The sequence below is a fragment of the Corvus kubaryi genome, unplaced genomic scaffold, assembly GCF_017639235.1.
Source record: "Corvus kubaryi isolate FWS band 111438036 unplaced genomic scaffold, C.kubaryi_AGA036_p1.0 66, whole genome shotgun sequence".
Taxonomy (NCBI): domain Eukaryota; kingdom Metazoa; phylum Chordata; class Aves; order Passeriformes; family Corvidae; genus Corvus; species Corvus kubaryi.
This window is the reverse complement of record NW_024582054.1, coordinates 22,815,004-22,887,092: the sequence shown is the minus strand read 5'-3', so window position 1 is coordinate 22,887,092 and position 72,089 is coordinate 22,815,004. Positions and strand designations below refer to the sequence as shown.

The 72,089-nt window shown below is 37.8% G+C and overlaps 1 protein-coding gene and 1 long non-coding RNA gene across 4 annotated transcripts in view; both read right to left on the bottom strand.

Moving 5' to 3' along the window:
* The window catches only part of LOC121673960, a 163,938-nt gene extending 146,086 nt beyond the window's left edge, over positions 1–17,852 (bottom strand). Inside the window, exon 1 of the long non-coding RNA XR_006019375.1 lies at positions 17,772–17,852. This is a non-coding gene — a long non-coding RNA (uncharacterized LOC121673960). The remainder of the gene's footprint in view (positions 1–17,771) is intronic.
* A 6,679-nt stretch (positions 17,853–24,531) lies between these two features.
* On the bottom strand, positions 24,532–60,324 carry VRK1 (VRK serine/threonine kinase 1). 3 transcript variants are annotated; one of them, XM_042047618.1, is made up of 14 exons: positions 60,217–60,324; positions 52,848–53,009; positions 51,322–51,377; positions 47,002–47,071; positions 46,523–46,610; positions 45,001–45,109; positions 44,767–44,859; positions 43,627–43,759; positions 42,273–42,393; positions 41,346–41,404; positions 40,323–40,501; positions 39,976–39,996; positions 36,237–36,330; positions 24,532–26,227 (listed from the first exon to the last, which is right to left on the bottom strand). In XM_042047618.1, exons 2-14 carry the CDS (start codon positions 53,002–53,004, stop codon positions 26,145–26,147), a joined length of 1,263 nt encoding a protein of 420 aa, XP_041903552.1. In that variant the 5' UTR covers positions 53,005–53,009; positions 60,217–60,324; the 3' UTR covers positions 24,532–26,144. The 3 variants fall into 3 exon arrangements, with proteins under 3 accessions (XP_041903552.1, XP_041903553.1, XP_041903554.1); XM_042047619.1 differs by lacking the exon at positions 60,217–60,324 and adding an exon at positions 59,714–59,737; XM_042047620.1 differs by lacking the exon at positions 39,976–39,996 and having other exon boundaries at positions 60,217–60,322.
* Between the last annotated feature and the right edge of the window lie 11,765 nt (positions 60,325–72,089).

Here is a 72,089-nt window from a genome sequence, read left to right as displayed (position 1 = left end):
GAGGACCGGAGTGCACAGCTCAGCATGAAAAGAAGAGGTGACAAAAAAGCAAAAGTTGCTGGTCATGGTTTACAAATTTACCTGGTGCTTTTGTGCTCACCCGCCTCTTATCTGAATGCCTGCAGCCAGCTCAGTGAATTTCCATTAACTTCTCTGTGAGATAGCTAAGATTTCCCATGTCTTGCAGATGGTGAATCGAAATAAGGAGTACTCAAATAAAAAATATGGATCTTCCTGGAATGTGAACTAAAGATCTACTATGTTCTCTGGTTTTAGCAAATAAGGACAAGTCGCTTCTGGTTCTGAAGACCCCGGCGATGGAAATAAATGAAGGAGACAAATGACAGAACTTACATCAAAAATCTGCACTCAGCACACTCCTCACAGAAGCCTTGATTATTCAATGCATACTATGTTCCTTCACAATGTTTGTATTATTAAATAAAATTTGTAACATTAAAGATTTTAAAGTGAAAAACTTCAGTAAGTGCATTGAGAATGCAGCAAATGCACTTCAAGCAGAAAGCTGCCTTTATCATTATAATAATAGTATGGAAGAGCTGTATGAAAAAAACCCAAAAAATCAAGTGTACAAATTATCCAACATTCATTCCATGACATCCTGACAGCTATGTTAGTCCTGACAAAAATATCCAGGAGGACGGCACATTGCAGATGGCACTTCATAATGCGTTCACTTAAAAGCAGTCATTCGCTACCTCAGAGAGAGTGCAGCTTGATGAAGGCCATAGGACACTTGGTTCACCCTGTAAAAGCTGCTTGATGAGGGCATCTTTATTTAGTTAGTTAGTAACTTATTCATTCATTCATCTGATGCAGAAAAATTTGATGAAACTTGAAGGAAAAATCATAGCCTTGCACCTTCTTTGTGAAATTCAGAATTCAGAATCTAGTTCAAATAATGTCTGCTTCTCTGAGAATTACAAGTGTGAAAAATGGGTTAAATTGCCCTACACTTTCACCTCTGGAAACATGAGCTCAAACCTTACTTCCTATAGGCTACCATCAAAATTATTGACTATTTGTCAGTGCCACAAAGCCAATAAATTACTGGGCAACCTGATAGGACTGGTTGTCAAAAGATGCCCAGGAATGGAATATCCTGTCCAGGATGAGGTGCCTAAGCAAAACCCTGTAAGTGACCTTCAGGAACAGTCCATCTCACAGCCCACCCCGCTCTTATCTTCATTTTGCTTTTCAAAAGAAAAACTGTTTGCCTACAATATCATACAGAAGATGTTAATAAATACCAAGTACAGAATATAGTTTTCTTAGCAAACAAGATGTCAACTCAACAGCACAAATGTCATATTTACATTCATCTTATTAAGATTTATACCATTTAATGTTGGGCCTTAAGAATTACACTATAAATGGAATATAATTTTCATATAAAAGGGGCAGTATATTTTTAAATCAAGCCTGTAGAAATTCACTCATCAGTGGTTTGTGAAACTTGAGTACACTGATGCTTCAGTACTCAATTAATGTCAGGCAATATGGATTTCAATCTGGCTTGAAATATATTTAAACAAATGAAGTAGATACAAATGTTGGCTCTTTGGCCAGCCAGAGCTAAAAATCCATTTTCTACCCCATTTATAATAAGAAGTAATCTGAATGTAATTTATTTAAAGCACAATATGTTTCCTTAATTTTTACATGGAACCATTACTTATAGTTAAAGTAATAGTTATATCCACAGATCCTAGTGCACTTAATTGAAAATGCATGGTGTTAAAACATAAGACTCCATCCTTCAAAAATAAAAGCATTATTCTAAGAAATAATTGAAGTGGAGGAGCAGGGTCTGGGAAAAGGCAAAGGAAGGGAACGTTAACAAAAATCCTTAAATGCAAACATTTCTTCCCATTTATATTAGGATTGTTTTTGAATAAAATTAGTCTCTCTCAGCCCCATATTTCAGTTTAGATTACAAAATTCTCTCATCTGATTGTCACATCTTACGCTGAAGTCAAATCCTTCTGCAGCAGAGTGACATGTCAAGGGTGACAATGACAAATTGTCACTAAGTAAGGAATAACACATGACAGGGCGTTCGGCCATAATGAGATATATGCATGCCTCGAGAGCGTTTGCAGGCATGAGGCTGAAGGGCGAATGCTCCCAGCACTCATAATGTTGCTAGGTCTCATTAAGACTTTACATGCACTGGAATAGATTTCTAGTGATTAAAAGAAAAAAAAAAAAGATTTATGAATGAGTAAATCATGGCAGCAAGTTTTATTTTTATTCATACTTCCCTAGAAGTGTGTGTGGTTTATAAGGCCAGGTTGAAAAAGGAGAAAGGGTCTTTTATCCCTCTTTAAATTTTTTATGTTACTGTCCATCATGGCAACATACAAGTTCCATCCCCTCTAAATGAATAGCAACAGTGAAATCTTTGGCCTAATGGACTTGATGGTGCTCCCTGACACGTATTCATTTGTAGCCATAAACTTTACATGGGCAAGGTGTTACTCTTCAAATATATAATGATTTTATTAATGTCTCTTTTTGTTGGTGTGGGTTTAGATGTAATACAGGGGCATGTCAAAGTTCACAGAAAGGTTTTTAACTTATCCTTTGTGATTTGATTTCTAATGACTTTTAAACTTAGTACTTCTTAATTAATAATAAGCACAACCGATAAATCCTGACAAGACTATCATAAGATAGAAACTTTTATGTAAAAGGTCAGGCCTGTGGTTAAAAGGACATAGGAAGTCATATATTCAGCTCGGTCAGTGTCTCTCACCACCAGGGAAGGAAGATGAGAAGATGTTGTTATGGGGTTTATTGTAATCCTCACACTATAGATCTGCTTGACCCGGGATTCAGGGCAAGATATAGGACAGTTGTTTGTGCAGGAAAAAAAATAAGTCAGGTAACAAGAAGTGTGTAGAACTTATGGTCCCCTCACTGTCAAGAGCAGGTTGACTGACATTTCCATGCCCCATTTTCCTTGATTAGAAAAGGCTGCCATGAAATTTAATTTCTCCACCATCTGTAGAGCATAGAGAGCTTTTGGGAATAAGAATAGCCCCAGTTCAGAGTGCAAAACCTCTTGGTATTAATTTCAGTGTATGTGAAGTTTGTCACCATAAGCAATAGCAGTCAATAATTTTCTCCCCATTCAAGAGGGAAAAAAAAATCTAATTTTTGTCTAAATGTGAAACCAAAGTCTCAGCCCATTCTCCCCTAAAAAAACTATGTTGTCTCATTTTTTTTTAAGAATGAAGAGACATCAGCAACTTTGTGGTTACATGTCAGAAGTCTCAATATTTAGAAAACAGAAGTGTAACTCTCAGAAGATTTTGCCATTGAAATAAGCAAGCTGGTGATAGTATGTTGTACCTTTTGTCCAATCTATGCAACATTAGGAGCATCTTATTCTAAACAGAACTCCTTCATCTCTCTAAAAGAAGGGAAAAACTATCATGACAGACAGTAAAATGGAAGAAAGGGTCACTGCTTTGGAAAAGAGAAAACAAAGTGAGCCCCAGAGTCCTGGCCCTGAGATTGTGTCCCTGCTTGATGCCTGACACAAGAGCACAGGCTTGTTAAAACAAACCTTTGTGTCAAATCGTTTAGTTAGTCACAGTAATACTTAGCATCGGTCACTTACGAGCTTCACAGACCCTTCAGAGAAAAAACTCTTTCCATTTTGCTATCAGATATGCATCTTCAGAAGTTCTAGGATAGTTATGAACTCAGCTCAATGCACGACAGAGCAGCAAGAGGGAAAACAGATTTCCCAGATGTAAGGACTTTTTCCAGCATGATATTCTTATGGGTATTCCAAACTTGTTTCCCAAATCTCAATCACAATAATGCATAAAACCAGAACTGACCTTGAAAGCCTTGAAAACCTTGAAAGCCTTTAAGTTTGTATTTGAAATAGAAAAGAATCTGTGGGTGCTACCACAGTGCTAGGAATGAGGCAAATCAGAGACTTTCCATTCGAGAAAACAGAGCCTATCAGATTGGCCTGAGGCTTCGGACTGAAACCTCTACCCACTTGAATCACTCCTGCTGAGGTGTTTTTCTTCCTGCCAAAGAGAGAAGTCTGTGCCCTTACCTCTCATCCAGCATGTGCCCAGCCATACATCCCAGCCTCTATGCAGCAGTGCCAGTCACCAGCCCCAGCTCTCCCATTCAAGCAATAAAGTCACAGGCCTCTTGGATCAGGGAACAACCCCTATGGCTGGAGCTGACAACCTTGGATTCGTTGCTCTCACAGCAATAAATGAGTTATGCAAGTACATAAATTTCAATTACTCACTGCTTTGGAAAGGGATTTCTGGATTGTATTATCTGTGGTTATATCCTTGGCAGTGGGGCCACCCAGGCATTTTTCAAACAAGAGCGACACCTGGGTTGTGGCATTCACTGGAATGGGCTGGTTTATACTTGCAACCCTTAACTGTCCCACAGAAATATGTTTCACAGATGGGATGGTCATTGAAACAAACTGGGAAGTGAACATGATGATGGCAGTTTTATGCATTGGCAACTTGTCTGTTTTAATTTTAGACTTTCTTGATGGCTGTGTTGGCCCTTGACAGCCATGGCCCCCGGATATTGCAGAACAGATTTTTTTTTTTTTTTTGGAGTGTACCATTTATACTTGTTATATCCCAGCCTTTTACAAAACAATGCAATTGCTGCTGCTATTTATGGAGAAAAATTACAACAATGAGCCTAATTTTCAATTTTCACCCATGAACTCTAATCTGCTTTAGCATATGGACATTGTTGTTTGCAAGAGGCCTGTCCCAGAGCAAATACACAAGGAGCAGTCCATGTTGAGTGCAACAGAGTAGGGGGACTTGCCCCAAAGACACTCACAAATGTTACGGTGTTACACCTTTCTGACCTCTCTCCCTACAGGGACAATATCTTCCTCTGTATCACAGGAAGCACATCAGGCTCTAGGAATTTTCCAGGTCTCTTGAGAAGACACATTAATGTCCAAGAGAAATGTTGTAGGCAGAAGTGGATATAGGAAATATGCCCAAATAGGTTTATATGCAGATCTGGGGGCAGGTCAGCTTGGGTTCAAAAGTGAAGGGAAGGATCTCCTGAGAGCTTTCCAGCTTCAGCAGTGTAGGACCTGGTGGATCCTCAAAGAGAAACATTAACACTAGATGTGGGAGGCCAAGTGCTTCTAGAGATCCAGTCTGCTCACTATTTACCTCAAAAAAACCAAGAATACTAACCAAAACCTCAGGAAGCTAATTGGACTCAAATAAATGAAGCTGCAGTAGCCAGAGAAATTTGAAGCCAAGGAGGCTGTGGATCGCTTCTCAAAAGAACGAGCAGAAAGAAGAACACAGGAAAAAGGGGAAAATGAAATTACAGCAGGAATACACATGGAGGACCTCAAACCACGTATAGATGAGCATATTTTGAACACATTTGGATACCAAAATATACTGAGAAAATGCAGTTTGGTTTTGATTATTTAACATTCCTTTATGTTGCCAAGTATAATGGAAGATTTTTCCTATTCAAGTAGGGAGTACAGACATCGGTCTTAGTTAAGGTAAGCACTATAAATGGCTAATCAAAAAGAAAGTGGAAAAGACCAACATTCTGAAATGAAAATGTTTTGCTTCTCCTGAGTGACTTTAAAACATGTCTGGAAAGTAGATCCTAGACTCTTTCCACCTGTTATAGTTTTCCATTTTTGTAGTCTATGGTAATTGTGTAAAGCTTACACTGAGGTGAGAAAAGGCTCACTGAAATGCTCAACAAGTTTCTAATGGCTATTTTCTGCACTCACTCCCACCCTGTTCCCTGAATCTGAAACAGCTGCCTGGGAGAGTGGGTAAGGAAAAGTCCAGTCTGCATAGATGACTTTTCCAGATTTACCAGTCTTGTAGCTGAAACTTGAAGCTAAAAAATTTATGTTCTACTACAGTGCAGAACATTGTGGATCTCTAAAGACGAAGGAGGCCTGCAGGGCTGTGCTGTGCCTTGTCCATCTGCTGCTGCCGGAACTTGCCCGTCACTCTGCCCAGGGATTGCTAGCTCAGCACAAACAGGCAACAAGGGGAGAAAGGAGCATAGCAAAGGACTCTGCAGACCAGACAGCGCCACATTTGAGCCCTGAAGTTCAGCAGTACTCAGGGAACGACAGCATTCCTTGTGACAGGCAGGAGGAAGCCCACAGCCTTATTACAACAGTAGTTTCAGCCAGGCCAAGTCCAGGGAACAGGAAAAATGGTATGAAGTGATTTTCCCACCACCTCCAGCCAAGCTTAAAATTTTGTTTAAATGTGAATTGAGTCCTGAGCCTTTAGACAGAAACCTCTTTGAGCTGAGAGTGAACCAGAAACAGTTCTAGGGTTGTCTCTTTTTTTAGTTTGGATGTGTTAGTAACACAGTGTAACGCTACAGTCAGCTACACATCATCCCAACTGTAAAAATTAAGAAGAGCTGTTGAATGTCAAGTGATGAAGCACAAAGTGTCACAACTTCAAAAGTCCTGTTTTTCTGGCAATATTTACTTATTCGCATGACACATTAACATATGTAATAAGTACATAAAAGAACAAATGTCATATGGAGAAGTCAATGTGTACCCATAATTTACTGAACAGGATTAGGAAAACCTTAGATTGTTTTAATTTCATGATTTATATACCTGAAAAGTAATTCCTATGCTGCAACAGCAGCTTTTCCTCCTATGACTGTAGAAAACTTTACTTTACCAGGCTTCATGACTATTGTTCCTCTTTTCTGCCTGAACACACATTATAGAGAAGAGTTTCCTTTTCACTGAATTTGTAAAGGAGTTATGGGGAAGAAAAAAAAATTAAGCTATAAAGAAGAGCTGTTCTTTAGGAAGTTATCTTGAGCATTTTTAGCTCTAGCTTTGCTAGCAAAGGCTCATCCCATCAGTCCTTACCTTCTATAAACCGTGCACACTATTAAATCATGAGGTTGACAACGAATTATTGTGTAAGATTATGACCAGATCTTGAAAGTTCATTTTGTCTCAGCTCTTTCACTGACATACACTTAACTGCTTTGCTTGCTTCCAAATTATGTCTAATGTCCATTGCAAGTGTCATATGGCAAACATCAGCCAGTTCTGCAAAAGCTGTTTCTAAACATGTTTGGTTAGATTGTTTTTAAGGCAAGTTCATTTCCTCTGCCAAATTTGAAGAATAGACAGCCTGACATGTATGCAGCTTTTCAGCTTCACGGTCAATAGTCTTCATTCATTATTTGGGTGTGAAAATAAAGTGTAAGAAATGAAATGCTGCTACAGCCTTCCCTACATCTGATACTAGTAATCAGTTTCTCCAATTGGTGCATGTGCAAAGAAAATAGAAACACAAAGGCAAATGATGCAAATATATGAGCCAGGTAAAAATAAAACAAAAAATTAAAAATAATTGCAGTATATCTTAGGCTGGTACATCTTAAATCTAAACTCTTTTCTCCTCCAAAAGAATAAAGATTTTATTGCTATTCAGCTACTAAGCTACAACAGATACATTTGCCATATTAAACTTCTAAAGAGTGTGGAGATCCTTGGGTAAATAAATCTCCCAATTTTTAAACTAGCAGAACAGTAGCAAAGATGCTGACTGTGTGGTGTTCGTTAAATAAACTAATACATTTGACAACTGAACTGAGACTCTTACTGTTACCTTCAGTCTTGAACTTCGACTTGACCTAATCCCATATCAACTGATAACAGTTTACCATCTGTCCTTGGTCAGCCCAATGGAAGACTTCAAAGGCTAGATTTAATAGCATATAGTTTGGCCTTGACATACAGACTGTATCTGTTCTTACTTAAAAAACAATAAAACCTTGTATTTAATTTCTTCTTTTTTTTCTTTCTTCTTTTTTTTTAACAGATGGAGGGCTGGTGTCTTATTCCATTCTGTCACCCCATCTGGACGCCTTAAATGTGATACTAAGGAAAGCATGGGGTGAGCCCACCAAAAGCTCAATTCAAGTTGAGATACAGTGAGAAAGGAAAGAAAATAGACTGATACCAATCTCGCATCATGGCAAAATAAAGGCATTTAAGGCTGCCATAGGGGAATACGGAGAAGAAATCAGCACCGACTCCTGAACATAACAATGCAGGATTGGAGTTCACTTTAAGTTCTCAAAGAAGTACAGATGCTTCATTAGCAACACCTAATAGAAAATAAACACTTTTGTCCACCAATTTATGTGTCACATTGCAAAGCAGCAAACCGCAAGCCTAAACATCACAGGAATCATTTTCTGCTTACTATTCCTCCTGAGGCCTCACCACAGGAAAACCTGCCTTTGGGGAGTTCAAAGAATGTGTTTTACTCTCACTGCAAAATTAACTGGTTTTCTCTTTTCTATATGATCTCTTCATTATAATCTAGAGTTCAAAGGGGGGGTTCTTTGTGACAGACTCCAATGCTTTAATACAACAATGGCAATTTTTTAACTCAGAGTAGTAGATTTAGCTAACATTCTTTAAGGGATGAAGGACTCCTAAAATCTGAGCTACTATCTGTTTAACATAAAAAGCACTGAACACAGTAATTCCTATAGGAGAATATATTTTCCTTGCTATGAAAATGTAGCAGAGCACTGCATGATTTTAAATATCCTACCTGTGCTTGCTGACTCCTTAGTCTGCAAATGCTCTGCAGAGACAACTAAGGATGTCTTCTCTTTTCACAACTCTGAAGTAGCTACCATATTCAGCTATAAAATAATAAATAGCAAATGGGTTTATTTTTAGGGGTCCTTCAGAGTTTACATTGGTCTTTTACATAGGTGGACCCCAAAGTTCCCTTGAATTGCAGAACGGTGAAAAAAAAACCTTATCAGTGGTGGAACACTTTCATGATTAAGTGATGTCCCTGATCCTAGAAGCAAGAGCTTCAGTCCCCAGTTACCTCTAAACAAATACTTTCATCCTAGTACATCCTGACATTAGGAAACTTTGTGGAAGAAATGAAGGATGGCAGGATAATATAAAAGCAAATTATTAACAAGTATTAGGAACTTAACTCTATCCCTTCCTGGGATAGAGTTAAATTCCGTAGAGAATTTAGAGAATAGAGTTAAATGTCTGTATTCATCTGTAGATATGAAAAAACCACTATCATTCCCTTTCGTACTAGCAAAGGAAGTTGGGTTATTCACCATGGACAAAAATTCATTATAATCTTGTCATGTTGATCAAAGCTTTGACAGACAATGCCAAGTCCAGTGATCAAAGCATTGTAAAAGTATGAACAGGTTTCTGCTCAATGAATCTCTGCATAGACCCCTATAAGCATATTTAAGAATATTTTTTACCAAAATAAAAGAAGAAAATAAAATTGATCCAACCCACCTATATTTTTGTGTTTTCTGTGACAAAGATAAAACCCTTGTATTTTGTTTGGATTGAAAAGAATTATTTGTGTAACTTCTGTTTAATTTTTTTTTTAATGAAAATACAAGTCTAAATCGTTACAATGTTGCTGATGCCAACTTTCCCCTTTTTCACCTCTGACTTTTATTCACAAATTTCAGTGTTTAGGTAGATCACTTGGAACACAACAACCCTATTTTCAGTCTTCCAGGACAGCACCCCAGCCCTGAAGCAATAAAGCTATTTGAGATATGATTATTTCCTATTGACACCATTCCACTTTGGGAAATAAGCATTTCTTAGATCAAAGACAGAAACTTGAGTGCATATCTTAAACACAAGACTGGGCAATTACTTTATATAAAATATATCTAGCTTGAAAGCTCCAATGTAATCTCAGCTTCAAAATGCACTCTGGCTGGGGAGTTATGTACTCTTTTGACATACAGGAAGGGCTTGATTTAAATCCCTGTCATCAGTTCCTCTGTGAGAGACTACAGGATAGCACTTCTATGGACAGCAGCTCCAAGGAGACAATTTTTCAGGAAATAATAAATGAACATGCATCTGTGTATGTGCTTCAACTTCTGTGAAGTCAAGAACTGGGAAAGGAGGATTTGAATGTGAAAATGTCTGTCCTCTGACAGCACCTTGGGCACTCAGCATGAGGCAGACCAGCCAGCACCTAAACACACAAATCTCCAACCCCCAACTGAATCATGTGGGAAGAGCACCTGCCGGCATTACTACAAAGTGGAAATCTTCAGAAATGGTTTTGTTCATTGGTGCAGGGTGTTTCTCCCATGTTTCCTCTAATGGACACTTCTCCTGTTCACTAGCAAGCCTGTCTGCTTTGAGATAAAACCTGCAATGATGCTTGGAGCAGCACCATCCTGGGGGAAGAGGAAGCATTTCAAAGCCCTTTACCAAAGCCTCCGCAGATCTCAGAGACTCAGTCTGCATCTCTTCCAAAGGAGTGAGGCCGGGGGATCTGTTTGAAGGCTCCAATAAGGTAGCGGTCCCGTTTTCTTAATGATCTGTCCTTCCTCAACTGCAGAGGAAAAGCAAGTCAAGTGTGTCCTTATACACTACTTTAGTAAAATGGATGTGCAGTACACACTTCATTACAACCACCATGGGAATTAAAAGTAACTTGAGCAAACGGCCCCAGCTCCATGTAATTATCTTTTGGAGACACTCGAAGAAAAAAAGGAAAAAACCTCACCAAACTAGCTCAGGAATAGCAGAGTTGTCCGAGGGACAGGTGAGCTGTTCCCCCATGAGCCAGGCTCTCCTGCAGTGTCCCGGGTTGATGGCCGGGGCAGCAGGTCCCATGAGACCGGGAACGTGCAGGGGCTCTCAGAGGAGGAGCCCTTCCAAGGATGTGTGCTGGACAAGGCTGAAAGGCGCCGGGCTGTGTGTCTGAGCAATGCTGCCCTCCCATGGCACTTGCTCAGCCCGCTCCGTGCTGAACCCACACCCCTCAAATGCTTCAGCGGGCCCGAGCCCACAGAAAGGGCAAGAGCAGGGCGGGGGTGATGAGCCTTTACTGGGGGTTACTCTTTCAGGCTCGGGGCCTCTGAAACTGTATTCCCAGACGACTGATCCAGCTGGCAGTGCCCATACTCAGCCCCACCACTCACAATGGACCACAGCCCTTCCCGGCCTTCAGGTCCCTTTTTCTTATCAGTCTCCCGGCTTAGTAGCTCATTCTCCTGTTAACTCTTTCAGAGGTAATAAAACGGAGAAACAAGAAGCTGAGAAGTCTGAGAGCATAAATATTCTTTGAAAAACAGAGCTTCAAATAATGAAAAGTACAGGGCTGTGAGAGGCTCCTGATGACATCCAGGGGGACTGCAGCCCGACCCCAGACCTTGGGCAAACCCAGAACTGAGCCATCCTTCTTCTGATGGAACAGTGAGACCTCCCTTCCTCTAAGGATGTTTTTCTTTTGAAAACAGTTTCTAGCTCCTTTTTTACCTACTTACTTCTTTGTTGCCACAGAGTGGCTGAAAACAGCTGTGGTTGTAAGTGGCTGTGAGTCCTGTCGGTAAAACCTGAATATGTGTGAAGATTTTTTAAATAAACGCACCACTTGTCTGAAATGGGGATCAGAAGGCTCAAAGGCCAGCAAGTAGTTCAGTAACAGAGGCACCCGTGGCCGAAATGTCTTTATATGGACAAAAGCCCACAGCTACATTTTTGTGAATGCTCTTTGTGTAGAAGGTGACTTGAACTGGGTACAACTCACAGGTTTACAAGCAGCCGTAGAACATTGAAAGTATAAGGAAAAAGAAGTTGTAAATTGAAGAGATTTAGCATGGCAGGAGAAAATGACAATGACTCTGCTCAGATCCAGTTGTACCCTGGATGACAACTGCATATTTTGTGCACTTAATGTAGTTGGCTCCATAAGGCAGTCAGAGGCATAGAGACACTTTTAGCTAAAGGGGAATACTACTTCTCCCTCAAATCCCTGGGAAATCACTTCTCCAGCACAGAAATAGGTCTGCCTTAAGCCACGCCAGCCAGCTTTCTAAATCCACTGTGGTCAGAGCTCTGCAGTTCTGAGGCAAACCAGTGGCTTTCATGTTATATAAAAGTTACTGACTTTGTGTTTACCACGTGCCTTCTCAGATGCTTCTCGAATCTGGATTGTTTCCAGTGTACATATATAGTTTATATATGTTTATAACTTTATAAAGTTTTAAAAGCTTTGGCAGTCTGTCAGCCAGAGCTGTGGTGTAGGTCTAGGTGTGTTTATGGAGCCTGAGCTGGGAAGTTTCAAGTGTCTTTATGGACTTGCAGGTGGAGGTAAGTAGAAGCTGCATCCCACATGAAGAGGAGTTCTTCTGTGTATTATTTTTTTTTTTTTTCCTCCAACCACAAATTCCTGACTGAGCTTCACTGTAATCACTCAAATCACCAGATCCCAGGAAGTGCACTCCTCCTGGGGACCTGCAGAGCCCCACAGCTCTCTGACTGAACACACAAGCTGTCATCCCCCAGTACCACCCCAGGTCTCACAACCCCCTGGCCTTCCTGCAGCCCACACTGCTTTGCACTTGATGACAAGCCTGAGCTGCAGGCCTGGCCCAACCTCCAGATTCCAGCATGCCTTTGGTGCCATGGCCATGGTCTTCCTCTGCCAGGCAGGAGGGCCCTTTGCATGACTTAACTCTGGCCTTGCTCTGTGTGAACTGTGGCAAACCCCACTGGGGAGTTGGAGAATGGAGTATCAGAAAGTCCACTACTACCTTTGGATGCAGAATTTATCCTTAGTTTCAATTTTTTGTCCCACATCCCACCCCCAAACTTTCCTGGGCTTTTCCTCATGGGTCCTCCTGCTCCCAGCTTTGCTCTGTCCTTGACCAAAACCATAGGCAGGGATATACCCCACTCTGTGAGTACCTGGCAGTGCTGTTTTTACCACCCCACTATGACATGCTCTTGAAACCTGATACATAGCTTTTGATGGTAGGCCACAGCTGGCTTCCAGCAGGCAACCCAACAAGCAGTGGAGATTTTGCACATAGAGCTATTAAAACACTAGGTAATGAGAAGTGTCAACTTCTTTCTGGGCTGCTGTAGCAAGCACTGAGAAGAGGAAGACAGAAAATGTTTCTGTAATGACCTAATTACACTTAATACAAAAAAGCATGGAACATCTTCTTGGGGAGGCTGTATTCAACAATGATGGATCTAGGAATGCTGGACTCTGTAGTATGCATTCTTTACAATACCTGAGCATCAGTTTCAAACCATTTCCTGACAAACTAATTTCCCCCTCAAAATTTCAGAAGATGGAGGCATCATTTTGTCTTCCCTCATTACCCTCAGAAAGTGAAGCACAGCTATTTTTACTAGCATTACAAAACACCTTACATTTAACCCAAACTTGTAAAAACAGTGGAAGACTTTTACTGCTCTAATACACTAGGTTGAGCATTGTTATTTCCCTTTCTGAGAAAATATCCTCTATGAATATATATTTAGAACTCTTCTTAAAAACTGATGACCTGATTGCAATCATGGAATTACTAGAAAAATGAGAAATTGTAAATAATTATTTCAAAAGGTAAATATACCTGTTCTTTTACTAACGATGTACTAGAAGCTTCCTATAAAAATAGTATAGACCATTTTGCAAAGACCAGATCCTCAAAATGCAAAGAAAAGTTATGTCTGTTTAGTGTGCTCACTTGTTCCAAGTGGAAGGTTTCAGGAATGTAATGGGAGTTTGCAGAAGAAGTTGCAAGTAATTAAGCAATCAGAATTTGCTTTTGCACAGAATTCTTTGTTTATAAAATGCAAAGAACTTCTCAGAAGCAGGCTATGAGTTTCACCATTTCTTAAAGAGAGGTGAGAAATCCAGTCTCAGCAACAGAGACAGGCACTGAAGCCAGCAGCATGTTGACTACCTTGATGGAAGCGTTAGGAAATTTACCTCAGATAAAAAGGCAGAAATGTGCGAACTCTGCCCTCCATAACACCTACAGAGTACTAGCATTATAATTATGTTCTATTATGTTCTAGTCAGTCAACCATCTCGTGTCCACACAGATAATTATATTTTAACTGCTAAAGGGCTTTGGGAAATTAGCAGCCATGTGAATGCTTGGTTGGTGCAGCACATACATTTGCCATCTTAAGGTGATTAATGTAATTCCTAGCACAGGACTGGCCAGATGATTAGTTCAGTGCTACCCCTCATATTTAAAAGCAAACGGACATGAGAAGTAATCCAGAACATACACTAGTCCTTATTTGTGCCTTTTAAAGGAGTTTAGAGAAGAACCTGTATAGTTTCCACTGCAGATAGATAGCTCCTTGAATTTGACTGAATAGGCTGAAGCTGGTTTACTTCACAAGGCCTCTACAGGACATTAACATTGTACCTAAATAATTTAGCTTGACAATTAATCAAGAACAAACACTTTTCAGGGCTTGTATGAGGGACCAGGAGATGAAGTGATATGTGATGTCTGGGAATTTTATATGCAATTTAGTACCTGACTTAGCATGTGATGCTGAGCAAGCTGAACTCTGTTTCTGGTCCCCTGTTTCCCTTTAAGGGGAAGAGGGTACCTAGTTCCTAGATATGAGTTTCTCCTACTGATGCTCAGTGCTTGTAGAATAACTTGGGATCTTTGGAAAAAAGATGTACAAAAATATTATTGATCCCAAATGTTTTGTATACTCTGTTGCTGCACTCAATGAAACAATCAAATATAGAACATGTTTCTGCAAAGCCAGCATGTAGAAAATTCTCTATTGTCTCTTTCTGCTTTATCAAGCAGCCCACAGAATTCTTTAGAGGACCTAGTCAATACTATTTAAAACATCAAGACTCATTTTGCACTCCACGTTCTTTGTAATTTCTCTTTCTCTCAAACAGGTAATATACTACTGGGAAGAATGCCTTCCCTTCATAATTACAACACACAAAGCTTCAGACATGCACATTTCAGGTGAGGCCTAAAATTTTGAAGGCTCTCTTTATCCTTCTAACACAAAGAGACTTTCTGGGGGACCACTGCTTTTGTGAGAAAGGATGTGTGTTTTGTTTCCACTCGATGTTACAGTGAAATAAAATGTCATGACCAGCTCACAGACTTACTGGTAATCCATTTCCTGAAAAATCAAATCCACCTATTGTATATGCATGGCTTTATGATAATGCAATGACCCATACAGGATAGTCTAGCAGCAACTGGTTCCAACTTGTCCCTGCCAATCACTGAGCTTCTACCGCATGTCTCTTGCAGTCACAGGGCAAGCATGTGCATCTTGACAGCCCTGGAAATTATTCTAAACCACTTCATCACATTCCAAACCAACACTTACTCTGATTACAAAGTTAATAGCTTGAAATGGACGTTCTAGAATTAACCCTGTGACCTGCTAAGTTGGTGACAAGGAGACAGCCAAATGTGATGCAGGCACCAGGCTGAGTGACAATGCCTGATGACGCCTGAGGCTCCACTGCTAGAAGCGATGTTGGAAAATGGAGGTAATTTTAGGGTTTTCATTTCTTCTTTTGGCCTGCAAACATTTGTTTCTCATAATTGACTTTCACATCTGACTTAATGTGTGTATTTCTCAAGAAGAAAATATCGGTGATGAGGCACAATGATGCAGTTTGATTGGATACTTTGCTAATTCTCCACTGTTCAAAGGTAGAAGGGAATTTCTCAGAAAGGCATGTGGAACTCTTGGGACAAAACACGTATTTAGAGCTGCCCAACAACTACTTTTGGCCAGTACCTGAATGGTTTACATCCAGCCCAGTAAAGGATAATATTAAAGTATTATGAGCCAGGGAAATAGAATTATTTCCTAATTAAAAAGGGGCTTTAAACTTTACTTCCGAAAACAAACAACGAAAAGTCCTAAGCCCTATTTTAACAAAGGGTTGTACATCCAAGCAGGTTTAGGTAGTTCACTGCAATGAGCAACAATACTGGCACTGCAAATGGGACAGGAACACATAACCAGGGAGCAGCAAAAGAAAATGGGACTGTGCTACTGACCCCAGGTGCCCACTGGATTGGCTTAGTTGAAAAGTGAATCTATTCTCTGACCGATATCAAGCCCATCTATAGAAACATGTGAGACAGGAATGAACCCAATGAGTCTCATTCTCTGAGTAGAAGACTTGACAGGTCTGAATGTGGATTTTAAATGCCTGAACAAGGTAGGAAAGAGATTCTGGTGATGGAAACTTTGCAGAACAAAAATATTCCAACCTGAATCCACATAGTATAAAGCATTAAGGACATCTTTTTATCTTTGGAAATTTTACAGTTATCAGACTAACAACTCTGAAAATAAGGCCTCTTTTAATTCTCTCTCCTTGGATTTGCAATGGGAAGGATTTAAAGAACTATATTTGATCTATTAGGTTGAAGTACTCACAGTACTGTACATTGTTTTAGCGTACTAAATTTAGTTGACTTCTGTCTCTTTCAATTACCCTTCTAAAAAGGATAGGTGAAAAATAATGTCTCTCATTATACAATTTGGTTTGCTGTTGATTAATTTTTCTCTTCTAGTGCTTGCTTATGTTTTGCAGGGTAGGAAGGACAAAATAGCTTGGGGGGGGGGGGGGCAGGAAGCTCTTTTTCTGAGTTGGAGCTTATAGATTCTTCCCTTTCATATTTTTATCTCATCAATATAATGTCAGGATCATTGAAAGGAAAAAAAAAGTCAAACAGAGAATGGACTGAATCTTAACCTTGGTAAAATAGACCAATTGTAAGATATCCTGAAAGTAAAAATTAATTTCTGCACATGCTATCCTCATCATTAGTATGAAGCAAAACTTACTAAAGTTTTACATAATTAATCCACTGATTAGTCCTCTTTTGGCACAGCAAAGAACTGTAGAGGAATAGCATGCCCTAATTCTTAAAAGAACCATGCTCTGCGTCAGAGGTACTCCTCGATATTTCAGAAGTAGTTCAATTCCATTTGGTATCACTTATGTGTATTCCCTCTGTAAGCTATGTACAACTCTTAACACCACTCAGCCTCTCTAAAGGAGGTAGAAACCAGGCATGGATTCTGGGGCAGGTCTTGAACTCAGCTGCTGCTTTGCAAAGGATGCAGCAGTGAGAGCCAAAGGGTTTCTGGCTGTGATGTCCTCCAACCATCAAATGGTAATCAAATACTTTGATGAGGAGGAAGCAAAAAAAGATTAATGTATTTTAGTGATGTTTAAATTTCAAAAATAGTAATTGTTGAACTCGACTGCTCTAAAAACCTTTGTTCTGAAAACAGAACTAGGCAGCAATGACTTGCCCTGAATTTCTGCAGAGTCTGAATGATCAAAGATCTGTTGAAGTTTTATTCACCCTCCTTGTTTCAGTGTTTAGACTGGGCTGATACTCCACAAAGACAAAAAGAAAACCCCAGGTTTTCAAAAAGGAAGGAAGTGCTCAATTCAGAGAGACATTAATTCTTTCCAACCTTCTTTTCTAACCTTTCCAACCTTCTTGTTGGACTTATAAGTCTCCCTTACTACATTTGATAGTGCTTCATTAATTATCAGGATTAAACTATCACTAATATTAAATGCAGAAAATCAGCAGTCATCATGTATGTTTGATTGAGTCCTTCAGAAAAACACAGAGTAAGAAATCCAGATGCTGTAATAAGACCTGGAAGAGCTTATGACAGAATGGAAAAACATTCTAGTGCATCCTATGACAATAAATGATAGCAAATGGGTAATACCCTATAGTATCAAAGGCAGAAGTGATGATTAGCAAGCGTACATGGAACTGGGACTTATGACTTCCTGGAGACAAGTGTCCCTGGAGCAGCTTTCCTAAAATTCCTCTTTCCCATCAACCCACCAGACGTTCCTTACCCTTCCTCTTTACGAATGTCTCCTTCAGACATTGGGATGCCACCAGGAAGAGGGGAAGAACAGACCACACCTGCACCATAGCTTGTACAAACATAGTTAACTGGCAGTGCTCACAAATTCTGTTAGAAGGTGTGTAGTTATGCAAGTTTGATAGTCTTTTGTGGGCTGACGGCTTAAATAACTTGCCAGCAGATCATACACTAGAAACTTGTCACTGCTTGTGATACAAGAGCACGTGTGTTCTTGCCCATTACTGGAATGCACCTACTGGGGCAGGGTTTGAAATTTACCAGTTCAGACAAAGATATCTTCAGGTTGCAACAAAGGAAACAAAAGAATGGAAATCTCTTAGTAGACATTAATTTTTTTAAATTATGAACATTTACTTAATGAATGCTGTTCCTGTTAAAGCTCCACTTTTTGAACAGGCAGCCATTCCTAAGACAGAAAATGATGCCATTCCCTTTGCCACCAGATGTTTGGATCCCTGTTTGACTGGTGTTCTACTAGAATTATCAGCTGCTGGGCACATAATATCCCCTGGCACTTGTCTGAAGAAGTCTTGCAGTTAGAAATATAACTTGCAATTTTTATTTGGACACTCCATTACTTGCTGCTGACCTATATGGGCTATCCATGCATTCAGGCAGGTTTCCTCAGAAAAAATAACCTCCCAGTGGAATGTGACATGATTTACAAAATTCTTTGTCCATCTTTCAATCTAGATACTTGAGACTCCAAGAGATAAGCAGGGGCTCTCCATTGGGGACTATTAAGCTATTAAGAAACTCAAGCACTGCTGAGAAGCTTAGATGATACATATACACAGAAAACTATCATGCCTATGAAGTAAAGGAACACTCTGGTGGCTGAACACTACACAATTGGATAAAACTGTTTTCTAGAAGAAATCCCTTCCTTGGTACACTTAATTACCAGTTTGATGGTCTTTCAGAAAAACTAATAGGATTGTCAAAGGCAACATGTTAATGTGGAAACACGGTGAGTGTGGGCTTCTCTGATGAGTTGTCAGATGTTTCTGTAGGAGAGAAGAAGAGTGAAAATGGATGGAAGGGAGAGAACAACATCTGTAGAACCTATAATGATCTGAGGAGATGCTACAGTGGAAAAAAAGAAATCAAGGGAAAGGATTTAGGGGAGAGCAAAGAGGAAACGCTTATGCACTTTTTGTGTCTCCTTAAAAGCTCCATGTAATATTACAGCCCCTGCCAAGCTGTGAAACCCAGGTGACCCACAGTGACCTAGTGGGCCCCCTAGTACCTGTGCAGGACTCAGACTTCTGGTCCGATAGCTCTGAACATTGCACGAGTGATTGATTAGAACAGGGTCGCAAATAGCATTGTCTGTGCTGAAATGGGGAAGAAATCAGATGCTGCATAGGATTGAAAGAGACAGATGAAGGAAAGACCCAGGGCAGATGGCTTTGTCTTGCTTTTGCCAGGCAGATATGATGAAGAGGAAGCAGCAAGGCAGCCATGCTTTCAGGAAAGGCCCACACCTTGAATCATCAACATTGGGCAAGAGAGGCTGTCCAGAACAGCCATCCCATTTCCTCAGCTATAAGCAAAATGTTGTGCCCTGGCCTACTCCAATGCCTGCCAGTGCCCCAGGTTTCCCACGTCTCCCCTCATTTTCTGTGGTCTTCAGGGTAACATGAATTTCAATAATTTCAATAATTAATCTAATGAGGCTAAATAATTAGTCTAATAAATCTAAAATACTTGTTGAATAATCAAAATATTCCCTTGAAAGGCAGAAGGAAGAAGCATATTGCCATGAAATAAACAAAATAACTAATAAAAGGAAATTAATTTTATCACAGGCACTCAACTTCTCACATTCTAGTGCAGCAGGTATTACACAGAGGGGCAAGAAGATTCCCATGTCTTGAAAGAGCTTATAACAAAGACATTATGAAAAAAACCTGTCAAGAATGCAGCAAAAACACATATGCATTTCAAAACATTTTTTTCTCACTCCTCCAGTTCCTCATTACCTTGGACACAGTATCCTTAGTTAATCAAGAAATGTTGAGTTCAAGCACAAGTTCTGTGGTTCAGCTCAAGTTACTGGTTTGCAGCATGCAATTTCACTTCTGAATTACTCATTCCCTGTTAGGGTCTCTCTTGCAATTTTGCTCCTACCCCTAATCTTTAAAGATAATTCAGCAGTGTGCTTAACAGCCAAAAATATCATTATCTTCCTAACAGGCAAAGGATACATTTTTAGAGGAACATAAACTTGATTTTCAGATAGAGTGGTTACCTGAAGCCCTTACTGGCTTCAAATAATATTTTGGGCACTACTACCACTGAAAGGGCAAAACAGAATAGTTTCCATGCACTGAAAAAAGTATTCTGGGCAGATTTAGAGAAAATCTTGGGCTGCACTTTTACCAGAAATGGATGACAAATTTCAAAACTGTTTTTAGGAGGGCTTTGACATGAGGAAGGGAAACAAGAAATCAGTGACACAATTCACTGCCACAAACATCTCACATATAAAAATAATAAAGGCAAAACCTGTAGTCAGTCTCCAAAGAGATTTATCAGGTGATACCTGGTCTGGATAAAAGATGAATTTCAAATTCCTCTTCCACATTTGACCACACTGATTAAAAAAGGCCTGCTGATGACCAGCTCTGCCAGTGACAGAGGAAACCAGTTGTTAGACCACACCCAGATATTTTCAGCACTACATTGTCTTCTAAATGTAGTATTCTTTGCTGTATATTTTTTGCTATGGCTATTACCAAGTATTATTAGAAGTGAGTCAAGGATTGCACATTTGCTACTGCAGATCTACCCTCACCATTCCAAAGGAAACAGCTCCACAATGAGAGATTAATGAGAATGTAAGAATAAAGGCTTTTTTTTTTTTTTTAATAGATAGATCTCTTTTCAGAAAGGAATTCAATTTATTACTTACACTATTTTTGTTCAGGTTTAGCAGCAGATAGACAAAATTAGATGGAGGGTTACTTACTTTCAAGTAGATCCAGTGTTCCACTCCTCTCCTGGCAGAAAGAGAAAGGAAAGTATCTTCAGGTTTTCAAGGCACAGATCGTGTATTTCTTGTGGTATGAAGTAATTTCTTTTAATATTAAACTGTGCAATTCACCAATTCCCAGAACTGCATGTTAGAGTTTGCATTCTGAACAAAGCTAAGTACCTTCCCTTCCAGGGCTCTTTTGTCTTTTAAATGCATCCTCCTTGGTTGTATTTCATGTTATTGTGTTCTCACTGCTTCTGTATAAATGAACATATTAATCCTTAATTTTCTGGGTTTCTAGCTCCATTTGCCAAGGAAGAATTTTTCTTCTCTCAGAAGCTGCAGATGCAGATCCCCACTGTACCAGCTTCTTCCAGTCTGGAGTGGTCTGGCAAAAGGAATTAGTTCAGGAAACTTCATAAAAATGTATATTTTCTTTTCACTTCTACTGTACTTCACAGCTGTCTCACTGTGTTCTCATCACCTTTCTTTTGAGTATACTTATGAAAGCCCATAACAGCAGCTAAGGTCTGCAGGGTTGGAAAGCTGACCTTCCAAGACAAGGGGTAGAAATACAGGAGCCAATCTTTCTCGTATCAAATGACAGTTTCTCCACAACTCTTTTACTTTTTGGGGTACTCCTGAGAAAATGCAAAACCTCAATTTTGACTTGTTGCAGCATTCACAACAGGGAATAAAAATCTTCACTTATAGCAGCTTAGGCAGCTGTGAAACTTGAGGGCCATTTGACAAGTTGAAGTATTTGTATGCAGAACTAAATGCAAGGGCATTAAAATCTGACATGGAAGACTACATGGGCAGAATATGCTCCAGTCTGGAAGAAGACAGGTTTTGGCTGGGATAAGATGAAACACAGACACTAGAAAGAAGTACAAATGCAATACTGTTTGTGATTTAAAAACATGGCACATCCATGTAGAGAAAAGTAGTCCATTTTTCTAAACCCCAAACTGGTGCTATAGATACTATTCACAGAGATAATTCATGGAATTCAGATGAATTCATGGAATCAACTTGGGCTGCTGAATCTCAAATATATCAATGAAGAAAACTGAAATGCCTACAATTTAGCATGCAGTTGCATAAAGCTATCTGACATCCCAACTAGGACTCTAGGACTTTTCAAAACAGTTGATCCCACCATATCTGCCTTCTCTCTGCCTTTGAGAAAGGACATAATGAAAACCACTTCTCACAAAGAACAGATTCCTTCTCCCTTTGAGTACCACATCATTGCAAAGAGCCCAGCACCCCCAAAACAGAATGGGAGGTGAAGGAATTGGCATTTACTGCCACAGAGCTTTTCCAATCAGTTTGATGTTGCAGTGCAGCTACAAGGAATGGGATCTGACCCACGTTCAAAGAGCATCAGCTCTATGTGCTGTTTTACAATGGAACTGGTACACTCTGGAAACCCTAATTTAGATGTCCCACTACATATGCTGGTAAAAGCACATATATACTGGTTATTCAGACACAATCTGGAGTCTGCCTCCCACCTCCTACAATGAAGCTACTGTTACTCACCTATCATCACCTATGCAGGGCACTGCAAACCATCCTTGAAACAGCTCATCAGCAACTGGTAGACTCTCTGTTAAAGCTGTAGCAGTATTAATATCTGATGTCTTCACAAAAGATTTTTTTCTTCTAAAGCAGAAAAGTCTGAGAAAGACATTATTAGTCACAGGATGAACCAAAGGCTGTTAATCTCCTGTCTACACCTTAAGAAAGAAAAGAGGAGAAAAAGCTAATTTAAACAAATGCTACTAGGGATAAAAATTCAGACTGATGTTAGATTAAATTACATGGGAGGCTGAGGTATCCAGCCATGGTCTTCAGTAAAAAAGAAAATTATAGGGTCTATCAATTAGAGAAGTGGTGCTCTGAGCCTATGTGCTGGCATGCTTACAGTTTTTTTAATGTCTGGCAGGATGTTTTACAAACTAAACTCAGCAAGATGACAATTCCACCAGAAGGTGCTTCAGATGGTTTTGCTAATAATTTTGATCAGCTGAAACGGAGAAAAACATCACTTCGTTTATTTGGCTTTTCCAGAACATGTCAAATCTGAGCAGAACCATTAATTGTCCCCTTCTACACCTCCCCCCGCCCTCTCTCCTGCCTTCTTCCAGAAAAGACACATTTCAATTTATTTTTTTTTTCTACAGGTATTCTGCATAATCAGCCTTTGTTCCCAAAACAAACTTTGGTCATTCTTCATGCACTTCCTTTCTAGAAGGAAGTGCCATTTCTTGAGAATATTCATTGGAGGCTGGTACTGCTACTGCTGCAAAGATGTAAGTGCTAACCACCATATATTGGCTTTTGTTTTAATAGCCTTTTAACCAACTTTGTTAATGGACTGAATGCAATTTAGATATGGAACTTGGCTAAAATGTAGCTTCAATTGGCTATTAAAATTTAAGAGCCAACTAAGATAGCTAATTACAAAAAAGCTCCGGTGATAATGCTAAGCAGAATTAGTAATAGCAAATGACAGTCTGTCTAGTCTTATTCCCAAAGGGAAAGAAACTCTTAACTGAGAAGTCAACCAGACAACGTGCAGAAAACCTAATTGCATTACTGGTATTATGGCATCCCAAATCTGGCAGCTCACTGGGACAAAACAGTGAGAAAAGTCTGTCAAACTACTCAGGAAAGCAACTGACCCCCTTCTTAATGCTAGCTGCAGCAAATATTGGGAATTAATTTTTATATTAACTTATTGGAAAATAATCCTGTAAAAATTATCAAACTGGCACCATCTAAAAAGTATCTTATATCCACCCTGAATTTGACTGTCTCTCCAGATATTTTAGATTAGCGGAAAATATAAACAATCTGTCTGCAAAATGTTCAAGCACTAAAAGAAGCATTCTGTGCTTCATTATCAATATCCTCATTACACCATCAGCTGAAGTGCCGACTAGTTCTCCTGTGAAGATTTATCATGTATGGTGGCCACTTTGAAACATAGGTAGCGTAGTCTTTAACATTCCCTACTCAAGTGTCTCCCTGCTGTGCCTGTAAATGTCAGTCCAGTTTTTTCACGGCTGCGCGCACAGATTAGAAACAGCAGGAGAGCTTGGGAGTATGACTACAATACTAGTAAGGACGCTTGTCTTCATGGCACTGCTCAAGTGATTCTTGGAATGCAGGACCCTGCTGTTTTCTAATATTTACACACAACTGGAGTCATCAAGAGCAGTAAATGCAGTCTAAAGGCAGCTTGCTTCTTTTGTGTTAGGGGCTTTACTTTCGAACAGGGATGTCAACAAAATCCTACTGCACCCTCCGCCTCCCATAAAGTGCTGTATTTCCCCATCAGTGCTTTGCAAAGCAGCAAAACACGTGTGTGCAAGCACACACTGTATGTGATCCATATGGTAGCGCTGCGGGTACAATCACAGCCTTCCCCTCTGCTCCTCCTGGCTGTCCCACACTTTAAACACTACTGCAGTTACAGCAAGCTGGAGCCTGGGGTTTTGCAGTGCCTTGTGAGCACAGACAAGCCCTGAAACAACAGTCACCTTGAATAAAAAGCACCCCTTTCCTTCACAGAACACTTGCCAGGACATCTTTTTCCAGGACATTTTTGGGGTGGGAGGAGGTAGGGGTGGCTTATGAAATTCGCTCAAAACATTTTTTTCAAATATATAGAAATAACTGTTTGTCGCACTTGGCTTTGGTAGTGTCAAAAGAAAACACACACCGTGAAAACTTGGAAAGTAATCAAAGGAAGTTTACTGGTAAATAAGTTACTAAAAAAATAAAATGTCAAACAACTGAAGTACAAAAGAATGACATTAACTTTGAGTATGTGACAAGGAAGAGAATACCGTATGCCTTCCTGACAATAGCTATTCAGAGCAGTGTAACATACTTTCTGAACAAAATGATTAAACGAAGACATTAAAATGATAGTTTGATTTGAGGAGTTTTAAACATGACAGAGGCTTTAGCAGTCCTATTTTTACATCTGAAATGAAGAGAATGCTGTGCTTAAAGTTGTCAGCCACACTTTGCTAAAACCCAGGAAAATGAGCCTAACAGTCAACAGAAATGAGAAAGCACCTTTTAAATGTGGTATTCCAGTTTTATTTCAAAACAATGGATTCCCTTGTTACAAAACAAAACCTCATCATTCATTCATTCAGCATTTCATGCTACAACATACTTATTTAATCTCCTGAGCAGTTACTCAGACATTATACAATCAAGCAAGCTGGACATTCACACAGACACACTCTCACTGGCTCATATGGATTCCTTTTGATTTGCCCAACTTTCAGTTGCCCTGATAAGAATGATGTTCATGCCTTATGTGTATGCTGCAGTAGATACATGAAAAGTGGTAGTGTTTCACACTGAAATTCAACACTATTTTTTGACTTACAACTCTGAAGAGAGGACTGAAAGCCAAGCAACAAAGTACTTTTACAAAAGGATTTGGAAGATTACATGCTCCTCAAGTACTGAAAAGGTAAACCATTATGTTGCTATGAGAAGCAGATGTGAGACAGTATTTCACTGGAACTAGATCCTGCACAAAGTTACTCACAATTATAACTTTTCCAGTCTTTTCACTAATATAAAAAGAAAACCTGAGGGGGTGGTTGAGAATAGGCATTGGTTTTTGGTTGGTTCTTTTCTTTGCCCTTGGCCCTTTGTCTAAAATTCTGGTCTCTTTCTTCCCAGAGAAATTGTAAATAATTGGAAAAGTGATATAAACACAAATACTATGCAAAAAAAAAAAAAGGCCAAAATTCAGTACCTGTCTTTCAAAGAATTGTTTAAATGCATTTTATACAAACTAGAATGGAAGGACATGATTTTTGCCTTATGTTCTGGTTTTAATTCAAACACTTGAAAAATATTTAAAAGCTATTTCTGCTTTTTCAGACTTCATCTCAGTGTACATCTATGTGACCACCAATATGACTTTACTCAAAACTGTGAGAAATCAGATGCAACACTGCTGTTTCTTATATAGTATCCATAATGAAACTATTAAATAAGGCTTTATCTCTACATTATAAAGCTGGAAAAAGGGACTCTGTTTTAGTTTGCCTTTAAGACATGAATTCATGTATATAAAGAATAAAAATGCATCCCCACTTCAAAAGTTGGCAAAATTTTGCATTAGCATCTAAGTATATATAAATTATGCAAATATTTTAATAAAACATTCAAAAACAGGTACAAACAACAGTCCGTGTTTTTATAGGAGTCATCATTTAAAAAGGAAAGAAATAGATTCCAGTGCTACAAGAAAAAAAAAAAAAACAAAACACAAATGAGCCACTGAGCAACTTAATTTGTTGCTCCATATATTATTTACTTCTGGAGTCTCTTTCTAGTTGCTGTGTTTTTCTTGAGTTTTGGTAAGGTCATCTTCTGGGTTCTGGCAGCAACTGCATCTGCAATGCAAACAAAACAAAAAGACTTTTTGTTAAGCAAAATAACAAAAACAGATCACAAGAAAATACTTTTAGTCTTAAAAGGATAGATCAACTCAACTCATTCATTGAGCTTTAAGTGGGGATGTGGAATATGACATGGACAGAGGAGAATCTACAACTATTTCTGGGCACTGACCTTCTAAAAAACACGTTGTTCAGTTCAACTTCTCCAAGAGTAGCATCAGATGGAGTTGAGTCATTTTTTTAGCTCATCTTCACCAAAAGAATTAGATTCTCTATAAAACCTACACTTCTCCTTCCTCCTCATGTGCCAACTTTTCATTTTATAATGCCTTCCAGTATTAAGCCATTTTTTGGACCTTGTGCTAAGCTCATTCAGCTCTGGGATCATAGTCTAACCCCACTCAGTAACTACCTACCATGCAGAGCTCATTCACTCACTCCCCCTCCTCTCCCCTCCCACTGGGAAGTGGAGGAGAATTGAAAACAGGAAAAAAACCCCATGGATTGAAATAGGAACAGCTTAATAATTACAATAAATATAATAATAACAAAAGTAAAAAGAAACAGATTAATTACCACACTCACAAAAAAACCTCACTGACTGATGCCCAGATCACCCCCAGCAGCAAGTGGTCCCTCCCAGCCAATTCCCCCATTTTATATACTGGGTATGACACTCTGGTATGACATTCTCCCCCCATTTATATACTGGGTATGGAATATCCCTTCAGCCAGTTTGGATCAGCTGACCTGGCTGTGCTCCCTCCTGGCTTGTTGCACAGCTCCCCATTGGCAGAGCACAGGAAACTGGAAAGTCCTTGACTTAAGGTAAGCACCGCTTAGCAACAGCCAAAACATCTGTGTTATCCACATTATTCTCATACTGAATCCAAAACACAGCACTGCACCGGCTACTAGAAAGTAACTCTATCCCAACTAAAACTAGAACACTTAGCAATGAAATTTTGATCTGGTATTCTCACAGTTTAGTGAGCTGTGGCATCTTAGAGCATTCTGAATGGAGCTTATACAAGAGGAGGTGGAAGGCACACAGGTGTGAAAAAAAAAAGAAGGAAGATTTCTGATTGGCAATGTCAGCTGTTACATCAGCTCAGCTATCAGTGCAACTGTGCCCACAGATTCAAGCTATCACTTGACAATATTTTATTAACAAAGGTAACAAATAATCCCATCTAAATAAGATTCCTAGTAAACCTGGCAGGCAGGTTGTTCAAAGAGACCATACCTAAAAGCAGTAATAAAAACCTTCCTGCACTTTGATTCCTTCCTGCCTACTACCAGGGAAAAGGAAGAAAACAAAGCACCACAGCTCATTTCTGTGAATTGTATTCAACTGTAGTCACTTTGACAAAAAAATATTACACATAATAAAAATTTCTATCTTTTTGCATATACAGGAACAATGAAATATTTCTCATCTCCTCATGTAGTTTTTAATTATTTTTTTCCTTCTTAATCCTAAATTCCTCCTTGAAGATAGCATGCCTCATTACTTCAGTTATTGCTTGTAAAGCTATATATAATTCCACTGTCCATGTCAAGAGTACAGGTAAAGAAAAGTAAAACTGAATTTCATGGAAGTCCTTAAGAAAGAAGCTGCTTGCTTAAGACAACAGCCTTTGAACAGTAAGAGTCACTGATCATTCAAGCTCAATGAGTAAATTTGGGGGAATCAAGGAGGCAGACAACAATGCAAAACAAAACAACTTTACAAAAGAAACCCAGCAGTATTGTGTACAGCTCTGGGCTCTATCCTACAAAAAAGGTCTGAGAAAAATGCAGAGAAAAAGTGGTCTCCAGCTCTCTAACAAAACAACAAGAAAAAATTGAATTTAACTAGTTTATCTGAAGAAAGTAAAAAAAAGAAAATTGGAAACATATGATGTGCAAAAGGTTGCTGCATAACATGAGTGTGATTTTCATGTCCACAGCAGCTAGAACAACCACTAAGCTTAAGGGAAATTCATATTAGGTAATAAAAATATCAAAAGAAAATACTTCCCCTTATCAAATCCTTTGTAATAGTAAGGATAGTTAAGTACTACAAGTGGTGTTGACCAGGGAAGTTTTAGAATAATCACACAGGTTTTAAGATAAAATATTATCATGTATGAAGATTAACACCAACATAAATTGATTAGATTGGTGTATAGAGCAGATCTCCTCTTGATGTCCCTTATCTCATCTTCCAATCCTACGTACACTGTTTTAGAAACACACAAGTCTTAAAAGAAATAAAACTGTGCTTGAGTCAAAAAATTAAAATTTCTATAAAATCACGGAAGTTCCTTCGATAAAACCAGAGTCACAACTTTCCCATTTAAATTGCCTTCTTTGATGAAAAGAAGGACAGTGAGAGATTTGGAAACATGAAAACACAGCTAACGAGCAGATAAAATCAGGTATTATTTAGGTGACTTCTAAGTTACATCATAGGTGAGAACATCTGAAAACAGAACCATACAGAGATTTTAGACTCTCAGCAAACATCATGTAACTGAAAAATATCTAGCAGCAGACATGCCAAAAGTTAGCAACTGCATCACTTGCATATGCTGAATCTACACCTGACAAAGGCTAAGCACATGCCAGTCCCCAGCTAATGGGCTGAAGAGTTCCAGCAATTGTAGCTCTTAACCAAATTTGTAGTCATCATCATTAAATAAAACAGCTAACATCAAAAGAAGCACAAGTGGTGGAGTACATTCATCAGACACTACAAGGTTTCCTTTCTCAAAAAAAACCCCCAAACCTAATGTCCATGCATACATGGCATAATCTTACACACACATTTTGCTCTACCTCTTTAAGAAACAAAGGTCAGTAAACCTGGAGTGGTGGATGATAGGGTGGAGAGTTCTCCGGAAGAGATGTGCTCAACTGGTACCCACACGGATGAAGTTTAATCATCTTTTCTGTGTGGACACCCCGAGTGCCACAGCAGGACAGTCTCAGGACTGACGTTGCTTTAACTACATGCCAAATGTGTTGAATTGCCACAGTTAACCTGAGAAGTGATAAGGTAGGAATGAGACTGTCCCTAATCTATGATCTTACATATGCCACTGCATCAGATCTCAGTGCAATTTTATTCCCAAGAATAATTTTGTTACTAATTTAAGTAATAAATACAGACTTGTGATTTCCAAAGCAGATAAACTTAGAACTGCCAGTTCTTCAAATCTTCCACTGATCACAGTATCCCTTTTCTCTTGCAAAATGTGCTTCAGTCGTATTTCAGCTGTCTTTGTTGGTATCAAACAACTAAGTAATTTTGCTAGATGGGTCTCTAGGAGACCTTTTTCCTTCAACTGCCCCTTAAAAAAGTTCTACAGTCATCAGATTGAAAAAGAAAACAAGAAAATGGAACTCATACGTTTGCTGTTTACATATGGAAGGAATAAGAAAATAGTGCTGGAAGACTATGTTCAGCAACCAGCTGCACACATCAAATGGGAACTTAGGGCAGGCTGCAACATTTAGTGAGTTAAACACCACCCTTCTCCAATAAGTTTGGGCAGTTTGAATATGGCACCAATGAGGAGATATTTTTAAGAAGACAAAAGAAGAAATCGTCTTTTAAGAAGATTTTAAAAAGATGAAGTCTTCTTTTAAGAAGACTCTTCTTTCTTTTAAGGAAGAGTCCTCTGACAAGCTCTTTCCCAACTCAGACAGGGAACCCCCGCATAACTGAAAAAACTGGTGAATAACACTTCTCAGACAAGCATTTTTCAGTACTCTGAAGCCGCTGAAGAAATTGCAAGGGCAACAAATAGTAGTTGCGGCTAGTTGGCTTTTTCTACAAGAGCTAGCAGCTCTTTTTCTACAAGAATTCAGAAATGACTCAGAAAAAAAAGAATGGAGAGACCAGAAGAATGCAAATATGGACTTGAATTCCAGTAAATATATGTCTGTGGGGTGGGGATGAGAGAGAAAAAAGTCAGTAAAGTTATGGGATGGGGCTTGGCTTTAGGTACTCTGTTCGGCCAAGTACTCCCTTTCCTGCAACAAATAAAGAAAATGCTTTACATATTCTCATAAGGAAAAACATCAGAACACAAGAATGTATTATTTATGACTTTATGCCTGTGTATTTTTTACAGATAACATCAAATATATGAGTGTTCTTTTAAAAATTTTAATATAAAATTGTTCCAGATGAAACTAAAACTGGTTTACTTCTATTTGTAAAAATTGCTTCACTGAAGATATTCCAAAACATAATTGTACATACACAGAAACCATTTGTCCCATTCAGCATGTGTCTAAAATTAACCCTCCTCTTCACCATACAGCAATTTGCAGGAGGAAGGCAGTTTAATTCAAAACATTACTTGCAATCTTGAAACAGGTTAGTTTCCTGTAAAAATCTGAGTCACTGCAGTACAATTTTTCTTTCCTGTAGAAAAATTTCACTTGCAAATTTTATATCTGAGTTCGAATTGCAATACCTGTTCAACATACTGCAATTCATCTTCAGGTCACAGAAAAACAACCAAAAAAGCAGACATCACTTTTTTTTCTTAAATTACTTGATTCTACATGTAAAGTCATTTTACAAAACCTTACACATGGAAAAGTTTTGTTACAAGTTGTTTTCTTTTAATTTAATACTTTTTATTAGCAGCAAACACAAGAAAGTCCCATGAAATGTAACAAGGAACTTAAATTACTTACATTTTAAGTGTGTTTAAGTGCTAGAAATGGTCTGAAGATCTTGTACAGAAATAAGCTTAAAATACAAAGGTAGACTCAGTAAAGAACTGTGTTCCAAGCACACACAGAAATACACAGTAACACTCTCATACTTTACATGTTGGACACTAATTTTTTCTCTTTATTGTAATTAGTGGCACATGTTCAAATTAATTCTCACTGAATTTGTCACTTGCAAATTGTCAAAAAAACCCTACTATTTGTGAAGAACCATAAAGAGAAATTAAATGTAAACCAAATCTATTTTAACCTTCCTATTCAAAATATTTTAAAATCTTCAAACTTAAAAGCACCTCCTACCACACCTTTTCTAATTTAAATAGCTTTTGAAAAGCCTCAAACAATCTTTGGACAGGTCATAAAAAGACAGATCACTTCATACTGTGTTTGAATATACTTAATGCAAAATACAGAAGTGAGTTTGTCAATTTTTCAGGCAACTAAAAACATTATTTCTCTGCTTTAAAACCCAGATCTTCCTGTTAATTTCTAGATATAACATTGCAGCACTTTTAATTGCTTTTAACTGCTAGAACCAGACCACATAAGTCTTATACTAGAACATTTAATTTGCAACACTCCTGAGACAGGTAAGGGAAGATGAAGAAGGGCACAGAAAGGGACAGATCTTTCAGTCACTAAACACAGAGATGGATATACCACTTTAAAACTTACATCTACTTCCTCCTGGAGTCTGTAACAGATAGTAGTCAATACCAAATCCTCCACAAGAAGGAAGAGATGAATTACACAATTAGAATTATTGTGAAGCAAGTTTCACAGAAAATAAGGTTTTAGGGTACGAAATTGAGATTAAAAAAAAAATCTACCTCTAATGTGGGCATTGGTACAGAGTAGAAAGACAAGTCACAAGTTGCACCATAAAGAAGCTCAAAAAACAATATGATTTGCTTTCTCCTAAAGCTTGGTGACAAGGCCAATAATTCTCTAAATGCAAAAATGCGCTTAAGTGGACATTAAGTAACAAATCTTACTTGAATAAAGAAAAAAGATTTAAGGCAATAACCCAGATACTGATTTATGCAAAGGCATGCAAGGTAAATAAACATAAAGCTAAGTACCTATTAATTGAGAAATACTATTAAACCACCATTTTGGAATGTTCTTCTAACCAATCCATCAGTATGACTGTTTTCATATTGGAGTGGTTCCCATAGTTCTCCATTTATACTGCAAGCGTAACCAAAGACCCCAGTTAAGGCCTTAACACGGTGGATGCTATCCGGCAATACTGACATGCAGAATTCCTACCCTCAGTAGTATTGCCTATTTTAAAAGTACATTAAAAAATACAGTACTTTCATTGTCGTAGGTATCTTAGTATTTCTCTTTACATGTCCTATTTAATAAATCCCAAAACTGTCTTAAAAAATTCAGAACAGAAAAAAGGCTATTCTAAAAAAATTCTGTATTGCAATCTTCATCAACCCCGAGATTTAAAAATACCTGCCAGGGTAGTCATTTCTATTGTAGCTTTGAACCTAAGATTACTCACAAAACTCTTGTTTTTGCAGCATTTATGTGATTTTGACTGAAGATACCTGTACTATCTGCTTATTCCACCAAACTGATCAAAAATAAGCATATTAGTCCTACCATATTATGCACTACACCCCTGCACAAGCGTTGGTGGATACATACAGTGTATGCCAAAGTTTGGCATTCTGCTTTAACAGTATCGTCGTTTATAAGACTGTATTTTACTACTGTACTTGAAGGCAGCTAATACTGAAAATGGAGCTGCAACAGAGTGGGGAGAAAAGCTTCTAATTTAAATAGAAATCATCTCTTCTGACAGCATCCTGGTGGAGATACATTGGCTAACATAATACTTCAACGTCATCCATATTGCTTTATAAAGCTTGCAAAATTCCACTTTTCAGGAAAGCCTATGGTTTCATTATGTCAAGGAAAAAAAAAAGAAAAAGCTGATAACATGCTAATATAAATAAAAAACAATTTAAGAATGTCACAAAATTTCATGCAACTTATTTTGGAGTCCAATACAGTTTGTTTCTCAAGCACTTTCTGAAATTCTGTTTCCAAACAGAGTTGCTCAACAGCTCTAGAAACACTGATGGCTGACAGAATTGGAGGAGGAGAAGGCCGTTAACCACCTCATCTGATATGGCCACTCTTACACTGAGAACAACCAGGGGCAGCTGACAGCAGAAGCAAGAATTTTCAGATGTCTGTCCTTTCTCAGTGCCATTCTTTCCTCCTCCTCCAAGTCCACAGTCTCCACAGGCTCCCCAGCCCCAGCAGTGGCAGATTTCATTACTGGCAGAGTTCCCTATAGCCACTGAGCACCTTAAGGTACTCTACGTGCCACACAGCTGATCAGGATCTTTTGGGGATAACTAATCTTTTGAACTGGATAAGCCAAACTGCTTAAAAATCTGGTTAATGCTGATGAGCTGAACTGCAAGAGGCTGCACAGCTCCTCTTGTCACTGTTTTATGTTCAAATACTTACGAGATGTTGTTTGAATACCTGAAGAGCAACCACCATTCCACCATATTTATGCCCCTTACAAACCAACAAAATAGAATTTCAACAACTTTTAAAGCATTCCGGTATGACTTCACTTCAAATTGTACAACTAAGAGGTATGAAGAAAACATCCATTTTTACTGAACTTCAAGACTTTTTTTTTAGTCACAGGAAAAACACAAAAACTAGTCAGATTTGGAAACAGAGTTTTAAGTATTTCTATAATAATCAGACCTTTTCAAATTATAAAAGCATCAGAATCAGAAAAGATTACGAAACAGTTGCCCCTTCCTTCTACACAGGTTTATGAATCACATAATAGTTGGTAAAGTTTTTAATTCCAAATTTGGAGAGAACCAAATGAGTAAGTACATGTATCACATTTCACCTGAAATCATTTCATATACTCCCTCTACTTGGTATTCATTAAACTGAGTAGTGTAAATTAGAGCCATTTCATCTGTAGCTCTATTGAACTAGCAAGAGTAAGTTCTTCTAATTTAAGCTTATGTTGAAAATCTATATAGCCTCCCAAATACCTTTACTTGGTCTGAGAAAACCTCATTGCTTACAAAAAGCTGATGTTACCAACTGGATTGCAATTCTTCAAGTTCTTTTCCATCTCCTTCTATAAGAAATGCAATCTACAATCCCAGGAAAAGGTAGTATAATATATTACAAGAAAGGAAAGTATGTTCTGCACATGCATTTTAAATCGCAACCAGAAAACAGTCAGCTGTATTAAGTATTTTGTTAAAAAGTCTTAAATTATATCTAAAATGCTAAAACTATTAAGTGTCAGCATTGTATAAAATAATTTTATTGCCTTGAAAGTATAATCCAATTACCACTTCTTCAGCCACTGACAGACTAGAGAATTTATAATAAATTGAAGTAAACAAGTAAAAAGGCATTCAAATAAGAGAAATAATCACTGGTCTTAATGATTACAATTCTATAATATGAACAGCTGAAAATGAACAAAGCAGTGTCACCTCCTGGAATAACATTAGCTTCATTCCATGTACTTTGTACCATACAGTTTGAGTAAATATACCAGGGTAAATCCAGAATCCAACCCACCAACATTATTACTCTTTGAAAGGTTATAGTTTCCCATCCTGCAACACTCCTTTGTCAAACTGTTTTTAAACAAGGATATTTGTTTTGGGGTAGACTTCAGTCCTACTGCTTTATTATTTTTATACTAACTGACCACAGACAACATCTGGTATTTTAAATGAAATTATAAACCATAAATTCTTGAGGAAAAATATCTTTGCTGTTACTTGAATTCAGTTCACATTTACATAAAGGCATTACAGGGTTGGATCCATAAAGCAGTTTGACTAGACACTCGCCATCAGCTTACCCTATACAGATCTGCTGAAGATTTCTCACATTGCATTTTCAATAATCCTACTTTATCTGTCCATGACTTTTTCCAGACTGCACTGAAACTATGCCAAACTATGTTGAAAAAATAGCTTCAGCATTTTCTATCCTTATAGCTAATCCTTTCCTTGTCTTTAAACACACTTGCTTTTGGAAGCTGCTGCTGTTAGCCCTTGGCTTTAACACTCTGTGAAGAGGAATCCTGAGGAGTCAGCATGTTCTAACAGGTAACTGGACAAGACAGGAGGACAAAATGAATGAGCAGAGAATGAATGATGGCAAAAGAACAGGGTTCAGCCACCAATTTTTATCAGCTAGCAATTCTACCAGCTTTAGGCACTACATAATTGGAGCATAATCCTTTCTTAGACAGAAACTTGAAATGCTTTAACTTTATAAAGTTAATCTAAAAAATAAATTGTGAAAGATCAAAAGCACTTGCACTGCTAAAGGTAAATGGTTCTATTGGGTATTTTATGGCCACGTGGCTAGGTTTTGGTAAGCTGAGGTCAGCTTCAGGGCTAGAATCTGTAGGGAGAGATCAGCTGCTCTCCTGTGCCTGACACAGCCCTTTCCAGATGGCTCCAATACAAACACACTGTAGGCCAAAGCCTCAACACAAACCCACTGCAGGCCAAAGCTGAGCCAAATTTGTTTGTGGCACCTCTGTGGAAGCATTTAAGAAAGGGGAAAAACCACTAGACAGGCAGAAAGGAAGCAGCAGTGCAGGGAGAAGAGTGGGAAACAGCAGACAGAACACCAAAGTCAAAGGTGGAAGCGGTACTCCATTGCACCAGAGAACATGCTCCCTGTAGCTCAGAAGACCCAGAACGGAGGAAATATCCCCTGCAACTCATATGAGAGCCCAACCTGGAGAAAATGGATATTTCCTGAAAAAACTGGGCCACTTCCCCCCCCCCACAAAGGACTGCAGCCCAAAAGAGAGAGCCCACACTGGAGCAGAGGGAAAATGTAATGATGAAGGAGCAGCAGACACCACAGCACACTTCCCCTCCAGGACCCCTGCACCGAACAAGGAGAGTGGTAGAGGAGTTTAGGGTGAAGTAGTTAGCTTGAGTTTGGGAGAAGGGGAAGCAAAGTTGTTTGTCACTATCCAAATTTATTTTAAATTTGCAATATATTACATTTATTTTCCCCAAGTTGAGTCTGATTTGCCCAAAACAAATAGTAGATAGTAATAAATTTCCTCATCTTTGTTTTAATTCATGGGTTTTCTCAACCTATTTTCTCCTTCTGTCCCACTGAGGAGGGGAGCAAGTGGCTGAGTGGGAGTCTGGACTTTAGCCAAAGTATCCTGCCCAGTACATGGGACTGCCAGAACAATGTTTTGACTTACTAGAAGTAGCAGCTTTCTTTTTTTTTGGACTTCCTGTATCTTCCATTTCCGCCTCAGTGCCCTCACTGGCTGCAGCTGCTGCCTTTCTTCTTTTCTGAAGAAAAAAAAAAAAAAATTTTAAAAAATAATAGCAATTGAACTCAAGAGCAGGAAAGACTACACAAAGTAGAAAATATAAAATAAGGAAATACCTTGTGAGGATATTATATTATAAAATGTCTCCAGTCATAGAGAAAATTTATTCCTGTATTAAAAGAAGAATACTAGTACTAAGCTATACACAACTTAAAACAACAGTTCCCCAATCTGCAGATCACTTTAGGAGTTGAAATTTTAATGTATGAAAACATGAGGTTTTGTGATCGTAACATGGGATGTTTTTTAACTTACACTGAATAACTGTCACAAAAGGAGCAATCTGAAAAACTTAACACATAAAAACATTTTATCCTAAGTTCCTATTAATTGGGTTTCTCTAAAGCAATTACACCACATTAAATTCAAGTTTATCTGGATTCTTGCTTCTTAAGGCTTTCTTTGCACAGCTTAAAAGTAGCTAATACCCACTTACAGTACATTTTTTTTTTAATAGCAACGATGGGTTCTGTTCCAAAGAGAGGTATTTGGGAAATCTGAACTGCATTCAAGGTACATTATCTTAAAACCTCTAAATGGATAGAACTCTTACTATCTGTGTATTACAATTAATCTTACTATTGCAAAGTATTCCTGAAGTGGTCATGGAAAATTATTGTTTTAAGCCACGATTTTTGCAAAGGATGAACTGACCTGCATCAAACATACATGAAAAGCATTGAACACTGGAGTTTTACCTTTCCTTTTTCTTTATTTTTTTTATTTTTTAATTGTGTGAGACTAGAGCTTTACTAACACAGCTTTAAAAGTGGCTACAACTTCACACAGCTCACGAGAGAAGGGGAGAGTGCATTACATCTTTCCTTTCCAAAGTGTTGCTTCATGATTACCATCTAAACCCTGCTGGGCTGAACAGATTGGTTCGATAATTACATACAATAACTGCAGTGGGCAGGTAACCCTCAGCTGGCACAGGGCAGCTCCCCTGTGAGAACTTCCATATGCAAACTGCACTGATGGAGTGCATTAGGTACATCTTTCCTGCCGGTGCACAGGCCTGATTACCGCCAGCCAAGACTCCAAGGTTAGTATGTCAGCAGATTTGTGATGCATTAGGCAGGAATAAACACAGACACTTTTGTTCATTCTGACCAAAATTAAGGAGGACTATTTCAGCACTGTACTGCTTCTACATGAGAGATAATGCATTCCTCCCAATTGTACTAGGAAACATTTTAAACGCTCATCAGAAAAACAGATATTCAGTACATGTTACACAAAAGCAAAATACATTTATCTTGTTTCTAAGCTTATTTAATAAAAAGTGGTTTCTTAATCTTGATGCAGGTGAATTACCTAGCAGTAGAAATCAGGGAGCATTCATCTGACAGAAGCAACACCTGCACATCTGAACCTGAACATTAGAAGGAACCACAAATCACTAAGACCTGTATTTTTCCAGGCTACTTTACTCCAAATATTACCCAGCAACTCTTCAGCACTGAACAACAATAAGATGTGGTCCTCGCTCTAAATAATTTAGTCGAGAGCTTGAAATACTTCCTTCAACACATGGTACTGCTAGCTTCTTGTTTGGCTAGAACCACTATAGAATACCACACTCACAAACCAACATGCATTTACTATTTAAAAAAAAAAAAAAAAAAAAAAAAAAAAAAAAAGAAACCTCAAGCACAGCTGTGAACTGTGTTTCACATACTTATACATCTGGGGAAACTTGAGCCATGATACAGAAAATAAAATGCTAACTTTTAATATAGCAGACATCTCTGACTTTTACCCAGATACCAATACTGGAGAATGACTCAGATTCCAGAACAACCATGCTTATATGTAACATATAATGCCCACCATGGCTCAATTAGCTGACAGCACAGGAGAATCCTACATTCTAAGAATGTATTTACATAGAAGCTAGAAATATTATCTCCTAGCTGTGAAACAGCATAGCTTCAGAACATCAAATAACACTGTTTTAAGAAAATATTATGGTAGATTGCACCACAAGAAATGGAGAATAGGTGTGTTAAGACCTGTTGTGATTAAATGATCAGTAGAGCCAAAATGTCATAGATATTTTCTGTTAGAGGTCATAATCTTCTCAAGGAGGGATGCCAGATTGCATTTTTCTTTTTCAAATTAGGTATTAAGCATGCCAAACAAAATTCAGCACTTGTGATCCTGGCTTTCAGAGGCGAAATGCTACTAATCAGTGGCAAATTATCTTTATGGAGAGTAGTTTTTAATGAAGTTTGGAATTTGGAGCTTATCTTTAAAACACTAAATCATCTTCTACCCTAGCCTATACTGCAGCTGCTACAAGGCCTACAAAATCCAGTATAGAAGGAAGAGTCATCTGTCCTGGTGTTTGGACAAAAGCAAGAGGGTTATGTTAACCTGATGTCCATCAATCTTATTCTGTCCAGACACTCCAGCAGTAGCTGGCATGAAGTAGCATTAAGCCCACCGAAATATGAAGCAGACAGCTGAAAATGCTCACTCAAGGAGGGTGGTAGCACTCCCTTTTTTATCTAAGTGCTTGAACATATTTGTGACAACTGAGCAAGCTAACCACACATATGGTTCTCAAAGTATATAAAAAAAAAGAAACCCAATCAAAAGGCTTACTTCTATTTGATATCAGGAGGTAAGAACCTATGGAAAAGTATTATCCCACCCTTTGGGAATGGTCTTGACTAATACAGGCTAAAAAGGTGTCGCTAACCTATGACAAAAGGTAAGATTTTTTAAGTTTTTATTCCATTGAAAATGTGCACCAGACATCTCTGCTGGACAAGGACATTAAAGGTCACAGCTGTTGGCTCTGCAGCAGGCCAACTTATTCAGCAAAGAAACCAGCCAACCATTAAAACCAGATTATTTATGTCCCCAAAATACAGGCCTCAAGCCTTATCAAACCACAAGGGGAACAGAACTTATGTTATCAAACTCTCCTTTTGGAGAGACCTTTACACTCTGTTCAGCAGAAAATATTAGTACAGAGACCACAGCTGTATGATTTTAGCCAAAATACTATTTACTGGGCAAAAAGAACTAAGAAAAGCTGGACATATATCTTCAGAAGTCTTTAGAATACCACAGGTTTTTTTTCTTTCCTGCTTTTCCCCCATCTTTAACACACTGCTGATCATGTCAGTAAGCAGGCAACATACTTGGACTATTATCCTGTACTGTAATTCTCAGTTCCCCAGCTCATGCTAAAGGAACCAATGAACTGCCCACCTGCCATTAACAAATGCAAACAAAGAAGTAATAAATGCAGTTTGAAGTACAAGACAATTGTCATTATTGCCATTATGTGACCACTTTTTCAGGGTTATAAGCTGTTTTAACATACACCTTCCCTAAAGCTTAAAAAGTTCTTAATGCCATATTCAAATGGGAATTCAAATCCAGAGTTTAAGGCTTCTTAAATACAAAGAAAAAATACCCCTAGCCAACTGATACAGTTAAGACTCAAAAGTAACATATTGGATCACAGCGAAATCAATATGTAAATTCCAGAATCAAATACTTGGCATAAAGATGTTTACTTAAAACTAAGCTTTGAACTAGTCACGGAAAAGAAACTAATATGGAACAAAAACTAGACTTATCTTACCTTACATGTACTTTGATCCATCTAGAGTTTTACCAAATTAAAGAAATAAGTAAATTAACCAAATATTCATCTGTTCAAATGTCATTATATCTAGGTATACAAATTTTGTTACCCAAGGTACTATCTACAATGAAAGTACCTCTATAAACATCACTCTATATCAAGTTTTATTAAGAATTAGTGAAGTTGAATTAGAGAAATAACGTGTGCAACCAGGACTTAAACAAATCACTATTTAATTATTTGTTGCTGGATGAAAGTATGACAGCTACTTCCAACACCACTAACTCTTACTTAGCTCAACAAAATGCAATAAAAGCTGACATTATTAATTTTTAGAGTAAAACCTTTTGCACGGGATTTCTTTGAAAGTCTCCATTCTCTGCCAAGCCAAAGTCAAGCATGCCATCATCTTTTTGCCCAATGGCCTTGAGACCTTGCAGAAGTATTTCTCGGAAATGCTGATAAACAGGTTTCTCTTCATAGCTCAGTAGCTTCACCTTTTCCATATATTTGGCTATTTCATCTAAAGAAATGGCACCTCCAATTAATTTCTATTTGAAAACATTTTAATCATTCACTTTTACTAGAAAAGAGACAGAAATTATGCATGCACTACTCATGCTATTTTTGAAATGGTTACTTATAAACTTATAATAATTATGTTTTTACTACAACACATTTTAGAAAAAAATTATACCAAGGTTCATTACCCAGTGATGACAGCATCACTGTTTTTTACATGTTTATGGCAATGAAGAAAACAGTCAGTCGTAAAAAAAGGTAATAGGCTAATCTTCACCAATGAATGCTTATTTACATGGTATTTCTTATGTCTATATTTAAAAATGTGGAAAAGGAAATTCAATGTTATCTCAGAACTTCATCAGTTCAAGACTGAAACATATACTAAATAACACATGAAACATCAGACCACTGAAAAAACAGACAAGTCACGGTTGACAGAGAAAATTCTTCTAATCACCAGAAATAGCTGGAAATAACTAAATATTAAGATCCCAAGAAAGTGTATTTGTAATAGAGTCAGTTAAAAAAAATAATGTACTCAGCAAATCACCTCTGCAAAATAGGAACAATCTATACTTCAAGTTTGCATTACTTACTAAATTTCCGTATCTAAAATTCACTTGTGAAAAATCAATTTACACATCTCATGTTTGAAATTAGTACTGTCCTTAACCAGAAGCAACACAGTGTCTGCAGTGCATAAAACTGCAGCCAAAAGGAAGAGTCTAAACTTCTCTTAAGCAACAATCTAATTCATGCCACTTTGTTGTTCCTGATTGAAAGGAAGAATTAAAGTAGGTACAAAGTTCAGTGAACAAGTATTTTAAAATAGCTCCTCTTACCTGGTTTATCTTTCCCAGGAAAGCATTTGTCCATCAAAATGGAAATATTATCTCTACATCTGAAAAACAAAATTAGTCAAAAAGACTGTTTCTTTTGAATTTTCAATCTTGTCCTGCTCTGATAAACTATTTAAGTACCCAGTTTGGGCCACTGTCAGATACAAGAAACATACTACATAAACCTCTGGTATGACTTAGTATGGCCATTTGTAGGTGTGCAGCACACTTGAGAACCTGATGAATGCCAGGTGGGCTACCTGAAACAGTTGCTGATTGTTGTAAAAGCAAGTAGAAGACTAAAGATAAAGAACTGGTCCATTTTAAACTCTCACATACCAATGCTAAGGAAGCCAAATAACAAATACTTGTTAATGAGATAGTAACTGCTATGCTGGGACAGCTCTCTTCATATTAAATATCTGACAAGACATGGTTGATCTGGGCTGAGGGGAAGGCATGTTAACATTGAGGCTGAGGGACAAAATGAAAAATAATTTTAAAATCCCATGATGGTAGTCCTCTAGCTGGAATGATGCTCAAAGACATCTAAGATTCTCCTTTAGCCTTCATTTCTGCCACATGCATCAGAGCATGGTGTTAAAGGGACTCGTACTCCACACTTTTCTTCCCGTAAAGCACAGCTGATGGTCACCTGCATCCTGCTAAGAGTGCTTTTGGCTTCACTATGGCAATTCTAAAGTGACAATACCGCAGTGGAAAAATAAACATTTCACATACACAAAAGAAGACAGCAGAACAGTACAAGTGAAGTTTAATTACAAGTCAAGGATACATGAGACACAAAGGGAAAATGAGGGATACAGAAAACAATAGCTACTCACCGAGAGGGAACATACTGAAAGTACAAAGCATTTCTATGGAAAGATATTTTCATTTTCAAAAGAGAGAAAACACGTAGTTTCTCACCTGATTTTTGAGTCTCTGACAAAATTTGGATCTTTCAAATTATCTTCCCATGGTAGATGGCCACTAAGCCAATGAATCATACAGTAACCCAAGATCTCCAGATCGCCACGTCTCGATGGTGCTAAATATAAATACACATATGAATAAACCAACCGTAACACCAGCTAATAAAGCACACACAGTTTAACAACAGTAAAAATTTATAAATATGTTAAGACAGTGCTAACAACGTAACACTACCATATCTGTTACTTATATCTTTATTTTAGCATGAAAGCTAGGAAGGAAAAAATATTGTTCCTACATCTGGAAGGACAACTTCATTTTCAAGTCCTTTATCAATCTCCTATTCAAAGACATGACATGCTGCAGTTATCCCAAATTGGGAAGCTTTTTAAGTACTCAGGTTGTGGAAAAAATAGAACAGGTTAGTGAAATGATTGACTTTCTGTTCAAAATAGTTTTTACTTCCCTTCTTCTATAAAAAGGTAGAAGTGCTGAGACCTCACCTCCCCCAAAAATAATTCCACAATGCTGAACTATTTTATGTGGCCTGGAAACTGAACGGAGGACAGTATGAGATCAGATCCCTAAGCCTTCACAAAAAAACCCCACCCAGAAACAAGCAACCACAAAAAAAGCCTCACCAAAACAACACCACACGTACACTGACCACGGACTACACTAGAAGTATAAATTGGCAAATCAAGTCATCTTTGGTTATGTTCAGCTTTGAGTATCCTCAAGCAAATAATAATTTTCAACAACTATTATTTTTTGCAGAACACACTCTTATGCTAATAAAGCAAAATTTAAGAATTAAGAAAATGAAGTTGATATTCACTATGAATCTTCAGTGATTAATCAGATATAGACCTCTCCTTTCCATATTCAACCTTTTCTCACTCCTTGCGTTTTGATGGTCAGTGACTATAGGCATAATTAATTAATTAAATGAAGTTTATTGAGTTAAAATAAAGAATATTTTCACATTGATAACAACAACTATTTTTCTCCTAAAACCAGGACCTATTTTTCCATCAAGATCTCACAAGCACGATTCCATTTCTGCTTGGTTAATATGAAGCAATATGCTGAACCTCTTAACAGTCTTTATAAATTAAGGAGCTCTAGTTAAGAACGTTACATTAAAAATACAATTAGTAAAAGTTAGTAAATGAAAAAAAAGAAAAATGCCATCATAGCACATAAGGAACTAAAAAAAAAAAAAAAGGAAAAACATTTTTTTTTACAACCAGAAACCTGGTTTGTTTATTTGCTGCACTGAGTTTTGTAAAGTCTCATTTATACAAAGGGATACACAAATGCCTGTTGCTGAGTTTTACATACTTACCCACACCCTTGTGTGCATCAATACTGGTATATTCAATAGTTCCATCATGGCACCTTTTAGGATCTTCTTTATATACTTTGTGAGCTCCTTCAGGACAGTATCGGTAGGCGAGTCCGTAATCCACCAAGTACACCTAGTAATTTCCACAAATTATTCTAAGGTTAAACAACTATAAATACAAAAACTACACAAATGATAAATGCAACTCCCAACTATTCTCATAACTTCCTTGAAAGTATTAAGAATGGTGAGTTGTTCAACTTTGAATGATTCTCCGTACTTTATTAATCTTAATGCATATGATTTGAAAACAATGTCAGATAGGTTTTATTGTTTTCCATAAAGCAGTCTGATCTGGAAGTCATTTCTTGCTGCTACAGAAGGCAAGTACAGTACAACAATTATCACCAATAAAATCAAATTTAAAAAAATACCAAAAAAACCAAACCAAAACAACTAACAAGCAAAAAAAGAAGTAATGTCTGTAGAGTTATAAATACAATCACTCTGCTACCCTCTTTAAAGCCAGTTGACCCATTTGAACAATACTACATACTACTACTACTCACTAACAAGGGTTACCTTGAGAGAACTGAAATTATTTTACATCTTTCAAAAGCTAAAACATTTGGGCAAGAACACATACATAATTCCATAACTCTAATATGCATTGTTTGAATGGTAAAGAGAGTTAAAAATGCAGAAAAATGAAAGACTTCCGTAAATCAAGTGGAACAATCAACACTTTAAAGACCAATTTTTCCAAGTAACAGAACACTTATCTGATGGATTTCTTGAACAAAGCAATGAGGTAACAACACAGACAGGCAAACATAATTTACCAGTGTGCTATATAATTTTAGGCTTCCACCTGCAAATACCTATTTGTGAGTCAATTTTTTTTTAATCTCAAGAATTTCTCTAGAATACTATTTAGGCCAAATAGTCAACTGATAACTGTCCAGCAAAATGCATTAAAAAAATCACAGAATATTAATTAGATATAAATGTCAAGCAGAAATAATGTTACCATATACATTCTTAAAAATGAGCTTCTGCTAGATTTCACAGGTTCAAAGCACTTTCATTGTTGTCAAATAGAAGGTTTAAAACATGAGGAGTAAAATGCATTATAAATACCTGATTAGGGTTCTTGTAACTCAGAAGGAGGTTTGCAGCCTTGATGTCTCCATGCACATATTCATGCTCATGGACATATTCCAGAATATCAAGCTAACAAAACAAAAGTCATGTAAATGCAGTACCGAGGTCCGCCCACCAGAGGACCCGGACTCGGCACAAAAGTGGGACTGAACTGAGAGACTTACAGAGGGAAGACAGACTGAGAAAACAAAATGTATTTTTTAAACTTACTATTCTCAGGCCTAATTGTAGTACAGTTTTATGGGGAAACTGCTTTGCATTCTCTTCATATATCTTCTGAAGATCTCTGCCGAATCGGTCCATTATCATAAATCGATAGCTAAATGCGAGGACAAAAAAAAATAAACAAACAAAACAAAACAACAAAAAAACCCACCAAAAAAAACAGCAAAGTTACTGAATTGTACTTAGCAAACTATTTTATCTGTGTTAACTGTACTAACTAGTGATTGAATATGTCTCTCAAAAGAAACTGTAGGAAATACGTGACTTTTTTTAACGCTGTACATCAATTCTTACCTTTTTGTATCAGCTACTCAAATGCTCATCCATCAAAAGAACTGCTCTTTATTCTAGTTATGCAACACAATAACAAGTACTCACAGAGGAAAACATCCCTATTGTAACTCACTATAGGTAAAACTAAGCATCATCTACTTACAAAAATGCATTTCTTAGTTTTTATAAATGACTTAACATGTCCACTTACAATGTTCCTTCACTGAAATCTACTGCAAACTTTTTTTGACCTACTGTTAACAACAAAAACCTCTCACTTGCCGAAGGTGTTCTGCTATTCACTGCTATGGACAAACTGGTTCTAGAGCTATAATGTTCATAGTGGCTATATTAAAGACATTTATGCACTAAACACTGAATGCAAAGTCACTTTTATTTGCAGGATAAAATAAATGATAGATTTACTTTTGCCTCTCAAAATGAATGTTGTTTTTACATTAGGTTAGTTTCACAGTTGAGGACCTACTGAAACACTGATACTTCTGACATACTAAGGCATACACGCCAACCACACAAAGAAGCCTGACCTACTGTAAGCTCTTCAGTAAGCAGAGAATTACTAAAACTCCTTTGCAGCACAGCTGTTTAGAGAACGGCCACTAGGAAACAAGGACTATTACATAAACAGGCATTAACATTAAAGACCAAGTAACAAAAACCTTTCCTGGCATGGAACAATACTAAAAACTATCCCTAGACTTAAAACAAATTTAACATGGGAGTAGCAATTATTCTAGCTCACAGATTAAGCAAAAAAAAAAAGCCCTATCCCTAGGGAAAACAGAACAGGTTTGAGTGAGTACTAAGTCCTTAATATTTGTGAGTGAAAATACTCTTTAAATGCATGCAACAAGAAAAAGTTTGAAGGTAGTCATATTATTCCAGGACGTGTACATTAGAAATTGACTTTAATTAAAATATAGAAAGCTTCTAAACCACATATACATAAATAGCATCATTGTATTACAGCAATGTTCACAAAAATTATAAAGACTGTAACAAACACAAATAGAAGTAACAAATAGAATACAGATAAAATGTATCTATTTATACAGTCCCTAAACACACCCCACCATGAACATGAAAATTTGTAGCAGAAGTGAACAACATTAAGATAAACAGAAAATACACCTTATTAAGTAACTTAGGCTAAAAGAAAGAATGGTTGTGGATGAAATAAATTCCAACATATGTCAATAGAAGATATATTCACCTGTTTCCATTTCTTTCATGCAAGCCAGAACCCCAGTATCTTGGTACACCTAAATATTTCAGTTTATGGGACTTAGTCCACTTCTGAACTGAAAACACAAATAAAGTTAAGTTCATGAATTTGCATGAGTAGAGACATACATAAAAAGGGAGCAGTCACATTGCTTACTGTTTCTGCGTACTCTGAGCTGTTTCTTTCATGGAAATATGTATGCAAAGTATACAGTAAAGTTAGTCACATATCCATTGTAGGGACAGAGATGCAACTCAAGTTTAAATTTAGACAATACCACCAACAGAACTACAAAAAACTTCTTACCAAAACCCTCTAATTTACTATATATATGAATTAGATTTCAATAATTTAAAAATAATTTTGAAAATAACCTAAAGAGATTCTCAAAGTTCAGCCTTATTTCTACAGGCTCTATTTTCCTAAATACTTGTAGTTCATTAAAAACATTTTATTAGACTGCTTACTTTCATCTGGCTTAGCAGCTCGCATGTAGAACTTTAACTCAGTAAAAAGAGGTCCATTCTGGCTGGGTTCCTTTAAGACAATTTAAAATTCATTAAAAACTGCTCTGTTAATGACTAATAATTATTAAAAGCTCATAAAATGTAACATCCACCCTATAAAAACACATTCTCCCTGAAATGCTCTACCTGATGCTGATAAACTCAATAGAATATCTTGTTTTTATAAAAGAAATTTAGCTCTAAAAGCTATTTTTTATTATAAATGGCTTGACATTAAGGATATCAGAGAATACTGCCCCATAACAAAAGACTAAAGAATAAGAAATTAACTGAAAAGTATAGAAATATTAACAATTATTGGCAGAAGTTTAGCAGAGAACATTAAACAATGTTATCTCAGATTTTCCAGATTACAGCTGGATTGCATCAGTTGTAGTAGCCTTTAGTGATCTTAAAATAACACCTGAAATGATTCAATGAAAAAATCTTAACAAAAGTTAAATTCTTGTTGAACATAAAGCATTTTGTTCCCTTATACAGTAGTTGACCAAGATAAAAATAACAGAGGATTTCAAAATTTTTCTAAATTACAAGAACTACACATATTTTGATTTCAGAGTCTACCTTGTATTTAATACATTTCAGTTCCATTTTCAAGGGACAAATCTACAGGAAGCATGTCTTACAAGTAAAGCTCAAGAGAGAAATTCCTATGAAAACACCAAAGCTTTGAAATACTGCAAGAACAACAGATGGGCAAGTATCTTGACTCTACACTTCCAGAACTTGGTAAGGAAAAAAGAAAATAAAACATGTTCTCAATTCTTGTAATTTTTGAGTGATTGATTTTGAGATGAGCTTAAGCAATATATTTTTGTCAAGTTACTCAAATATATCCAAATTCATTCTCTCTCTTGAAAATACCTGTTTTAGAATATCCTACACTTAAAAAATAACAAAATGGATGCAATTACTGGCAAAAAAACTCAGGAATAATACAATCACATGACATTAGATACACATCAATCTTAAATGTGTTTAATCTTGGCTTTTAAATGCAGATGTAGTGATCCAGCAAATTGCTAAAGGCCAGGCTGTAGCACTGAGCTAAGAGAGGCTCGCTGCTGTTCTCATCTCACCGGAGCAAGGCAGAGCTCAAATGCGCCCCTGACCGCGGGCTTTGGTGCACTGATGTGAGGGCTCGGAGGCACAGCTGGACAGGGACACGCTGGGAGCAGATACCACCAGCTGGGCACCACTCCTGCGCCTGGACACTTCATTACAAAGCTACAGCCTATCTCCACCTCACTTTCTCAGCAGCACTGCCCTGATAAACAACGGAGCCAAGACAGCTTTCTGGCATCTCCTTGTGAGAAGGAACCAGGAAGAAGTAACAAAACCAAAGACAGTCAGATCAATTGATCAACACAGACAAACTTTGGTACCTGCACATTAACTTTCACAGTTCGTTTATTTATCCACAATGTACAACAAATTAGAAATACTGAGATTATATACGCAGAAAAGAAGGGTTAAATAGCTGAATTCTTCTATGGCAGCTATCTCGAACACACATTACTTGACCTATTCACTTGATCCTACGTAACAGAATCTATTAATACCCTAACTTATTAGAATATGAATTCTTATATACAATTTTCATTCCATTTACACAGGTTTGAACAACGTTGTTTTCCTACTAAAATACAGCAAAAAATTAGGTGTTAAAAATTCATACAGTATTTATCTATAAATAAATTATTCCACAAAAATTTATGTCTCAGTGCTGAAAAAGAGATGTATCTTTCTCTGGTCAGAAAGAAAAATCTGCTGTCTTTTCATACTTGGAGAATGGATAAATGATTTAGCCATATACCAGATCTTAAAGTTAACTATGAACGTGTTTTCCCATAGTACCATTAATTCTACCTACAGATAAATAAATGCATATGTGACGCTAAAAAAGCTTACACAATGTCCAATATTTGCCATAATAATCCAGAAGGAGTGCAAACAAATTTCTACAGCTTTATGCCCAGGGTCATTCTAAACACATGACTTATAAAACTGAAATTAAACTCTTATTCAAGAAGATAACATAATGAAAGATTGATTATAGAGTACATGTCAAAACCCAACAAATTTCAAGTAGTGTTTTAAGAATTCTGATCTTTTTCAGTCAGAAATGTCATGAAATGTAATTAAGCCCTGCATCCACTCCTGAACAATGACATCTGAAAGGTCCACATGTTAAAAAGCGCTTTTTTTTTTAATAAAAGCTGTGATCCATTTCATACTGCTCAGACATCAATACTATGAGGACATGTCAAAGACTAAGCCAATTTCCATCCTGCTTTAATACCTTTATTTGAAGAACATTACTTATAGAAGCACATATTTTGTTAAATACTAATAATTGTTCAAAGCTGTTAACCACTTTGCTCCAGCTGATAGAAAAACTAGCAACCACCCAGGCACCAGAAAATGGGCTCTTATCTGTAGTTGTGTTCTACTAGACTGTAGAGGCATAATATGTTATGGGTCATTTGTGAGGCTAGCACAAAGACTGGGGCTATTCTTTACTGCCATAAAGACAAAATTACGAAAGGCAAATTAAAAGTGAGTAGTCATCTGGGATATTAGCAATGGAGGTATTTACAAAATGCTGCAACAAAGTGAATCTAGCATAGGAGCAACCCAAAAGTTGGGGCAACCCTTATATTCAAAAGTGGAGAGAAGCAGATGGACAGGTTTCAAACTCAGGAAAAGAGGGGGACGGGAATTACACACAGCATAAAGTAATGAATATCTGATGATTTTCACAGCAAGTCAAACCAGATTCTTCCATGAAAGTTAAATGGTGCTCTGCTTCCTGATCAGTCCAAACTCAGCAGGAGCCAGTAATTAGAAGCCACTGCCTCTCACAGGCAAACCACTGCTGCTGGTCTCAATGTCTGCCTCTAAAACAGGCCACATCTCCAGTACGATGGACACCCCATCCTCAACAGTACAGGCTGAACATACTAACACAGGTTGCCACCACACAGCTGCAGGCTGGGGCTCCTGGTCTGTCTGCAATTGCTGCCCACGAACACCTAAGGCAGCAGCAGCAGGCTGATGTTGAAAGTGTGGCAGTCTGATATTTGCGCAGCAAGCGCTGCTTTTTTCAGTGAGAGACAACACTTCGGAGGGAGGGTCATCACAAACTGCACCTTGGGGTGGAACAGTATCAAAACCAGTATTCTAAAATTTCCCCTTAGTCAGCAGATGTAAATACCAAGATTAAAGGCACATACTAACCAAAATGTATTTTACTCTAATTTAACCTAACCTTATAGTTTCAGGAACAAATGTTAAAAGCACTAACATAGATACAAAGTGGCTAGATACTGCAGCAAGACACTTCAGTATCATTATGTAGTTTTACAAATAAAATGTTAAAACAGTGCAGTTCTGAACTGTGCTGAAATACTAATCTTTCACACTGTGAAGCTCTTGTACAGTTTTCTGGTATTTACTTTTATTGCAGGAGCAGAAGTGCCACCAAGATAATGAAGGGTCTGGATCTCCTATGGCTATTCCCATACTCCCTGTTTTTTCACTAAGACTTTGCAAGATCTTACCAGACCTATACAAAATACTCTGGCAAAATTTAAGAAAAAATACTTTATACCTTAGGAAGAAAACTAGCCAAATCCAAGTAAATAACTCTTTTTTTAGACTAAAACTGTAAGAATATTTCAAGTAATAGAAAGAATTTGCTGATTTGCTACAATGGGCTAAAAATGAGCTATCAACAGTGCTTTTTCTTCTCTCTAATCATTAGGTTAAAAAATCGTGTCAGTGATATTTTAATTCAATAGCAATTAGAACATGTATGTGGGTTATGAAAAAACATTTAAAGGACTTTGTGGAGACCTCAGGAATCAAAGTTTTGCTGTTTCTACTCATGAGCCATCTGTCAGTTTACCAACATCCAGTGGTGAGCAACAGTTCACAGAGACTCGCCGCTGAATCACAGAAATTCTCCAAAAGCTAGACAGATTTCATTCACTTGGTGATAACTGTGCTGTTTATAGGAAGCAAATGACAGAGAATCTGATCCATCTCATGGATCTTTTTCAATTCCACTGATATTCCATAATGATGTTCCTCATACACAGGAGTCCCAATTCTCAGCAGCATTTCTCTGTATCCCCACACTTTTATTTTAAATAGTACTTTGCAATGCATTATTTTCAGAAGTTGTTTTAAATTATACATTCTATTCTAGAACAAATATTTTCAAGTTGTGAAGTAAAAATTCAAATGCTCTCTTACCACTTTTGCAACATAAGGGGCATCACTGCCAACCGCCTTTGAAGAATTAACATCAGCTGTTAAAAAGGAAGCTTTCATTAGTAATAGGAAAGGAAACTGTCACAAAGCGTACACTTGCTATGCAGGATGGACAAACGTACAACAAAGTAACTAAGTACTGACAAGAACATAGACCAGTACCTTAGCCTTTGGTAAGAAAATCACTCTATATGTGAAGGCTACTGTATATGGATATTGCATTCTTGCATTCTCCCTTCTGTTTGAGGAGTACAGGCAGTTTACTAAATGAATGAGTTCATTTTTATTATCCAATAACTTTTTCCTACTCAATAGTATTCCTTTTGCTTTCTAGGACTATTATAAACATACAGATTGGTGGACATAAAGAAAAATAAATTTCATGTTGCCATGTCACGTATCCAAAGGTGACTTTCTGTTGCTACTAAGTTGTTGGTATTTGTGACAAAAGACACAGATATGAAGAACATCAAGTTAGGCAAGTATAAAGTACAGGAACAGTCAGGGTCACAGCGTTCTGTAAATGATGGGGAAGCAGAGAGCAAGCTTTGGCTTGAACAAAGCAGGAATTCGAGAGTTGGAACTCCAGTAAATTTAATAGCTCATTGAGCGAGGCTGAGTAAGTAGTTGAAAGCTTCTCTGGCAAAAAGCCACCCACTGGTCCTGTTTTTCTCCTTAACCCACTTATGCTGCAGTCTGTTCATTTTAAAAGCAGGACAGATTTTTTTCCTGTTTTCCAACTCAGTATGAATCCAGTGCAACCTTTTCCCCAAGATGAGGAAGACCATATTATAATGATCACATTAACTTTCATCCCTTCAAAACTGTTTGAAAAATGACTAGGGGCAATCAAGCAGAGAAGTCTCAAGACCTCTCTTATCTGTTCATGTGTCCAAGTAAAAGAGGTACTAAGTATGGAACACTATTGACTTTAAAAAGTTTTCCTTGTAATAGTATTGCAAAACAAGACCTGAACTGAGGCTTTAAACTGTAAGTTCTTTGATTTGTTTTTAGCATTGGTCACATTAAAAAAAGGATATGGCATGCCAAAAGTTCACAAGGCAATGGAAAAGTAAATGCAATACCAAAGTCTAAACCAGTCCAAATACTGGCTGACCAGTACCCTCCAGATAATATGCACTGACAGTTTCAGTTCAGAATTCATCATTATAAAGACACTCATGCAAAAATCCAGTCTTTCAGCCAGACCAAAATTCAAATTTAAATAAATACTAAACTATCCTTTCCATGGCTAAAAAGTAACAAAGATTTTGATTTTTAAAAAGAATGAACTACCACTGGAAACTCATAAAACTAGTATTTAAAATGACCATTTATCTATTTTCAAGATTTTTTTCCAACACCATGACCCAAGCTAAGGTTCTAGTAAAAAAGATCACGTGAAGACACTTCATATTTCTAACTTAGGGTTAACTTTTCATTGTTTTGAATAGGGATAAACATCTCACTCTCCACTGTAAAGCATTATCAAAGATAGCTACACTTACCAAGGTATAGGCGTCCAAAGCCTCCCTGCCCTATAGGGGCACCTAATTTCCATTCTTTTCTTGATGTATCTGCAAGAACCTCCCCCAGACCAAACACTTCAGCAAGTTTCCTCTTTGCAGGGGCTCTTTTTCCAGCAGTTTTCTTATTATTTGGCATTTTCCCTAGAGAAAGTGAAGGGAAGAAAAAATAAAAAAAAATAGGTTACATGTTGATCCCACTTATTTTACATAAAAATCTGTTAGAAGCACAAAAAAGAATGGGTTGTTTAAGTTATAATTTATTACTACAAAGATACTTGAAAATAAATGCAGGAAGCAGTTTCATTGGCATGAATTCTAAGTGAGAAACAACTAATTTTTCCAGGCATCACAAAAAATTTGACAGCAAAAATCTTCACAAGAGAAACCTATTACAAGACCTTGTATAATACATGCTAAAAAAAACCTCAGAATCTATCATATTCAATCAATGACAACCAATCATAGGTCTAAACTTAGAAAAAAGTAAACTTATGAAATAAAGCTCATCAGTTCTCCTGAAGTTAAACATGCATATTGAAAAACTGCAAGTCTTCAGTAGTAATATGAGGAATTCCCCTTACCTGTAAAAAATAAAAAGTCATTCAAACAATTAATTATTTTTTCTCCTATATAACTGCAAGAAAAAAATAATGAAAGTCTGGTTATTGTTTACAGGGCAGCATTGAATAGGTCATCACAAAAACTAGCACATAAATACCTATTTTGAGATCCCAAGTGTGAAAGTATTACTGCTGCCTTCTCACAACCCCCGGTTTCAGATAAGCAATATTTGCAGAAATAACAGCCCACTAGAATACACCTCTTCTGCCAAACTGAATCATAGAATCGTATCATATTGTGTATTGCAAAGAACCTTTTCAATGTCATCTAGTCCTTCTGCAATGAGCAGGGGCATCTTCAAACCAGATCAAGCTGCCCAGAGCCACGTCCAATCTAAACTTGAATGTTTCCAGGTATGAGGCACCTACCACCTCCCTGGGCAACCTGTTCTACTGTTTCACCAGCCTCATTGTAAAAATTTCTAACTTCTACCTATTCTAAATTTTCTTTTTTTGAGCTGAGAACAATTACTCCTTGTCCCATTGCAAAAAGCCCCGCTAAAAGGTTTGTCCCCATCTTTCTTACAGCCCCCTGCAAGTACTGAAAGGCTGCAAAAAGGTCTTCCTGGAGACTTCTCTTCTCCAGGCTGAATAATCCCAACTCTCTCAGCCTTTCATAACAGAAGTGTTCAATTCCTCTAATCATCTTTGTGTCCCTCCTCTGGACTTGCTCCAACAGGTCCATGTCCTTCCTGTGCTGAGGACCCCACAGCTGCATGCAGCACTGCAGATGGAGTCTCACCAGAGCAGGGCAGAGGGGCAGAACCCCCTCCCTTGCCCTGCTGCTTTGGATGGCAGCACAGGATACACCTGGTTTTCTGAGCTGCTTGATGGCTCACGTACAGCTTCTCATCCACCGTCACCTTCAAGTCCTTCTTGGCAGAAGGCCTCGTTTTGAGCAAGTGTTTTGAGGTTTTAGTAGAGCCAGACTTTGCTGCACTAAAAGAAATTACTGCAAATGCAGCCATGACACAGCAAAGAGTGCACTAGGTCTCTTTACATGAAAGGCCTTCATAAATTGTTTTACAAAACACTGAGCTTTCCCTCTACCTTATGCAGATAAATGTCATACAAACAAGTCACATTTATTTTCTGAAAGATACCATTCTGATTGGTGGGATTTTATTATTTTGCTGGAAGTAGGAAGCAATATTAATACACAATTTGGGAAGTTTTTGGATAGCAAAATAACTTTTTCATAGTAGTCTAGCTACTCAATACAATAACCCTAAGGCAAACTCAGTTATTCGGCATCAGTTTTCCTCCTTCATTTCTAATGTTCCTCTAGGATTTTAGTTTCCCAAATAGAAAACTGCGTAACTGTGACAACTATTCCAAAAGCACTCCCCCTCCTACAAAACTGGGTACATTCAGCAAATTTTCTTCCTCAAAAAATGACTGTCACCCAAATAGCAACTGAAGAGAGAAGCCCATAACCACTTCTCTACTTACTAAAGACAAGAATAACTGTCAAGTTGCCTGAAAATGTTCTTCTGTCCACTAATACTCAAGTCTGCAGCTGTAACTGACCAAACCCCTCGAGGTGGAATGTGACAGAATAAAGCCCAACAGTGGATAAAACACTCCGTGGAGATGGAGAATGGTGATGTGCCCACGGATCTCTGGCAATAATGCAAAGGAACTCACAGGAGCGCAACACAAAGGGGGCCAGTGGGTGGCCTTTGTTTTAGGAAAGCAGCTAAATGACAGTTGAGTGGAGCTCAGAATTGCTAAGTGGATCAAATGGAGGTGTAAATGTCTCCCGAGATTAGCCAGGCCATCTTGGGGGCAGTGAATAGGAGGCTGAGTCCAATACAAGCATGCAAAAACTAATAACTAGGAAAATAACTTCGAAAGAACAATGGGCTTGGACTGGTTGCAATCCAAATATTCCTTCCCGGTGGCTGGGGACACCAGCATCGTGACAGTGAACATATTACAGAGACCAGTAATGAGAATCACAAGAGTTCTGTGACTGAACTGTGCATTGCAATTGCTGTATTTTGCCAAGTGTCACAATTACCTTGTTTTCAGCATATTTTGTATCATTCTCCTAAATCAGAAATCTCCCATAGCATCAAATATCTTCAAATAATAAGTTTAATACTAAATATTACATCATTTATACACTGAACATCTAAAGTAACCTAGTCAGAGAGTAATGGACTCTGGCAGCAAGCAGTCTCCAGACACCACAGTCACTCAATACAGGAATAAATGCAGAAAAGAAGGTGCATCATTACAGGCCAAAGTTCTACTTTTTCAGTGTCTTTGTTGATCTGAGAAGTATCTTCATGTCATAGAACCACATCTGAATACCTTCTGAATATCGTACTCATATCTAAATGAGTAACTTCAACAAAGCACTTTTATGAAATACATCACAGGAAAATACTGGTATTTATCAACACCTACATTGCACAAGCTTCCTCATTATTACAAAATAGGATGTTTTAATTCTGCATTACTTTTCCATATTTCCCCTTCTATACAGTAACATTCTTCCCTACAATCAACACACATTTTACACATAAATTTTAAGACTAGCTTTACCCACATCATTATCCACAATCTCCAAGAAACTCCTCTCTACATCCCTTTGTCTTTCTTTTTTTTTTAATCTTCAAGTGATACATAGTTTACTGTCTTGAAGGAAGATCCTTCCTCCAGATTTTCTCGGGAGAAAAATGAGACTTTCAGGTACCAAAGACAATTCCAGCCAGCTCAGATAAGACCATACCAGTGAGAAAGCAATGGTGTCAAAGTGACAGAAAGAACAGAGTGGTATAAAAGGCTACGTGTTGACATCACTTACAAGAGCAGGCCAAAAAGATCACTGCAGACCTTTAAGCAGCTTCACAGGACATCCAAATCAGGAAATGGATTAAAACAAAGGGGAGACTGAAATTATTAGAAGTGGTAATGAAATAAACCAGAAGTCTGGAGCCCCAAGGCTGACTCAGATAAAGTGAAAAAGAAAGTGCAAAAATCAGCATCACTGCCCAGTGACTCAGATGTGGGACAAGATCACACACACTGTCATCTAAAGGATACCAAAACATATCCAAAATGAGCATGCTGTCCTCAAGCTAAGAAACAACTTATTGTCAATGTAAGAATCATGCAGAGGGCTTGAAGGACTGCACCCCCTTGATCTCTGAGTCATTACAAATAATTCGGGCAAGACTTGGACAGACACGCTTAGGTGCTTGACTGCTGGACAGATTGTTGCCCGTAAAAGAAAAATGTGTAGCCTCTCTTACAATAAAGCTAGCAGGCCTGTGAAACAAACCTATTGATACACTCCACATCTTTGACATTCACAGTGAGACTCGATAGCAGCCTCGCTTAAAAGGGAATTAAATTTACTTAAAATAGCTTCTCAAGAGTATCAAAGGAAGAGCTGGTGCTTCCCTCTTCTTCCACACCCCCGCTTATTTTGTTTAACATGGTCAATAATTGTACGCCTGAAGGTATTTATTTTTTTAAAAAATTGTTAATGACAACTTCCTTTATCCATAAAAGCAAAAATTCAAAATGGACATAAGTTTGAACGTCCCCAGCTGGGAACCCTGCCCTTAACAAATACACTAGATACACATACATGGTTTCTTGGCTGTCTGTATTCATACCCATCTGTTAACATGGCACTGTGCCTACTTACAAGTTGGTCAAACTATCAGCAGGCCATAGGTGCCAAACACTGATCGCTTGCAATGGGCAGCATGCACAATACTAAGCACTCACTCTCTTGCAAAAAAGCTGTTATCCAAGGAAATATTTAAGCAATGGCTGCACATGCTTTCACATTTATTTGGATAAATCCATTCAAATATCTTCCGTTAATTGAAACCAAAGACACCTGGACACAGCAGAAATTTTCTACATGAAAATACAGAACTAGGAAAAAAAAAAAAAACATGATAAAAAATGAAAAAAGACAATTAAAATTTAGTGCAAATTCTATCTTTCTATGTGCTTTTCAACCCACAGTAAACATGAGGGGTTTGTCAGGAAACTTAGGCACCAACAAACATAACATAGAGATGTCTTCTGTACATTGCACAACTGGAATAAAGCCATCTACTTCTCCCTAAAATCACTTTAAAAATTCACCACCACTACCCCTTCAAAAAGAAAAAAAAATCTTAAACTTTCCTCTCAATACTTCTTCTCATCAACAAAAGGAAATATTTTCTACCCACAGGTATTGTGAAGTTTAATTCATTAGTTCCTGCAATCATGCTAAAGTCCTTGGAAACAGTGCCATGGATGTCAAGTACTGTACTATCATTCAAGTGTCAGACCTGACCCTACTTAGCTAAGGTGCCTGACAAGAACAATTTTCAAGGTGCATGATTGTAAACAGCAGCATTTTATGTTGCTACAATGTGCTCAAAACAAAGGTTTTCCTACTAAGAAGTATGAATAACAGAAGTCTATTTGTCTAAACTCTCTCCAAAAGCCTCTTAGTACTACAAAAGCCTCTACCTAATAAAACATCTTGGAAGAAACAGAATACACTGTACTTGAGATAGCACTATTGATGCAAAATTGTCTGCGTATCAGTGGTGTTATCTTTACAAATGTTGTCTGCAATGGTTGCTACTTGAGCAATACTTGAACTCTTAGAATAAATATGAATAGCCACTTCTCAATTCTTGTTGCCATTCATTATCAACAAAACTCTGAAATGAATACAAAACAAATTTTTTTGAAGGAAGTATTTCTGCTGTGTGTCACATGAAACTGATTTCTTCCTGTTCTTCCTCTTTTATTTTCTGGAAAATGTAATTTTTACAGCTGTCTGTCTTAGTAGGACCTGTTTTCATTGTCAACCCAGAGAAGGCATGCTGATGACCTGTGCTCCCAGATGAGCAGGTAGTTCCAGCATGACCTGAAATCTATGTATCATTAAAACTGTTCATTAATCAAAGCAAGATCTATGTCTGCCTGAAAAAAAAAAAACAAAATTAAGACAAGGAGAAAACAAAACTAAATTTTTGCTCAAGGAGTGGGGAAAAAAGAACATGACACTTTAAGACTTCTGAATACTGTAGAACTGTTTCATAGGAGGGATCTCACAAAAAATAACTGATGTGTCAGTGACTTGTCACACTAAGCAAGGTAGACCGTGAACAAAGACTTTCTTGCATAAATCAGACATCCTGTGACTGGTCTGTCATTGTGTTACGTCTGTGAAGACTTCTCCAATCGAAGTTCCTGACCATTAAGACACCTGATAATTAATGGCACTTACGGAAGAAGAGGCACTAAGGTTCTTTCCCCAAGAAATACAACAAAAAAATCTTTTTAGACAAATTAATAAATGCCATTGATGTACCACAATTACTGAGAAACACATAATCACAACAGCACCATACTGGAGCAAGGCAATGCCTTTTTTTCCTTTTTTTGCTAAACAGACCAATATGACAGTATTTCAGAATGCAGGTTGTTCAGAGGTAGGAAACAGCCATTTACAAGAGCAATTACTGTGTTACTAATTTAAAATTGCCTTCTCAAAATCCATTACCTTCTTTTAAAGTTATTTTAAGGTCATTTAAGGTTCTCCTGAAAATCCTAAACATCACTCAGTTATCGCAATAAAAAACAGTGAGCATTGTAAGGTACCAAATCATGTCACTCCCAATCACCTCACCTCTATACCGACTGCAAATACCTAAAATACATGTGAGACACTTAAAAGTTTTTTGATAATTTGGCACACTGTATAAAAAGCAGCAGCTCTGAAGTTCATCAGGAATCCTGCCTCATTTGGGGGTTATCCCCAAGAATTTAGTGGACTTTATTCCTACAGAGGAAGGCTCAAACCCTTTGACACAGTAATAGTTACAGGAAGCTTCACAACACCTTCTGTATTTTTGTTAGCCATAAAAAGGGCCCATGGATTCCCTTTAAATTAATAAAAGCCTTTAAAGTGCTTAAGCACAAATTGAGAACAACACAATTCACCCTGCCTGCAACTCCTTAAGTCTTAAACAAGGAAGTTAAATAGCAAGAAACAGGACGTGAAGAAAAACCACAATGACAGAAACCAGCTTAGCCCAATTCTTACACAACAAGCCTTTCCTGATCCTAAAATCGCATACTTTTGTAATCTGTAGGCCTGTATTTTAAAAAAAAGTTTACTTCAAGACAAAACTCAGGAACGCCTCCCAACCAAGGTGATGGCACACCGGGATGATCCTGAAGGTGACAAACCTCTAAGTGGCACAGAGTATAGCTTTTACTCAGCCTCCTCCACCTCGCCTTAGCGCTACAAAAAAAAGAAACACGAAGGAAAACAACTTAGGCCGCTGCCACCGAAGGCAGCTTTAGAGCCCACAGCCCGGGAAGGCGGGGAAAGGGAGGAGTCCCCATACCTCAAGGGTGAAACTGAGGGAGCTCTGCCCCACCTGCCCCCGTTCTCTCCCTCCCTGCCGGCCCAGAAAGAGGCCTCCAGCGCCACGGGCTGGGCCAGGAGAGAGAAGAGAAGAGAAGGAGCCTTCCCTACGCCTGGGGAGAAACAAGGCCCGAGCGGGCCCAGGCGGTACCATCGGCCTCCTCCGCGAGGGAAGCGGGAAAACCGGCCCGCAATACGCCAGAAGAGCCGGTGACGATCGGCACGGCGAAGGGGATACGAAACAACGCCTCAAAACTCGCCTCCAAAAAAAAAAAAAATCCCAAACAACTGCACCCCAGAGGCAGCCGCTGGCTCCAAGTACCTCCTGCGCGAGCGGGCCCGGCGCCGCTCCTTCCTCCCGGTCCGAAATTCCCGCACTGCCCGCGGCCCCAAGCGGCCCGCCCGCCCCGGCACCACCTCCCAGCATCACCCGCGCCCATTGGTCCGCCGAGCGCGGCCCTCCGCCCCCGTCCCTCCCTGGTCGCGATACCTGATGGGAAGTGTAGTCCGTAGGCGCAGCAAAGGGCCACAGGAGGGGCGGACAAGGACTACACTTCCCAGCAGGCACCGCGGCCCGCGGTGGGCCAAGAGCTGAAGTTTTTAGCGTTACGGAACCGTTCGGGTTGTAAAAGATTTTAGACCCGTTTTCACCTGAAAACCGTGCCCAAGTGCCACATCCACGTGTTTGTAGAACATTTCCGGGAGTGGTCACTCTACCACTGCCCTGGGCGGCTTGTTCCAATGCTTCACAGCTTTCAGTGAAAAAAATTTTGAGCGTTATAAGAAACCTTGGTGTCTTACGCTGTAGTACGTTTGGGAAGGCCTTTGTCAAGCTGATACCACAGAATCAATTAGGTTAGAAAAGATGATCGAATTCAACCTATGACCGAACACCACCAGGTGAACTAGACCATGGCATTAAGTGCCATTTCCAGCCTTTCCTTAAACACCTTCAGGGACAGTGATTCCTCCTCCTTTCGTTGTCAGATACAAATGTCCGCACAGCTGCACCTGATTCTGCCAAGCTGTGAAGTGAGAGACAGATGCAGAATACGAAAGACACGGCAAGACAGGGAATTCAGGGGATGGGGCAGGAAAATAAAAGGACAATTGATTTGTTTTGTTTATTTACTGGGTGTTTCAAACCTTTAAAAGGGCATTATGTTTTCATGGCCACCGTCTTCACATGCTGCAGTTTTAATGGTACTAAATAGCTTCAAACAAAGAACTATCATTCTGTAGCATGTTCATCGTGACAGTCCTTATATAGATTACCTTGAAAAACTGGGCTACATTAAGAACAATAGAAATGTATTCCTGAAATACTAGGTACTATTAGAGATGTTCAAGAATCTGAACTGTTCTGAATGTTCTAGGGTATTACTGTTCATAGGAAGGACCAAAAGTTTGTTTGAACTAAGTGAAAAACACTACCAGGCATGATAGCGTTTCATTGCATTACCTTCCTCTTTAGTATTGAATTACTGGAATCATGAAACCATTTTAAGATGCTGATAGAGAAAATTAAAGGAGGAATTTAATAAATATTCCACTTCTACACATCAATCACATTTTAATTTAATAGAATGTAGTATTCAAGTTCCAAAGTCAATGATCTTCACATTACTGTTCTTCCAAAAATTGTAGAATTAAATGTCTTTTAATTCCAGCATGTGTTCTCTTTCTGCAATCTTCTTTATTTTTCTACTTTGCAAAATGAGGAGAAAAATGCTTATGCATTGCTCAAACATCTTGTCATACTACACACAATGCTTTAAAAACACAAAAAAAACATAATTTAAAAAAAATTAGGAGACAGTTACAAAATGAACAGGGAGACTGTGTCACCACGGATACTCGAAAAAAGAGTACACGTGCACGACACTCAGCTGTCCTAACTGGGGTTTGAGGACCACAGATTGGAGTAGAGATTAAGGTTATTGTACCAAAAAATCATCACAGTATTTTCTTCAAATTGCAGACCTCATGAATGGCTAGACCACAAAAGGTTTTGATAAAATCCTTGTGGTCAGGGTCTGTAAACAGTCTGAAAAAGAACAGTGGTATGATCACATTCCAAGGAGAAAGTTTTTGATTCAGCACCTTTTTTTGCCATGCACCCACAGAGCACTGGCTGGGGTGTACAAGGAATTATACTTCCCATCATATCCACTTGTTATCCTGCAGTGGGAATATACTTACACTAAGGGAAAAATGCGTTTACTGCAAACTTTCTTTTTGTCCTCCCATTCACATTTCACACTATTTTCCTCAGAGGAAAGAGGTTATGTAAATTAAATGAAGGTTGTGGCTTTTTTCACTTAATGTGCTTTTATCAAACTTCAAGAGAGTAATCACTATTCTCTGAGAATAGCAGTATGGCACGCTAGAGTTGTCTTGTTTACCATTAATATGCATTTCAAGAGAATTTAAAGTAATGTGCCCAGTAACCTCAGAGCTTGTGTGTATTTCAGGAGACCAGTACAACATGCGATTGTGTCTGAGTGCTGTTAAAAGGTAGATAGGAATAAAACTGGTTTTGCCAGTCTTTCCAGGTGTCTTTACAAGTTAGACTAATTTTTTTTATTTTTTGGGAATAAATTTAAGTTTTTGTTTATTAATTCCTCCAGAATGCAGGGAATAAGAAACTATTATTTTGAATACTTACTCCATTTGATGAGACAATTTATTTGCTCAATGCAGTTACTACATGTCTGTCTATAAAGTTCCCCATGAGATAACACAGTCATCTAAGTTTTCCTCACCAAAGGAATGTACAATATTGTTTTTTGTTAGGGTCAAGTTCCTAAAGAACTTAATAAAGAATCACTTCAGCAAATAAATATTTACCCCTTATTACAAATGAAGAATCAGACACAGAGATGCTGTGTAAAGTTTGTTTAGCTTGAAGTGATAAAGGAAATTTGTAACAAATCTCCAGGTAAGACCTGGCTTTCTTGACTCTTAATTCTATATTATGAATTAAAAAGACATTATTAATTGTGCTTTTCAAAAGATTTTAAATTAAAAATTAGATGCTGAGACAGGAAAAATCTTTTTAAATCTTGCAGCTCTTTTAAAATATCCTCTGTATTCATTCCCCAAGTAGCTAAATTGTTAAAGAGAGGAATGGAATATGGGGTAGAAGAGATCCAGTGTCTACAGAGTACCCAATAATTCAATGGAAGGCGGATGAAGTATTAGAAGAATTGATGAAAATGCTGTGGAAGAAAAGCTACTCAGTGAAATGCATTGGAAGTCTCACTTTTTTTTCTGGCGGTTTTGTGATGCTAACAGACACATGATTTGAAGCTGTTAAAGGAAATAATTTTAAATAAGTTGAAGCTTCTAAGACTAGGACTTGTTTGAAGTGCATTAAATTAATCCAAATTAAAGGACTTTCATGAGTTTCTAAAGCATTTCTATGTTTCCTTTGGTCAAGGTCCAAACTCATATGCATGGGCGGTTTTTCTCTACTTAAATGACTAAATTGTCTTGACTGTGAAGTGTGTTTGCCCATCCCAGTTAGAGTGATATTTATAGGTACAAATCCATTTTATCTGGGGGCACTGTATATCCTACACTTTAGATTCACTCACATGCACACAAACAGCAGTGCATAGGATCCAACTGTAATGATGCAAAGAACTTCTGTTTGTCATCAAACATTTCATATATTCCATTACATGTGAAAGAATTATTATCTGTCCTGTTGCAGTGCAATGCTTTTTCCAGTAATGGAATTTTACTCTGCAAATTTATTTTGGTATTAAAAGGTTCCACTTTATAATGTCTATGGTTCAATCAGTGATCTAAAAGGCACTTAAATACTTTGAACAAGATACATAAAACGCTTTTATTGCAAAGCTTTGCTGTATCTACCAATTTTACCATTGATCTCTTTCCATGTAAGGCAGTTCTGGAAGCTGCCCATGCTGTATAAAATCACATGGTGGCTTTTGATCTCCAGCTGGTGATTAAAGCACATTATGGAGGTTTGAAATTTTCTTGTGGTCATTAGCATACCTCCAAACACTTCTCTGCTAAATAGTAGTGTTGTCACTACATGCTATTTAAATAAGAAACCAGAATTCTATAGACTTATTATTTGCTATTCTTTGTAGCTCAGGGGATAAAGATCTCTTGAATGAGGTGAGCTTATACTTAGCTGTGGATTTACTGATCAAATAGTGATTTCTTAAGGTGATTAGTCTTCAGCAAAATGCACAAAAGAATGAGGTTATATTTTTTAAAACCCTCTTTGATGCAAACAGGGAGAGCTCTGTGCCTTGTACTCCCTATCTACAGTTTCATATTTCCCACTGCTTAAAGACATCACTATCACTTCCAAGGTCAGCAAGCTGTCATATGTTTTCTACAGTGGATTTTTAAACAATGGAGTGTTAACTCTTTTACTTGAAGATAGAAAAAATAGCATCTTTCTGCACACTTTTGGAAAATGTATTTGTATGTTGGGAAAAAATAAAGAATCACCATGTACTTGTTACTTTCTCTAGCCATCTCTTCATTTCTTTTCACAGAAAATAAATGAGTGTGCCAGCTTTATATATTTATCTTTCACTTTACTATATTACATTGCATGTTATTTGTATATTTTTACCATCTATACCTTGCCAAGAAGCAAAGTTTACTGAATGTTACCCAGATACAGAGGAAAACATAACACTTGTTCAAAGATATTACAGTCAGTAAATACCAAATAAATTCGAAAGCCTTGTTAGTTGTTCTACCCTGTCTCCTCACTCCCCAAAATAGAACAAATATAGGTAACCTGGTTTCTGACAAGTCAGTGTTTGCAGGCTGTTGAAAGGGAATAAAATCTGGGTCGAGGGAAGAATATTGGCCTGGAATGGATTTTGCTGTTGTAAGGGATACATTTGAAAGGACAGTCAAACTTGTACAAGAGATGTGCAGGCAAAATATCAAGGCTAGCAGATATCAGCAGACCCATGAAGGAACACAGTTTTGAGTCTATTATACTGTGTGGCACCTTGAATTATTTGAATCTAGGAAATAATGATTTCTCATCTCTGCATTTATCCGTCAGTTTCATGAGAGAGAGCACTAAAAATTTATCATTTAGATAATATTTTTATTTCTAAACAACATGCTAAAATACCTAAGATCTTTTACAAGATTGGAGACAGCAGTTTTCATCTGAGGAGCATGTTGTTCAGAGAAAAAAAAATAATGAAAAGCTAATGAAAATTAGCATATTTCATCCTTTTTTAATATCAAAAGTTAATCTATATTAATATAAATAGGTTTTTGGTGAATTAATTGTCTCATACAAACTTTCTTTGAGAAAGTAAAAGGGGCAGAAGTCAGACTGTCTCCTGGAAGGAGATGTAATACAATGAAAATTAAAAATAAACCACTGCAATTCATTGCAATTCATTACAATACGTACTTTTCTGTCTTCTGGCAAGCTTTATTATACAGAAGTGGCTGTCTGGAGAAGAAAAAAGTACTTACAGAACTTCTGTTCTATACTTGAGCATACCATGGAATCCTTCCTTTCATGCTGCTGTACTGCATGGTTTTGGTGCTCATGACCATGCTAATCTACATAAAATTTACATGACATGTAACAAAATATATGATTTGCATAAGAACTGGTTTTCCCCAATCTCAAATGGCACTAAGAAACTCTTAAAAAAGTGCTACCACTAGGTGTCTCATTGGTTTCAATGTACTCCAACCTAAGAGCAAGAAATGCTCAACAAAATTTAGCAAAAATACGGTTAATTACCACTGACATTCCCTCCTTCATTACACTAGCACACCCTGAATTTAATCACATGCATTATTGTAATCAAGCTGTCAATCAGATTTTGAAATATTTCAATTTTTGACATAATTACAGCAGAATCCCTACAGCCCGTCTAGAACATGGGTATGGCAAGATTGATATTGTGTTACAAAATGTGATCTGACAAAAAAAAAAATTGATGCTTCTGTGCAAAAATTAAAGAAACACTGAACTGCTAATGCATTTACCCTGGAAATGTGTTGCATCAGGTAGGTTATCAAGAGTTAATATGACTGCCTGCCCATTCACTGTTCTTGTGCTTTAAATGCTTAAATATTGTCTGTGTCATTTTTATTTTTGTTTAAAAATATATAGCTTTAATTTTCTTAATTGAAACCAACTGTATGGAGAACTGTTTTGCTTTTAGGCTTACAGCAAAAGATTTAGAGAAACAATCAGAGGAGAGAGGGGATGCCAAGGAGAGACTTGGGCTGATGTTGATATTCCTCTGAGACAGCCCCATCTATGAAAAGCCACAAAGCCAGTGGGCCATTTCACTGGCATTTGCAAACAGCTCGTTGCTAACACATCCATAGTATATATTGATATTTTTTTCAAGAATTTCATGTTCCTGCTTTTTGATGTATGGTGGAGAAGGTAATATTTCTTGTTAGCATTTCAAAACATAAGAGATGCAAGTAGAGGTGGAAGGCTCTTTAGATGGAGATCCATCTGTCAGCAATTACAAGGGTTCCCCTGAACACATATGTTGCAAACTTCAGCCTGGCTCAGGCGAATATTAGTCAGACAGAGTCTCTCTCACTTTTGGGACAGCAGTTTGTATTTTAACCAAGAAGGTAATTTTTACCATCTGATGACTATTTCATGGCCTCTGTGAATGAGTTTGCAGACCCCAGCCTGATTTTATGTAGACAGATGTCCCCCTTCAGAAAAACAACTGTCACAATTGGCAATAGTTTTCGCACATGCTGGCAGCAGCACAGGCTAGGATGAATGGGAGACAGGAGAGGATCCTCCTGGCTACACAGAGGCAGGTGAGGATGGCGGATGTTTGCAGTCCCACCGACTGTGCTGCATTTTCAGTGTACAGTACCATTAGTGCAGGGATCTTCTGTGTGACCAGTGCTCTTTGCTTTAAAAGCCACTTGTTTCGATATTTGTAGACAGGTATTCCACTAGAATGACTTGATGCAAATGTGCTTGGATAACTTAGGACAACCTCTTGTCTGATAATAAATTAATAATTGCTTTCTTTCCGATGGCAGGTAGGGGAAATTGCAAATGCATTTTTCACTGGAAAGTTATGCAAGGCTTTTAAGAAGCTTCAGAAACACACATGTAGCTTCACACACAATCTCAGCACTTTTCCAACCTCGACTTCAGGAGACACACTGTAACTCTGCTCCTTCTCTCCATCTTCTTTCTGTCCTCAGGGTCTCATTTGCTTATTTTCCATATCACTGGCACTGGCCCTGTTATTCAGAGAACTACTGTTTAACTTGAGTATTATCTCACCTCCTAAGACCTCTGTTTTTAAGATCTGTTTTTTCAAGTTGAGTTGCCGTATTTTCATGCAGACATCTGCTGAAAGCATTGAATTAATTAATACAGTAGTAGCAACTAGGAAAACATGATAATCAGTTTTGTCCTCTGCCACAGTGAAATTACCAGGGCAGAGAAAAATTGTGTAGAATCCGATGGGCTCTCTGTTTTATGATTTGTTATTGGGGCAATAGGTTAAATTTCAGCCTTTCCCTTCCATTCTTCCACCTCCTCCTTTCCATTCACATACCGGAACCTGACTCCATCCACACGTACGAAAGATGACCTTGCATATCTCATGGTGGAGGTGAGCAGTTCTGCATTCCGTGCAGACTGGCTGCTTTTTGACACAAGATCCTAAGCTTTGTCCCTTTCCAGCTCCCTATAGCTCATATTCACTTGAAGCATACTAGGAAGAAAGTGTTTACCATCTATTGTTGAAACAGCTAATTTTTTCAGTAATGATGTGGCTTTGAAGATATTTAAATGGTATTAAACTTACATCAAAGATATAAATAAAGAAGTGAGTTCAGCGGTTTTTTACGACACTGTATACTGACAGTATTCTAAACTGTCCACTAAACATTTTTCATTCTCCCTAGAATATCAACATACTGACTGCAATATTTCTATCAGTGTTCTTTTACTTGCTAATAATCAAATTGAAACCATCAACCTTTTCATTTAGAACTACTTGCTCCAAAAAGTAAGCACAGCCATTTGAAACAATTTTGTAGCTATGTCAGATGGAATGTAAGTTTTAAATTGTTGAATTGTAAGACTGCCACCTTGTAAACATATTATAATGTATATTGGTCTATTTTGGTGAACAGATGAATAATAATGTACTTTAAAAACAGTTTGAAATGCATCTTCTAAGATATAAAGCAGAGGGGATGACTAATATGAGAACATGGCATTTCACAGCAAACCTAATGAAAGCTTGTGAAAACTACGGTATCTCATCACCACACTGGCTACATTGGCTGCAATACAGTCAATACTATATTGACTGCTAGAAAAGCTATAAGTATAAAGCATTCCATCTCTCCTGATGAAAGTAACAGAGCTGGGTCAAAATTGATGGGTAAAAGAATAAATATTCCAGCTTCATGAATTTTATATAACTTATTCTTGAATATTTCTTAGAATTGTGTCCCGTCTCCTTGACCAAAGTAAACTTGGCCTTTCCTTCATTTTCAAAGAGTCTTTTGAGAATGATCATTAAAGTAGAAGCATATTTTTAATACACAATTTATCTGCATAGCCACAAAATAGAGCCTGCTTTGCCTGCATTTCTAGTTGTGAAAACTTGAGAGGGCACAACTACTTTTAAAAAGAGTAGATTGCCTGATCAGGTGTTTTACCCTTTTTATTAAGTTCTTTATTTAAAGTTGAAAATGTTTCCTGAGTGCTTGCTGTTTATGTGGCTTTGTATTGTTTGTGCATGAGACAGCCTTCTAAGCAGAGGGACAGTTCTGCCTGGCTCAGGCATGAAATCATTGGTGCTGTTTGCTGGACCCTGAATGCAGATAGAGCTGAATTATCCCAAAGTGCACATGCTGTCTCTCTCTATCCTGCTCATGTAGAATGTTATTCAAGCACTTGTTTGGGGATGAAAAGCTCCCTTCCTGTAGTCAGCTATCATGGAGTACCTATTCAAAATAGATGCTACATTGCCTCTCACTCTTAATCAAGACCCCATGGTATGGCACACAGCACAGAGGACCAGCACTTACACCCCAGGCATCAAAAAACAAACACAACTGTTCCAGAAATTAAAAAAAAAAGCCAAACAATATAACCTATGTAACCAGAAACAACATTGTCCTATATAACCAGCTAAAGATACACTTGCTGCCACTTCAGCAGCACTGATATCTTTGTCCTGTTGTTTAGATTAAGCTCAAAATGTAATTGCTTAGTGACCAATTTTTGTGTCATATGAAAGAGAGAAAGTCTATGCTTGGGAATGCTCAGAATGAGGTGCAAGAAAATTTTCTCATATAAAAAGAAATTGAAAGGGGAAATCATATGCATGGAAGTTTGCCATTTCTGCATGAAATTGGTCAGATAGGATACATAACCTTTTCCTGCAAATGTTGTTTGTCACCTCTCTTGAATTTCCAGAGCATCTGCTAGAAAATAAATCTATCATCCTAGAATCCCAAGGGTGAATGGAAGGAAGAGATATGCATGTGTAGGTGTGTACCTTCCTAGGGATATCCTGAAAAACATTTGTACCTGGTCTTTAGAACAAGCCAGTTGTGAACAACTAATTCACATAACACATATACTGGGTAGAGGCATTTGAAGTTTTATTACTGATTAAGGTTCTAATTTATTATGTATAATAATCTTTAGTTACCAAACACTCAAAAAATTGAAAGCATAAAAGACTGAAAGGACATATGGATAATTTTTTCTTCATCAAATGATATATTTAACTCACAGCCTCAAGGTTGTTGGTTTATTTTTCCCCCAATGGAAAGCTAAGCATAAGGTAAGGGATGCAGATTATTATAAAGCATCTGAAAAGTTCCTCCTGAAACACCATTTTTAGATTAAGGGGGTTTTTTTAAATGAACAGCATAGCATAATGCAAATCAACGTGTCTGCCCTTATGTGGTCATTTTTACCAGGGCAATATGAGCCTGGATTGAACATGAATCATTAAAGGTGTGGTCTAATAGTGTTTTATTCACCTTTGATGTATTGTGAATTTATATTTCACATCAATAATGACTGCAAAACCTTCCAGGGTACTAATAAACAAAATAGAGCATTAAAATAGTCTTGTGTCCTACTGCATACTGACAGAGGAAATAACACCAAAGAAAAAAGTCAAAACCATTACGAGAAATATACACACAGAAACATTCAGAAAACCCATAGGAGATGTTCCAGGAAAGAACCAGAAGGGACATTTGCCTAGGAATAAAAGAAGCCTGGGGATTTAACAGATGAATGACAGAGATGACAGCAGGTAGGAGTGGGCAGCTGAGGGGTTTGGTCTGGTGGCAAGGAGAAGAGAATTGCACCTGGTGTTCTGGGCACAAAAGTTATTGGGAAAGAGATGAAGCACAAAGAGGGCAGAGAGTCCAGACAGAAGAGGGCAAGGAGAAAAAAACTGGAGTTACTGGAGAGAAGACGTGGCCAACTGGAAAACCTTTGCAAATCAGCACAGATTGTAAAGCAAAGGACAGGCAGAGGCAAGAGGAGGATAAAGAAGACATGACTGTTGCAAAGATATCCACTACTCTAGTAAGTAAGATTTTTCCAGCTGAGGAAAGAGGGCAACTGAAGCAGACAAGGCAGCAGGTAGAAGATACTTGCCAACTTCAAGTTTCCCAGCCAAGTTTGTTTAGCATGGTCACACATGCTACTCTTGGCACCTGCCGAGTTGACCATTTATAATGGTTCAGAATTTTACTCTTTCCCTTTTCATTGCTTGAAATGATCCTGGGTCACTTGCATCAAAATGTAGTTTATATGATATGATGAGTATCTGGAAAAATGTGAATTGTACAAGTAAAATTAGATATGTATTAAGGAGCAGCTTTTTGCCTGCTACAATGCAGCTCTGCCAATGCACTTCAGGCTTGACTTGCAATACCCTGCATAAAAATCAGTGCTGTCTCTCTTCAGAGCGGTGACTCAGTCATGCTGAACTATGCCACCTCTGTGGCAGAATATAGTCTATTTTATCTGTTTTATAACCTTAATGACTCAGAATCCAACACAGTTATCACAAAAAACAGAGCAGCTCCAAAAGTGTGTTTATAATGCAGAAAATTTGATACATCATCATTCAAAGAACAGCTGAAATTTCAGGCTGGTACAGCAAACTATATCTTAAATAAAGAGTTGCATTATTAACAAGCTGTATCATATTTTTCAAGATCCATGGCAGAGGACAGGAAAGGGTGAGTTTGGTTTCTTTTTCCTGCCATCATTACTAACCAAAACACATAGGACTGGACAGCTCAGGGACATGAAGCATGGTTAGTTTTACTTTCTAATCTTGGGCTGGATTTGAGCTAGTGACCTGTATCAAGACTGGTAAATAACCAATGATTGCCAGCCTAGGTAGGCAACTGCAAATAGTTTGGTTGTTTCAGTACAGTTCTTAGAGAAAAACAGGGTACAAATAACAAAAACCAACCCTATCTATCTGTTTTGAAGTCATTATTGCAGACTGAAGAGCAGCAAACTGTTAGAGTTTGTCTCAATGGGGAACTATTCCGAAGTGTCTCTCTACTTTTTGGTTTAATTTCACACACAGACACATGGTCAAACATACACCTAACTTGGTCCCTGTTTAAGCCAGGGGTAAGGAGCAGCCACACAACATGTTTCTCACCAAGTCCATGAGCAAGCAAATTTTGAGCTACTAAGTTAGTGTTTATCTACTGGTTTTGATTCCTTAGTATTAAAAAGCAAATTCAGCTGCCCAAAGCCATTTTTGCTCTCCATGGAGAAGAATTTATATTCATCTTTTATGGGAGGCTTTGAAAATGGTATTACAGAATTTTAGATAAAGGAACGCCACAGTTCACAATAACATGACCATCATGGCTGCTTTGATCTTCATACCTTTAGCAAAATATGCAAAATATGTTCAGATCCTCCTTGAGAAGTAGCTTCTTCACAAACTGAATTACTGAATTTAACTTATACTGCTAACAGAGATTTCTTTTGTGACACATTGAGCCATCCAGTGGCACAGGCTGAAAAGACTACTACATATACTTGTTAATGCATTTCTCCTGTGCCTTTCTTTACATCAGAGATGTATCAGTGATTACCAAAAAAAAAAAAAAAAAAACCCAACCCAAACCAACCCCCCCCCCCCAAAA

Coding starts and splice junctions, on each gene's coding strand:
- VRK1 (XM_042047618.1), bottom strand. CDS start 53,004: ATGCCAAATAATAAGAAAACTGCTGGAAAAAGAGCCCCTGCAAAGAGG. Junction 36,331..39,975: donor TGGATCAAAGTACATGTAAG/GTAAGATAAGTC, acceptor TTTTTTCTTCAG/AAAAGAAGAAAGGCAGCAGC. Junction 26,228..36,236: donor AAAGAAAGCTGCTACTTCTA/GTAAGTCAAAAC, acceptor TTTGCATTGCAG/ATGCAGTTGCTGCCAGAACC.